Source organism: Entelurus aequoreus, linkage group LG27 (assembly GCF_033978785.1).
Source record: "Entelurus aequoreus isolate RoL-2023_Sb linkage group LG27, RoL_Eaeq_v1.1, whole genome shotgun sequence".
NCBI classification, from domain to species: domain Eukaryota; kingdom Metazoa; phylum Chordata; class Actinopteri; order Syngnathiformes; family Syngnathidae; genus Entelurus; species Entelurus aequoreus.
In genome coordinates, this window is record NC_084757.1 from 6065948 (window position 1) to 6135947 (window position 70000).

The following is a 70000-nucleotide window of genomic DNA, read 5'->3' on the forward strand; positions in this document are numbered from 1 at the left end:
AGTTCAAATCTTTATATATAAATATGTACATAAAGTGTTGTAATTATATTGTAAAATGGATGGATGGATGGACGTTTAAAACAAAACTGTTATTATTAATTAGTAAGTATACATTTTTTTAGCCTTTTTAGAGAAAATCATATCATTGTAGTAAATTATGCAAATTACTCGATGATGTCATGGTGACCACGCCCATAGCCACGCCCCCACCGCCACAGGTATCTTGGCAGTTTATGGGAAACACTGCACAGCATAATAATACTCCTATGTTGAAGCACAGTACAATCCATCATAGCTTACCAAAGTCCTACTAAAACATGTTGATGGATTGTTGAGTGCCGTGTGTAATGTTCTATATTCTCAATGGAACATATGAAATGTTGGTGCTGTTTACTTCAGTCATATTGCAGTCTAAACGTATCTCTTATGTGTGACTGCCATCTACTGGTCACACTTATTTCACCATGTACCAAATAAAATAGCTTCGAGGTCGGTAAGCACAACTAAAATTATTCCATACATTAGGCGGTTATAAGGCGAGATTTGAGAAAATGAAAGGATTTTAAGTGTGCCTTATAGTCCTGAAGATAGAGTACATTTGAACACCTATTTGAGGACCTTAACATGCACGAAAACTGCCCATGGGTATGGCGAAAAATTTAATTTTTTGGGGATCCTGAAATTTCTAGGGCACCGGGAAGGACATGACCGCAAGCGTCACGCGTGCCGCCCGACTCCCGTGAACACTGCGGTGCAACAGGGGCGAGGGGCGGCTCAACGCTGATTACATTGTTTTTGTAGTTGGCCAGACTTTTAAGAAAGAGGAAGACGAAGAAAGAAGTAGTGTTGCATCTCTTACGAGTGGCGGCTGCTGTTGGTAGCTGTGTAGGTTGCGGGGTTGGGGCGGCTTGGTCAGATGGAGCGTCACTGGGCGGAGCGTCACTGGGCGGTGCGTCACTGGGCGGTGCGTCACTGGGCGGCGCGTCACTGGCCGGAGCGTCACGGGGCAGAGCGTCACGGGGCAGAGCGTCACGGGGCAGAGCGTCACGGGGCAGAGCATCGCTTGCTTCGGTGGGGATACCCTGCGGCACGTAAACATGTTCTGCTCACTCCGGTGGCTCAGGATGACAAGCGTAGACCAATATGGCGGGCGACTCACCATCAGTAAATACTCCACTGCCCGGTCCGGGTTGTTGTAGCTGGCTTGGAGAGCCGACACCACCGCCTCCCGCTCGTAGCCCATGGACATGATCTCCGACACCAGGTTCTCGTAGGCCTGGCCCGTCACTGCATGGAAGGGGAGAGAGAGCGCGATGATGCATGCTGGGTAAACTAGCTTTCAGTCACAACATTTGACCTCACCAAGTATGGACGCCGCTTCCTCCAGCAGACCCAGCTCATCCACCAGGCTAACACACACAAACACGACATAAACGACTACAACATCGTAACACTCCTTACTTCTTCCTCCATGAGCAGTAACATTTTCTCTTCAAAGTAGTCCAACCTGGAAGCGGCCGATAGGACGGATGTTGTACTCTCAGCTTCCTCCTTTGGCTTGTCCTCCGCCTGCTCGGCCGGGGTCGTCGGGGCGTTGTCGGTCGAGGAGGGCGTGGCGGTGGCCGTGGCGGAGGAGGTCGGCACCGGAGAGGTGTCTTCGGGAGAAGTCGTGGGCGTGTTTTCCGGCGCTGGGGGAGGCGTCTCTGACGACTGCGGGGTGGGCGTGGGTGCAGGCGCCTTGTGTGTTGCCGGCGAGGGTTCTTGTGTTGGGACGCTGGCCGCTGCTGACGAGGAGGAAGGGGTAGAGGAGGGCGGAGCTGACTGCGGTGTCAACTTAGGGGATGTTTGAGGGGGAGGGGCTGCTTTAGGCTACAAACACACAATAACAGAAAAATAATGAAATGAATGCTTAATCAACACACAGTACATCCCTGCTTTGACCTGCACTAGTTTGCCCATCATGCACAACCCTTGTGTAAGACAACAACACGTATCTTTCATGCATTCTAATTTGTAAATAAACAATAGCAAACATCAGCTAACAATAGAGTCAATTGGAGTTGCTCTATTCTGCCTATAAAGTGCTCTAAAAAACATTCAAAATCCTCCATCATCGTTTTATATACAAGCTGTAAGTATATACAGTACAGGCCAAAAGTTTGGACACACCTTCTCATTCAATCTTTACTTTCATGACTATTTACATCAGGGGTGCTCACACTTTTTCTGCAGGCGAGCTACTTTTCAATTGATCAAGTCGCGGGGATCTACCTCATTCATATATATAATTTATATTTACTTATTTATGAAATATATGTTTTTGTTAACAAGTTAAAGGTGTTTAATGACAATGCAAGCATGTTTAACACATATAGTTAATATTGTTAATAAATTAAAGGTGTTTAAAGATAATGCAAGCATGTTTAACACATATAGTTAATATTGTTAACAAGTTAAAGGTGTTTAAAGATAATACAAGCATGTTTAACACATATAGTTAATATTGATGACAAGTTAAAGGTGTTTAAAGATAATACAAGCATGTTTAACACATATAGTTAATATTGATGACAAGTTAAAGGTGTTTAAAGATAACACAAGCATGTTTAACACATATAGTTAATATTGTTAACAAGTTAAAGGCGTTTAAAGATAATACAAGCATGTTTAACACATATAGTTAATATTGTTAACAAGTTAAAGGTGTTTAAAGATAATACGAGCATGTTTAACACATATAGTTAATATTGATGACAAGTTAAAGGTGTTTAATTATAATGCAAGCATGTTTAACACATATAGTTAATATTGTTAATAAATTAAAGGTGTTTAATGATAATACAATAATGTTTAACACATATAGTTAATATTGTTAACAAGTTAAAGGTGTTTAAAGATAATGCAAGCATGTTTAACACATATAGTTAATATTGATGACAAGTTAAAGGTGTTTAAAGATAATACAAGCATGTTTAACACATATAGTTAATATTGTTAACAAGTTAAAGGTGTTTAAAGATAATACAAGCATGTTTAACACATATAGTTAATATTGTTAACAAGTTAAAGGTGTTTAAAGATAATACAAGCATGTTTAACACATATAGTTAATATTGTTAACAAGTTAAAGGAGTTTAAAGATAATGCAAGCATGTTTAACACATATAGATTCCTTTCTTTCATGAAGACAAGAATATAAGTTGGTGTATTACCTGATTCTGATTAATTGCATCAATAGGAATCAGACAGTGGTGCTGATAACGTCCGCATTTTCAAATGGAGGAGAAAAAAAGTCCTCCTTTCTGTCCAATACCACATGAAAGTGGTTGGTTTTTGGCATCTTATTTGTCCAGCTTCCGTACTCCTTTGTATACACTTTACAAGAAATACATTGGCGGCAAACTCCGTAGCTTGCTAGCTTGTGCACGCCGGGCTTTCTGAGACTCTTAGCGCAGGCAGGATGAAGCAGAGCTTTTATTGTGAAGGCAGGAACTGTGCAGTCGGTCTTTGGAGTTTTGACGACAGGTACGGCGCCAGAGTCTGTTGAAATAAAAAGTGTTTCTCGCCCTCCTGTCGGTAATTTCTTCTTAATAATGAGCTGGCAGCAGCCAGCGTCATCTCAGAAGACCCTCGGGTGCCGGGAATGTCAATCAAGTGACGAAAGTGACGTCATAGTGAAGATTTATGATCGCTCATTTTTAGGACTATTTTTTTAATGCCTGGCTGGGGATCGACTGACACACCCTCCGTGATCGACCGGTAGATCGCGATCGACGTAATGAGCACCCCTGATTTACATTGTAGATTGTCACATCAAAACTATGAATGAACACATGTGGAGTTAACAAAAAAAGGTGAAATAACTGAAAACATGTTTTATATTCTAGTTTCTTCAAAATTGCCACACTTCGCTCTGATTACTGCTTTGCACACTCTTGGCATTCTCTTCATGAGCTTCAAGCACACCCGTGAAGTGAAAACCATTTCAGGTGACTACCTCTTGAAGCTCATCAAGATACATTCAAATACACACACACACACATATATATAAATATATATATACATATACACACATACATTTATACAGGGGTGTCCAAAGTGCGGCCCGCAAGTCATTTTTTAACGGCCCCACGGCACATTTTAAAAATACGATTGAAAAATTTTTAACGTAAAAAGTGGTATAAAAGAGCAAACAGGTGAAAATGTAACAAGAAAATGTTGCAATGTTTACTCTAATAACACAAAGCTGCCATGCAGGCTGTTTCTTTCTTTAAAAAAATATAATGAATGAAAATCAATGTCATTATGAATTATTGACCTATCCAAGGCTCCAATTACGTCACGTTAAATATTCCACTTTGAGATATTTTTGGGGGAAAATGTAGCATATTTTGTGTTTGCCATATAAAAAAATGAGCTATTTTTTTTTAAAAAGAAGGGCCTAAAACGAACAAACAAAAAACATAAACAACAATAAAACTTATAATTGATGGATAGATCTGAAGTTGATCTCGAGATTATTGTGTTAAAAGTAAACAAAAAATAAATGATAATTTTTTTTTACTAACACTTTAATGAGTAGGACCCTTTTGGATCCCCAATAATTTTAGTGGGATTTGTTTTTAAGTGTCATTGGTCAAAAAATAATAATGAATTAAAATCAATGGTGTTATGAGTTATTGACATTTTTAAGGCTCAAATTATTATATAATCTCAAATATTCCACTTAAAAAAATTATTGGGTGAAAATATTGCATATTTTCTGTTTTTTCCATAAAAAAACAGGGTATTCTTTGACAAAAAGAGCATAAAACTTAAATCTTTAAAAACATTATATTGACAGACAGACCTAATGTTGATCTAGAGATTTAAAACTTGAATAATAATACAAATAATAATACTGAATAATGACACATTTTTAATATTTTTTTGACCAAAACCCTTTGGGGTCCTCTGGGATCAAGCCTGAGTGGAGGCCTAAATGTATATTTATATATTGTATTGGTTTTTAAAATAAAAAAAATCAAAATGGCCCCCGCTTGCTTTGATTTGTCAGTGTGTGGCCCTCAGTGGAAAAAGTTTGGACACCCCAGCATTTATATATATTCTGGTCACAAGAATAAAAATGGAGTATTGTTGGCTCGTTTTTTTTAGAGGTCTTTATTGACACATCGCTCTAATTTTACCGCGGCATTTGACGTAATGCCCAAAAAATTTACAGACATTAGCGGCAAGAAGATGCCGTGACCGCCCTTGACTTTTTACTTGTTAATGGACAGGGGATGTAACAGTAAACGGTATAATGATAATCTGGTACAGAACATATCTGTCTGTGAGCTTAATGTTTCTGTACATTGTCCCTTCAAATGAAGACTAAACTATAATTTGCGATAATTCCCGACGGTTAGTACCGTAATACCATTTAATTTTTAAATGACCGAAAAACCTTCATGTATCAATGCATTTTCGGCAAAAGGAAGTCAGGCACGTGCGTACTAGCGTTGTTTGGCTTGATAATCATGGCGAACCAGCGACACAGACTTTGCTGCGGAGATTTCCCCTCGGAGTAAACGGAGCCAAACGCTCGGTTTAACGTCATTTTATCTCGCTTCCCGACGTGCGTTTAAAAGCGCACTGCTGTGTTTAGATGGAGACAGGTGTGGACAATATTGGAGACAAACACACTTTTCCCCACACTAAAGGTATACAGCGAAGGAGAAAACTATTTGATGTTTTGCAGCAGCCGATGTGTCGTGAACGTTGTCACAACTTGTTTATAAAGTCTTTACTTTGTTGACCGGGATGTTCACTCCTTTATTCAACTGCAAATTGTATCAGTGTTCAAATAACATCAATAATAGCTATAATGTTTTGTCATCTAATCGATTCACTCCTTTATTTAACTGCAAATTGTATCAGTGTTCAAATAACATCAATACTAGCTATAATGTTTTGTCATCTAATCGAATTTAACGCAGGCGGTGAAGATTGTTTATTCGATGTGAGGTATCACTCCTGGGTTTTTTTTGTTGGCCAAACTGTTGTACTGAAATACTAGGAGGCGTTAGAGAAGAATGAAGCTTGTTTATTAGACTTCATCTTCATTAGTCAAACTGCTTTGTGTTTTATTTTGATATCAAAAAGTAAACAAAAGGTTTTGTTTACATTAATTGTGTTTTTTTTCATGTCACTTTTAAAAATAATTAATGTGACATAATTTTGTTAATGTGTTATTGTGTATAGATAAGTCCTATACGACATATTTCTGCTCAAACTCATAATGGATCTGTCCCGATACATCATCTACATCTGGGGTGTCCAAACTTTTTCCACTGAGGGCCACACACTGAAAAATCAAAGCAAGCGGGGGCCATTTTGATATTTTTTATTTTAAAAACCAATACAATATATGTATAACAAATATACATTTAGGCCTCCACTCAGGCTTGATCCCAAGGACCCCAAAGGGTTTTGGTCAAAAAAATATTAAAAATGTGTCATTATTCAGTATTATTATTTCTATTATTATTCAAGTTTTAAATCTCTAGATCAACATTAGGTCTATCTGTCAATATAATGTTTTTAAAGATTTAAGTTTTATGCTCATTTGTCAAAGAAAACCCTGTTTTTTTATGGAAAAAACACAAAATATGCAATATTTTCACCCAATAATTTTCTTAAGTGGAATATTTGAGATTATATAATAATTTGAGCCTTAAAAAGGTCAATAACTCATAACACCATTGATTTTAATTCATTATTATTTTTTGACCAATGACACTTAAAAACAAATCACACTAAAATTATTGGGGATCCAAAAGGGTCCTACTCATTAAAGTGTTAAAAAATAAATGATACATTTTTTTTACTGTTTACTTTTAACACAATAATCTCGAGATCAACTTCAGATCTATCCGTCAATTATAAGTTTTATTGTTGTTTATGTTTTTTGTTTGTTCGTTTTAGGCCTTTCTTTAAAAAAAAAAACAGCTCAGTTTTTTATATGGCAAACACAAAATATGCTACATTTTCCCCAAAAAATATCTCAAAGTGGAGAATTTAACGTGACGTAATTGGAGCCTTTTGAATAGGTCAATAATTCATAATGACATTGATTCTGATTCATTATTATTTTTTAAAGAAAGAAACAGCCTGCATGGCAGCTTTGTGTTATTAGAGTAAACATTGCAACATTTTCTTGTTACATTTCACCTGTTTGCTCTTTTATACCACTTTTTAAAATGTGCCGTGGGGCCGTTAAAAAATGACCTGCGGGCCGCAAATGGCCGCACTTTGGACACCACTGATCTATGTGATGTACATAACTTAAAAAAAATTTTAAATAAAAAACTCTATCAAAATGTAAAAATAGAGATAAAGGCATCATGTCATGACAAAAAGCTGACAAGTTGATGTTATTAAAGAATTTTAAAAAACTAATATTTGTCTATAAATATATGGATAACGTTTATCTATGGTCTTTTTATTAGACATTACAAATGACATGATGGTATTACAATCACACCCCAACACTGCTTTACTTAATCAGTAATCATGATTTCAATATTGATAACAATAATCTTAATTATTACTTTGGCCATAATTGGCAGATCTAGGGCTGCCAATTATGGCCAAAGTAATAATTAAGAGTAATGCCTTGGTGCCCTTCTAACCTGCCTTGGTGCCCTAAACTGTGAGCCCTCCTTTAAGGCAACACTTGCTTTGACCTTAAAAAGTTAAAATTCGAGGCCTGTGGACGCAATAGTGTACTCCCATTAGCTACATTGTTAGCCACCTCGTACTTGCCGTATTTTACGACTCAGAATTAATATAAAAATGGAAAAACATGTGTTTTTGTCCTACATAGGGATTGGGAATAATAGGCAAAATTCCCAAAAAAGTGCAAATCCCCTTAGAGCCCCCGGAAAAACAGAGAATAATGGCCGCACACATTAAAGAAAAAACAAAATGGCTATTGTCGATACTCTAAAACTCTATAATATGCCTCCAATATCAGAATCAGAAGAGTTTTTATTGCCATTGTTTGAGAACGGATTCACAAACTAGGAATTTTACTTGGCGCAATGGTGCAACATAAAACTTATAACACAGAATAGAATAACATGAGCTGTAAGTGAGTGATCAGATCTTGTTATTGTTCATGTGCCTGATGGCCGAGGGGAAAAAACTGTTCAGGTGGCGGGAGGTGTGGGTCTGGATGGACCGTAGTCATCTTTTTAAAAAGTTTTAACACAAGAAAAATATACATGAAATAGTTCAATATGCTTATTTTTTTTACCCAAGACATTTCGTCTTGTCAACGCATCTTCCACCTGGAACATGTTTAGAGAATTGACTAGTAAAACAGTAGATTTAACTAATTATTTACAGTTTAAAGCAAAGAAAAGATGCCAAACCGCCATAAGTCAGGAATCTATGTTGTATAATTTGCACTGACCTTAGTGACCATGACCACCACAAAGTTCTTGTCACTGATGTTGTACTCTTTCAACGCCGTGTCATCGTTCAAGATTTTACCTGGAAGGGAGAAGAGTTGCGTAAATAGAGTCGACATAAACCTTTATGTGTGCTTGTCGAAGGCGTTCATCACCTGCATATATTAGTTTTTGTCCTGCAGTCGGAAACGCATCCTTGCCTCTGTCCTCCTCGATTCTCTCCTTCAATGCTTTCACCTGATGGACAAAACATGATTTTAAGTCTGGCTTTGTGTGGTATGTTTGCTTTAAAGTGCTTCATGGGTGTTGTGACACTCAAACGAGGAGTGTACCTGGAGTGTTCCAATGCAATGATGCATTGTGGTGACAATAATGACTTATGATTTAATTATAAATGCATAAAGAGTGGAGAATATTGCACAGTCATTGACTGTCACTGAGACAAGGCAGCCGTCATGACAAACTAACACATCCGCTGCGCCTTTTCAAAGTGCACCACAACGCGCGTTGTGATATGGTTTTGACAAATTAAATTGCGCTACAAAAGAAGTGTTGTAACAATATCAACGTAATTACCGCCAAAAAAAATGGTTTAAGACCTTATATAAACAGAATAGGGCGCATTTTATACCATTTACGCACTTTTACTTTGAAACACGGCGACTTGTTTCCTGCTGTACATTCAGCTAGCTTAGATTGGGCTACTTCTCCGCACATAACTCAAGCGACGCGCAAACACGTCAATTTTGTCGTCTCGCGTTTTCTTAAATGTAACACGCAAGTACTTTTTCCAAAAAATGGCACTAAAACGAAACACATTTGTTGTGACCGGGGGGCGTGTGACAACCGAGAGCGGTGCTACAAGCTAGCATGCCGTGTTTACCTTTTAGCCTTTTAGCTAACTTTCACCCACCGTCAATTCGGAGTCGATGTCGATTTTAAACGTCTGCTGCTGGAGCGTCCTCAGCGTCACGGTCAGCATCCTGCCAGGCGGCCTCGGTGCACCGGAGGTCAGAACAACACAACAACACGCTTCCTGTTTATCATGAGCTATGTTTGGATGGGACGAGCAGTGACTCAGCCGTCTGTCTGCCTTCAATGGCGACACCTAGCGGCAGGAAGTGGCGGTGTTGCCCACTCCTCAGTAAGGAGAGTCGCTATTGGCTGTCCGAGAAGTCGCCTCATTTGCATAATTGATTACAATGGACGCTGTACGACAGAGCAGTGGTCCCCAAAACTCCCCATATATATATATATATATATATATATATATATATATATATATATATATATATATATATATATATATATACACACAATGTTTACAAATAAATGTATTGAGTTTTTTTTATTGTGATTATAATCCATCCATCCATCCATTTTCTACCGCGTGTCCCTTTCGGGGTCGCGGGGGGTGCTGGAAGGCGGGGTACACCCTGGACAAGTCCCCACCTCATCGCAGGGCCAACACAGACAGACAGACAACATTCTCTTATTATTATAATCAAATGACAGCAGTCATTTCCATTTCTAATATAAGTGTTTAGGCCCACTTACAATGACAATAACAACAAATATTGTTTTTCATGAACTACTTGTATTGTTTGTCTGGGTGGAGGTCCTGCTTTGGAAATAGTTTGTACCCCTTTCAGACATTGCATTTAGTTGCCATTAAAACATCCACATGTTGCACAATGAGATGTAAGCAGGGGATCATGTGTACATTCCTGCAACTTCCTGTTTGTAAAAAATATATTTTTATTACTATTTATTTAATATACTAACAGCATTTCATGATTAATATTTATAAATGAAGATTCCTAATAAATGACTCTAGAATAAGCACACATTTGATTGGTGAATCATAGTGTAACGACCTGGAATGACACTTTATGTGTGGTGTTGGAGTTGTCCGACTTTTTGTGTGGCTGTAAAGGCATCACTGGCTAAGTGCCATATGTGCATGTGTTGGCGCAAGTGAGAAAGAGCGAGCGGCTGCTGTGCTAGATATCATTTTTTTTACTAATGTTTTGGTGATGTGTTTATGGCCGACAATAAAGAGTTTTGCTCAGTAAAGTGATGGATGGAATTCATGTCCTCAAAGCGTCTCGACAGACGTTACAATATTCGAACAATGATGACGAAAACTGTTTTCTCTGTCGTGTCCGTGTGTTGAAAATTGTTATGCGCTTTTTTTTTTATTTGATTTTGTGCGTGGCATAGATTTGCTGTGCGCGGAGGACGCTTGAGCAGTGCGCAATTGCACAGGCGCGCACCTTAGACGGAACGTTGGTGGTCCCCAACCTTTTTTGCACCAGGGACCGGTTTAATGTAGGCATTATTTTCAGGGGCCGGCTTTCCACTTGTGCCAGATAAAAATACAGCAAAAATAAGTGCCTGAAAAATACAAGTCACTATAACATTGAATTAGTGGGAGCCCTGGACTTGTTTCTTTGCAATGAGATGCAGATGGAAATCAGCCTTTGGCTACAATCTGTCACATTTATATGTTATATGTTCATTAATGTGCATTGTATCATGTCACAAAGTTATAACAAATGGCAACTTCCTATGAGGAGTGTTATTGTGCATCTATAAACAAGCTTATTGGTGTGTCTAGTGGGACAGGCCAAAGTTAAGTCAGAGAAAATGCAGTCCTTTATAAATTATTTCATGTTTTTTCTCCGGCCTGGTAGCAAATGCGTCACGAACCGATACCGGTCCCCAGACCGGTGGTTGGGGACCACTGCTTTACACTATAGATAAGAACGAAATTTTGTTGCATTAGCTCGTTGTAGTGCAGGATAAAAGAGCAATAATGTGCAGATATAAATAGATTACTGTACAGATAAATATATTGCACTTTTTAATATGCATTAAAATGCAGTCCTTTTGATTGATTGATTGATTGATTGAGACTTTTATTAGTAGGTTGCACAGTGAAGTACATATTCCGTACAATTGACCACTAAATGGTAACACCCCAATAAGTTTTTCAACTTGTTTAAGTCGGGGTCCACTTAATTTGATTCATGATACAGATATATACTATCATATATACTATCATCATAATACAGTCATCACACAAGATAATCACATTGAATTATTTACATTATTTACAATCCTTTATAAATTATTTCATGTTTCTCTGCGGCCCGGGTAGAAAATGCCTCACGGACCGGTACCGGTACCTCGGACCGGTGGTTGGGGACCAGTGCGACAGATGACTAACACCGTGGGAGGGATAAAAAAAAGTGAGTTAAAAATGGCAAAGAATGAGTAAAACGGCAAATTAATTTCCTCCCGTTCATTCTTATTCTTACTTTGTTTTCTTTATGTTTAAATCAATTTTGTTGTGCATTGATAAGAAGTGCCCAAACTTGTTCAACTGACAGCCACAGACTGACAAATCAAAGGTTGCAGGGGCCATTTTGGTAGTTTTCACCTTCAAAACCAGTACGATATATATATGATTTTATATATATATATATATATATATATATATATATATATATATATATATATATATATATATATATATATATATATATATATATATATATATATATATATGATTTTATATATATATATATATATATATATATATATATATATATATATATATATATATGATTTATATATATATATATATATATATATATATATATATATATATATATATATATATATATATATATATATATATATATATATATATATATATATATACGGACTGTATATATATATATATATATATATATATATATATATATATATATATATATATATATATATATATATATATATATATATATATATATATATATATATATATATATGTATATGTATATATATACAGTCATGGTTGCGATGAGGTGGCGACTTGTCCAGGGTATACCCCGCCTTCCGCCCGAATGCAGCTGAGATAGGCTCCAGCACCCCTCGCGACCACGATAGGGACAAGCGGTAGAAAATGGATACAGTCATGGTCAAAAGTTGACATACACTTGTAAACAACATGATGTCATGGCTGTCTTGAGTTTCCAATAATTTGCGGCCCTCCGACGTCATCGAATTGCCCCGCGAGAGGTCATGAGTTTAATAAGAAATATTTTCCACAGGGACATTGCATTCATTTTAAAAGTCTGACAATTTTGATGCTGCTTTTTTTTTCACGCAATTTAGTGGACAACATGAGTTTTTCCGGTCAATTACCTTTCATTATTATCTGAGTAGACGTAGAGTGGACCCATGCGGAGCATTTACTTTTACGACGTAATGCAAACAAACTCCCTGTCGGAGGATGTAAGGACAGTGGCCAAACAGCAAGACACACTCATGGAGTTGTTGACCGAAATCAAAATGCTGAAAAACATCATCAAGGAAAAAGACAAGAAAATTGTTGACCTAGAAGCAAGAATTGACGAAATTGAACAGTACACCAGAATGGACGATTTAATTATAAGTGGACTAGAAACCAAACATCGCACATATGCAAGAGTGGCCGGGACTCGCAGCAGGGACGCTGACAAGGACGCCGAAGCCCCGGCAGACGAACTTGTGACACTTGAACGGCAAGTAATTAACTTTTTTTCCAGTAAGAACATGACTCTTCAAAGTGGCAGCATTTCAGCGTGCCATACTATCCCCAGGAAGGACAGCAGAACCAACCCAGCCATTGTGATCCGGTTTGTAAATCGGAAACACAAGACGGAGTTACTACGGCAGGGAAGGAAGCTGAAGGGAACTGGGGTTTACATCAATGAACATCTTACCAAGAAGAACGCTGACATTGCAAGACAAGCACGCATCCTCAGAAAAGAAAACAAGATACAAGCAACATGGACACGGAACTGCAAAATCATGATTCGGCTAAATGGACCATATGAAGAAGCCAAAGTTGTCATGATCCGAGAGCTCCGCGACTTGGATCAATATAGATGAGACCTGCTAGACTTATGACTGACACGGCTCATCCTTGGCTGGAGACGGGGAAGGCTACGCAGCGAGAAGGTGAGACAACTGAGAATCAAAAGTTTCTAAGAGCTGAATACATGGACTATAAACTGTATGACTTTGAAAATGATGTTGACCCAGAAAACCATCTGTTCAACTCAATCAATGCTACATGTGACTACTACACAGAGGAACAATTCAATGACAATGTTAGTTTAGATAATACATTTTCTTTAATACATTTCAACTGTAGAAGCTTATATGCAAATTTCTCAAAGATTGACGAATACCTGAAGACTCTAAATGGCAAATTCAAAATAATAGCACTTTCTGAAACATGGATCGATAAAGACAGAGGTATCGATTTCTCCATTGACGGGTATGAGTTGTATCACTGTAGTAGAAGAAACAAGAAGGGAGGAGGTGTGGCCCTGTTTGTTGACTGTGAATTGAATTGTAGACCTGTGGAATGTATGACAGTGGTAATTGATGATTTATTTGAATGTGTAACTGTAGAGGTAGAAATAGAAAAGAAGAGAAATGTTATTGTTACGTGTATGTATAGGACACCTGGGTCTAAAGTAGAAGCATTTAATGATAGTTTGGAAGAATTATTGTGTAAGGTGAAGGAAAATAAAACATTTGTCATGTGTGGCGACTATAACATAGACCTGCTAAGCTCACCCAGAAATAAATCAACAAGAGACTTCTTGGATGTGGTATATAGTAGAGGGCTTTATCCATTGATCACCAAACCCAGTAGAATAACGACAAATTGTGCAACGTTAATTGATCACATCTTTATAAATGACATAAAAAATAATATAAAAAGTGGACTAGTAATTAATGATATAAGTGACCACTTACCTGTGTTTCTTACTTATGACTGTCCAATTGATAAAAAGAGGGAGGAAAAAACTCATAGATATGTAAGGAAAAGAACTGAAGAGGCAATAAATAGGTTTAGGAAGGACTTATTTGAAACAGACTGGAATGAGGTGTATGGGGGAGAAGCAAATGCTGCATATGAGGCTTTTCTTAATATATATTTATCATTGTATGAAAAGCATTGTCCGAATGTATGGAAACAAAGAGACAGCTACAATAAAAAGCCTTGGATTATAAAGGGACTACAGAATGCTTGTAAAAAGAAAAACAAACTTTATAGAGATTTCATAAAAGTAAAAACAAAGGATGCTGAAACAAAATATAAGGTTTACAAAAACAAATTGATAACAATAATGAGACAAGCAAAAAGAGAATATTATAATAATTTACTAGAAAAAAATAAAAACAATATCAAAGGAACTTGGAATATTCTGAACAAGGTAATAGGAAAAACATCTGGGCCTACAAACCCACCAAGCCATTTTATCAATGAGGATAATAAGATGATAACAAATATGAATGAAGTGGCAAACGGATTCAATTCTTTTTTTGTGAATGTTGGACCCAAATTGGCAGAGAGTATTGGAGAACATAAAGATATACAGAGTGGATGGAGAGGGGGAAGCAAAGTGCTACAGTCCATGCTTCTAGGAGATGTTAGTGAAAATGAAATTGTATCGGTGGTAACAAAACTGAAAAATAAGACATCAACAGACAGTGATGGTATAGACATGATAATTGTAAAAAAGACTATTGACTGTATCATCAAACCTCTTTGTTATATTTTTAATCTTTCTTTTCAAACAGGGACCTTTCCAAATAAAATGAAGGTAGCAAAGGTAATTCCACTCTTTAAAACGGGAGATAAACATAGATTCACTAATTACAGACCAGTGTCACTACTGTCACAATTTTCTAAAATAATTGAAAAAATATTTGTAAAAAAATTAGATAGTTTTATTGAAAAGAACATGCTGTTGAGTGAGAGCCAGTATGGATTCCGGACCAATAGATCCACTGCTTCAGCTGTAATGAATATAATTGAGGATATAGCAACAGCAACTGATAATAAGAAATACACTATAGGGGTATTTATCGATCTTAAAAAAGCATTTGATACTATAGATCATTCTATATTATTGTCCAAGTTGTATTCATTTGGTGTGAGAGGAGTAGTTTTAGACTGGCTAAGAAGTTATTTAGATAATAGACAAGAGTTTGTGGATTTTATGGGTAATACATCTGAACAAATGAGGATTGAATGTGGAATTCCACAAGGTTCGGTTTTGGGACCAAAATTGTTTATTTTATATATTAATGATATATGTGAGGTATCAAAGTTATTGAAATTTGTATTATTTGCGGACGACACCAACTTTTATAGTTCGGGACACGACTTAAAAGCATTATCAAAAATTATTGAACAGGAAATGATTAAACTTAAGAGATGGTTTGATGCCAATAAATTATCATTAAATGTAGAAAAAACAAAGTTCATGATTTTTTGTAAGAGGAAAAGGGAGGAAACGATCAAATTGTCAATAAATGGAATAGATATTGAAAGGGTTTCTGAACTTAGATTTTTAGGAGTGATACTGGATGACGGTCTGACATGGAAATCTCATATTGCACATCTGCGGAAAAAGATGTCTAAGAGTATTTTTATATTAAATAAGGTAAAATATGTGTTAGATTATAGGGCAATGCGTATATTGTATTGTGCACTTATATTGCCATATATCAACTACTGTGTGGAAGTGTGGGGGAACACATATAAGAGTAACATAAAGGCATTGTATCAACTACAGAAAAGAGCTATAAGGATTATTCATAAAGTAGATTACTTAGAACACACTAACATATTATTCATTAATTCAGGTTTATTGAAATTACAGGAGCTAGTAAAGTTACAGACATTATGTGTCATGTTTAAGGCTAAAAGCAAAACATTACCAGCAAATTTACAAAAAATGTTTGTCATCACTTCTGAGAATGAAGAGCATAGAAGAAAAGGTCATTTCCAACATCAGTATTCAAGGACAACTTTAAAACAAATGTGTATATCAGTGGTGGGGGTTAAACTATGGAATTCTCTTTATAATGAGATAAAAGATTGTAAAAATATATTCAAATTGAAAAAAATATATAAAGACAGAACAATAAAATCATATGGACAGCCATAAGTGTTTACATTTTGCTTTATATTTATTAATTTACTTGTTTTTTGCCTGGTTTTGTATTTGTTTTGTATCATCCTGTGAGGTGTACCTGTATATTACTTCTTTTGTATTTTGTTCGGTTTGTACTTCATGAAGTTTTGCACTTGTGTTTTTTTTTGTTTTGTTTTGTTTTGTTTTGTTTTCGTTATATTTGGATGTAATTGTTGGTTCACATATCATTAAGTAAGACTATGTATTATGTGAAGGGGGCAGGAAAATATAAGATTTTTCTTCATCCTGCTCCTTCTCAGGCATTGGTGTGTAACGGTGTAACTGAATAATTGTGGTATAATTGTCTATCAAAGATGCACATCAATGAAGGAGATAAATAAAAATGATGATGATGATGATGATGGTGGAGGGAGAAAAAAACCCCCCCACTAAATGTCAACAGGCATGGTCACTGAACTTTGTGGATATTATAAAAAAACGTCCATTGACTATAAACATTTCAAAATGACACCCATTTAAATCCATTACAAAGCATGATGGGAAAAATGCTAAACACTCTCCACACTTATCCATGTTTGCTTGATATGCTGCTTGATACTTTTGATTGACTACAAAATGTTAAGGAGGTGGAAATAAACAAGGTAGGAGTCGAACTTTCACATACTCTTAATATCAATCATATAAATGTATAATTACTGTATGTACCCATTATATTAATATAATATGTACACATATATATATATGTAAAAGCTATATATACAGTGGTGGTCAAAAGTGTACATACACGTGTAAAGAACATCATGTCATGGCTGTCTTGACTTTACAATCATTATTATTTTGTTGTGATGTAGTGATTGGAGCACATACTTGTTGCTCACAAAAAACATTCATGAAGTTTGCTTCTTTTATGAATTTATTATGGCTCTACTGAAAAAGTATACATACAGCAATGTTAATATTTGCTTACATGTCCCTTGGCAAGTTGACCTGCAATAAGGCGCTTTTGGTAGCCATCCACAAGCTTCTGCTTGACCACTTGACCACTAAATTGCTGCAGTTCAGCTAAATGTGTTGCTTTTCTGACATGGACTTGTTTCTTCAGCATTGTCCACACCTTTAAGTCAGGACTTTGGGAAGACCACATAACTCTCCTCCAGAAGGTCTTATCTTTGTCCATGTGATGTCAGACGAAATAAACATGGAGCTGTTTGGCCACAACACCCAGCAATATGTTTGGAGGAGAAAAGGTGAGGTTTCACACACAATTTCTACCGAAGTTGCATTTTGTAATACTTTGAAAAAAAATTAAAAAATAAAATAAAAATTATATATATATATATTTTTTTTTTTCTATTAAAAAAATAAATATAAATATATATATATATATATATATATATATATATATATATATATATATATATATATATATATATATATATATATATAAATTCTTTTATAAGAAAAAATAAAATATATATACTGTATATACATATATAATTATAATTATAATTATTTTTTTATTTAATTTAAAAAAATATTTTTTCAAAGTACTAGAAAATGCAACAAATCGTGTGTGAATCTTCAGGATTCACACACAATTTCTACCGAAGTTGCATTTTCTAGTACTTTGAAAAAAAATAAAATAAAAATTATATATATATATATATATATATATATATATATATATATATATATATATATATATATATATATATATATATATATTTATTTATTTTTTTATTATTATTTTTTTCTATTACAAAAATAAATAAATACATATATATATATATATATATATATATATATATATATATATATATATATATATATATATATATATATATATATAAATTCTTTTATAAGAAAAAATAAAATATATATACTTTTTATCCATATATAATTATAATTATTATTATTTTTTTATTTAATTTAAAAAAATCTTTTTTCAAAGTACTAGAAAATGCAACAAATCGTGTGTGAATCTTCAGGATTCACACACAATTTCTACCGAAGTTGCATTTTCTAGTACTTTGAAAAAAAATTAAAAAAATAAAATAAAAATTATATATATATATATATATATATATATTTTTTTTTCTATTACAAAAATAAATACATATATATATATATATATATAATATATATATATATAAATTATTTTATAAGAAAAAATAAAATATATATACTGTATATACATATATAATTATAATTATTATTTTTTTATTTAATTTAAAAAAATCTTTTTTCAAAGTACTAGAAAATGCAACAAATCGTGTGTGAATCTTCAAGATTCACACACGATTTCTACCGAAGTACTTTGAAAAAAATTAAAATTTAAAAAATAATTTATATATATATATATATATATATATATATATATATATATATATATATATATATATATATATATATATATATATATAGAGAGAGAGAGAGAGAGAGAGAGAGAGAGAGAGAGAGAGAGAGAGAGAGAGAGAGAGAGAGAGAGAGGCACTGTTTTTTTATTGTAGGCAGAGAAAATGAATAACATTATAGGGGTGGGCCAAAGAAAAGGCAAACTAAAATAAATACAGTGAGGTGCGGGGACCTCTAGAGGTAGTCCATTTGTACACTCAGTTACATTACTATTGATATTATACATGGGGCCCCATAGATATAAAGGCTGTAAATGGGCTCTATAGCTTAATGCATGTCATACTGGGGCCAGGGGTCATATATTTACATGTAGCTTTGATATAGCAAGCTACATTTTCCATTTTTTCTGCCCATAACTGCACGTACGCTCACATATATGTCTGGTGTTGTTCACTCTGCACATTGAATGAGTTCAAGAGGCTGTTCAACGGTGTCATCTTATCCACAAAAGTTCAAAAACAGTTGGCAATATCAGATTTACTTGTTTATTGACACATCTACTTGTTTATCAGTAACACAAGAGATGTATCACAGTGTACGTATGTATAGTGTGCTTTGCAGGAACACCGAAAATGAAAGCGAAAGTGAAAGTTTGGTCACACACAGACAATTCCATCAGGTTAAATTGGGGCTTCCTCGGAAGCAAACATGTAAACCCCACCTCCTCCCTTTCATTAAGACCATTTCAATTGGATCTAACCCCGCCCTCTTCCACACTAAGCCCCGCCTCCTCCACCTCAACCAAGACTACTATAATTCTGTATTCTTCACGTGCTCATTATTAACTCTCTTATCATCTTCCTCCTCATCCTCTTCCTCTTCCTCATGGTCTTTCTCGGGCTGCTCCTTGTCCACTTCCTCCTGCGCCAGCATCAGCTGCTCCTCCCTCATCTTCTTCTCCGGTTCCTGCGGCGAACAAAAGTCGGTCAACTTGTCAGTCACTCAGTTGGCCTCCGGAAAGTTCTGGAAAAGCTTGTCAGCAAGTAAAAGTCCTAAAGAAGGCCGTGCCGTACCATTTTAAAATGCACATTTTCGCCCTCGCTCACAAACTCCTTGTCTGCCAGAGAGTAAGAAGACGGAGCAGGAGGAATGTTGCTATATTTAGCGAGTATCCGCAGCCTTCTAGATCATCTTTTTTTAAAGGGAAAAATCATTTAAAGACTAACAGGAAAGCAAAGAGCAGCCCGTAGCTAATCTAGCTTAGCATTCCAATATTAGCATGCTATCTTTTTTGCAGGTATACACCTCAGTGGTAAATATTTTGTTACTTGACGAATGATACCTGTTAGTTTGCTAGCTTTAGCTAATTTTGTAGGCATACACCTTAGTCATATTTTGGTACTTAATGCATGCTAACGTTAGCATGCTAGCATTTTTAACGCATTTTTCAGGTACACACCTCAGAGTAATATATTTTGGTACTTAAAACATGTTACAGTTTTAGCACGGTAACATTAGCATGCTAGCTTTTCATCTAATTTAGCATGTATAGTGTCATATATTTTGCTATATCACTATTGCTAACTGTAAGCATGCTACTGTTAGCATGCTAGCTTTCTTAGCTCATTTTGCCCATACGTTTTGTTACTTAGGGCTATCTGGCCAGCTTGCTAGCTGTTAGCACTAGCTTTACAGTATGTACACAACATATTTACCAACATTGCATTTTCCAATTATTCCTACTCGTTTTGAAGATTAAAACTACCAAAATGGCCCCCACACCCTTTGATTTGCCAGTTTGTGGCCCTCAGTGGAAAAAGTTTGGGCACCCCTGTTCTAGATCATCTTTTTTTAAAGAAAAAAAATAATTTGAAAACTCTAAAAGGAAAGCAAAGTGCAGCCATTTGCAGCCCGTAGCTAATTTAGCTTAGCATTCCAATATTAGAATGCTATCTTTTTTGCTAATTTTGCAGGTATACACCTCAGCGTTAAATATTTTGTTACTTGACGAATGAAACCTGTTAGTTTGCTAGCTTTTTATTTTTTTTAGCTAATTTTGTAGTCATATTTTGGTACGTAATGCATGCTAACGTTAGCATGCTAGCATTTGAAACACATTTTTCAGGTACACACCTCAGAGTAATATATTTTGGTACTCAACCCATGTTACAGTCATCATATTAGCATGGTAACATTAGCATGCTAGCTTTTGATCTAATTTAGCATGTATAGTGTCATATATTTTGGTACATCCCTATTGCTAACTGTACGCATGATATTGTTAGCATGCTAGCTTTTATAGCTCATTTTGCTCATTCTTTTTGTTACTTCTGGCCAGCTTGCTAGCTGTTAGCACTTTGGCTTTATAGCCTTTACACAAAATGTCTACCAAAATTGCATTTTCCAATTATTTCCAAACAATCGATGTATTCTCCTCGTTTTGAAGATAAAAAGTACCAAAACGGCCCCCGCACCAAACTTGATTTGCCAGTTTGTGGCCCTCAGGGGAAAAAGTTTGGGCACCCCTGTTCTAGATAATCTTTCTTAAAGAAAAAAAATCATTTGAAGACTCTAAAAGGAAAGAAAAGTGCAGCCATTTGCAATTTAGCTTAGCATTTTTTGCATATTTTGCAGGTATAAACTTTAGTGTTAAATATTTTGTTACTTGATGAATGACACCTGTTAGTTTGCTAGCTTTGTATTTTTTTTTAGCTAATTTTGTAGGGATACACCTTTGTCATATTTTGGTACTTAATGCGTGCTAACCTTAGCATGCTAGCATTTGAAACACATTTTCCAAGTACACACCTCAGAGTAATATATTTTGCACGTTACAGTTAGCATGTTAGTACGGTAACATTAGCATGCTAGCTTTTGATGTAATTTAGCATGTATAATGTGCATATATTTTGGTATATATTTAATTAATGTTGCTAACTAATAGACAAACAAACCCCAATGATTACATAACCTCCTGACATAGGTAATAATTGTCATATTGTTACTGTGGTGACCCCCCAGGTCTGCTCCCCAAACTTTTCGGCTTCTGCGATGTCGTCTGTGATGAGGAAGTTGTCAAAGATGGTTCCAGATCTCATCTGCAGGGTGACACGTTAGGTGTTTTACCGCTTGATCGGCGTGATGATCTTTAAATGGACGGCGTTCTCGCTTACCTGCCACAGGTCCAGGGCCAGAACGGCTATGTTGTCAAACTTGTACACGGTGGGGTCGTGGACGTACTCCGGGTTGTCGATCTCAGGGTGTACCCACTCTCCTTTGTAGTCAGGGTTGTCGATCTGCTTGGGCTTCCAGTCGCCCTGCATCGGGGAAACAGCGGAATCTTACGACCTGACGGCGTGAGTCTGTCCCGCATCCTCAGTCCTGTAAAACACACCTTATAATCCGGGTTGGTCATCCTGCGAGGCTCCCATTCGCCATCCATGCCGTCATCCCAATCGCTTGGCTTCCTGGCTGTTGGATCAGGGATGGTCTCAGGCTGGTCCCAGTCCTGGAGAAAAATGGCATGGATGGGGTCAACGGTGCCAACAAGTAGTACACAGCAGCTGCTGTTTATTTGTTTGTCGCCCGAGTCGCCCGAGGATGACCTTCAGAAGCTCTGGACTTGCTATTGTGAGGCTTTGAAGTTCACCAAAGGAGTTGCCAAGTTGACGATGATACCGCTCTGTCCTCACCGCCGGGCACCGTAGCCAGAGGTGTTCGGCAGATTCTTGTTCCTCACCCGCACAGAGTCGTCTTCACACTTTCCCGTCAGATGAAGCCACCTTCGGAGAGCAGGGTGGTGACCGGATCGGAAACGGATGAGGTCGGTGAAGTCTTTCTTCGACAACAAGGACTCCTCTTGAGGGTTGGGTTTGCTGTTGCTACAGTCCATACATGGTGTCGAAGTGTGCAGACAAGAAAGCTGGACTTGTCCCTAAACGACAACCTACACGTCCGGAGAGCTCCAAAGTCTTAAAAATGTTGTCCAAAACTCAAGCCCTGACCGTCCAAAACTCAAGCCCTGACCGTCCAAAACTCAAGCCCTGACCGTCCACAACTCAAGCCCAGACCGTCAACCCCTGCAGTACCATCGTCTCTTTTCACATCATGAAGCCAAACTACGTTACTCCAATCTCAAAACCTTGAACTTTTCAAGAATTCCCTGGTAGGACATCAACTCACCCCCTCAAATCCCAGTCATACCTAAGACTACGTCACCACCAGAGAGGAAGTACAGCAGCAGTAAACATTAACGGCCTTACGAGTAGCAAAAGCGGTTGGACTGGTTTGAGCAAGACACCTTCTTGTTCTGTGAGTTTTCCCAGGGCATCTTTGAATTTGCATAAATCTGGTCAACCTTTTCTGACCATTTGCTACAGAAAGCAAATCTTGGCGCAACTTTTGAGAACAGGAACGTCAAGGGAAGAAGACAAAAGGTGCCTATTTCAACACTCACTCTGGAATGTGACACAGGAGCATTGCGAGATGCTGGTATTCTTGTCACACGTGGGCAACCCTCTGTCCCGCCTTCACTGGAAACACCAGAAGCCAGGTTGACTTTCACTATCAAACGGTGTTGAACCAGACTGCTTACTTTCTCCCACTGAAAGTCTTCACCTGTGGTCCTCATCCATCCTCGGATTAGCAGAAACGGGCCACTAGTTTTAAGAGGTGTGCACACATTACCGGTTTAGATGGCGGTTCAGCAATTCGCCGTGCAACACTAACGACCATGTTAACACGGAACGCAAAACCTGGTCATCCATCACTCATCTGCCATTAGCCTTGAGAACCGCGGGGCCCTGTCCAAAAAATAGCATATGTAACAATTTTCGTGGTGGTTTGAAATGGGCCGTGTTCAAAACGCCTTTCACCGTCTAAAACACAACAGCACCGCAAGATCCGTGATAAGACTGTGTTGACACCACCAACCTTCATGACATGAACACGGTAACCACAAGGTGGTGGCGGAGTGACACACCCAAGCATTACAACCTCACCAAGGAGCTACACGAAGGCACTGCATGAGTTTGGAGAACCACACCGGGGAAATCTGTGGTACTACCGCGCCAATCTGCGTGGGTGCCATGATTCAAACGTGTTGAGAAAGGCTTTCCGCCATCGTTGGGACATGGTTCGCAGCGTTTCTCTGGCCATCCAATGCCACACCCCTTTAGTCTCGATAGTACAAAACGGACTGATCAGTTGTGATCAGGTACCTCAGGCTTGGTGTCGGTGAGGTCATCGATGGTGGCCTGGTCCACCCAGTCGCTGGGCTTCTTAGCCAGGGGGTCCTTGATTTTCTTGGGGAGCAGCATGTCCCAGTCGTCCTCCAGCGAGCCTGACGCCACCTGCGTGTTGTCGATCTTCACCTCGTACGTCTGGTCGGGATTGATGATCAGCGTATACAAATGGGTCAGCTCGTCTACCTGGTGGAGGGAGGGAACAGTTCAGTGGGTGAGAGATGTTGGTTGAACACCGAGGGGAGGGTGTCAAAGACAACCTTGCATTTGATGTCTTTTTTTATGAGGTAGCCCTGTCCTTTGTAGTTGAAGATAACGTGAACTTTCTGCGTGCTGCGGCCGCAGATGTCAGGACCTGAACGTGGGACATGAGTTTGTTAGATCCTCACTACAAAGCCAGACAATACCAATTGTCTGCACTTTTACCTCTGCTAAGCCTTTTAGACTTTAGAATATAAGCAGTCTCCGTGGAAACGCCCCCCCACTCACCGAACATGATGTAAAAGGGCGACTCTGCATCCATGGCGCTCTGGTCGATGTCGCTGGGGAAGATCTTGATGTAGCCGCCGCCGCAGTCGATGTTCTGTTCGTGCTTGACGGTGAACTGGATCACCAGCGGCCTGCCCTCGTTGCTGAAGGGCTGGAAGCGGGCCGAGATGAAATAGAAGTGGGCATCCTGGCTTGTCTGGAGACCTTTGTTGGCACAGACAAAACATCAGTAGCAAGAAGCCATGTAGCTCTACCAGAATCTCCTGAAGTCATCAGAATATCCAACATTTAGTCAGTTCTTGTAGATCTATGCTTCAGTTTTCCATCTCTCACCTTTATCCAACTTAGCATCTCCATAGAACTTTCCAGCAGTCAGCTTCCACTGGCCGTAGTCTGACTTGTGCTTGGACTGGATCCACCTGCTCTTCCATCCGTCTGAAAGACAGCAAATAGATCAACTAGTACGCCGACCACGCAACAAGAAAAAAATGAGCAAAACCCATTTTTAATTGTGCCATCTATGCAAAACACAAACATCCACTGGAAAGAACTCGGGTTCTCAGGAGGACTTTTGACAAGTGCCATCCATGGATAGGACACTTCTATGTTCATTCAATTGCTTTTTTCAGCCAAATGTGGATTTGAGACACCTTTGTTTGGAGGACAGCCAGCAAGTTGATGAACAGGCTGGTGATGTCAGAGGCGGAAACAATGCAAGTCAAATGGAATTTACCTCACGCGCCACTAAACTCCAAGACGACTTTGAGCTAACTTCAACCAGACAAAGACACAAATGAGCAGAACATACATAGACTATGTGAGCACATTTAAGCCAGCGAGTAGAAATGTCACCTCAGCTGTTATAGACGTGACATACTTCACCTCCATCCAAAAACTGTTCCTTGAAAATGATAGTCGCGTGAGCACTAAACGCCAGACAGTTGAGAAGTGCAAATAAGGCTGCCGGCAGCTTCATGGTGTTGCCTGGAGTCCGGTGCAGATGAGCCGGGCTGAAGATAAAGACCTCGACGTCCTTTGACTCGATGAAGCCTCAAAAACTCAGCCTGGCACAGATGGCCGACGCTCATTGGACAAGCCCTTGGCCTATGAAATGACAACACAAGGGTGTACTTTTCAGGACACGGTCGACTTAGATGTGTATGGGCGGGGCGACAGGTTTAGGACGGCAGTTAAAAGTAGGCAATACAATTAGGGTGACCATTTCCATTACACCAAAAAGGAGGACAATTTGCGGCATATGACACCAAAAAGGAGGACATTATTGATTGATTGATTGAGACTTTTATTAGTAGGTTGCACAGTGAAGTACATATTCTGTACAATTGACCACTAAATGGTAACACCCCAATAAGTTTTTCAACTTGTTTAAGTCGGGGTCCACTTAAATTGATTCATGATACAGATATATACTATCATATATACTATCATCATAATACAGTCATCACACAAGATAATCACAATGAATTATTTACATTATTTACAATCAGGGGTGTGGAGGGGGGGGGGGGGGGTTAGGATATGGACATCAAGTAGTGGACATAGAGAGAGAGAGAGAGAGAGAGAGAGAGAGAGAGAGAGAGAGAGAGAGAGAGAGAGAGAGAGAGAGAGAGAGAGAGAGAGATCAGAAGGCATAAGAAAAAGTATCTGCATTTGATTGTTTACATTTGATTGTTAGCAATCCGGGGAGGGTGTTAGTTTAGGGTTGTAGCTGCCTGGAGGTGAACTTTTATTGCGGTTTTGAAGGAGGATAGAGATGCCCTTTCTTTTACACCTGTTGGGAGCGCATTCCACATTGATGTGGCATAGAAAGAGAATGAGTTAAGACCTTTGTTAGTTCGGAATCTGGGTTTAACGTGGTTAGTGGAGCTCCCCCTGGTGTTGTGGTTATGGCGGTCATTTACGTTAAGGAAGTAGTTTGACATGTACTTCGGTATCAGGGAGGTGTAGCGGATTTTATAGACTAGGCTCAGTGCAAGTTGTTTAACTCTGTCCTCCACCTTGAGCCAGCCCACTTTAGAGAAGTGGGTAGGAGTGAGGTGGGATCTGGGGTGGAGGTCTAGAAGTAACCTGACTAGCTTGTTCTGAGATGTTTGAAGTTTAGATTTGAGGGTTTTGGAGGTGCTAGGGTACCAGGAGGTGCATGCGTAATGGAAAAAGGGTTGAACGAGAGTTCCCGCCAGAATCCTCAAGGTGCTTTTGTTGACCAGAGAGGAGATTCTGTAGAGAAATCTCGTTCGTTGGTTAACCTTTTTGATTACCTTGGTTGCCATTTTATCACAGGAAAGGTTAGCCTCTAGAATGGAACCTAGGTAGGTGACCTCATCTTTCCTTATGCGGCATATCAATAAATGACTATGGTGTACATAGGAGTCTGGTATACTCTTATTTATAGTACAATTTTGAGTGGTTTAAAGATGATGTTTGTGTGGCTGAATAGGACAAAATATTAAAGTCAAGTGTTTGTTAACAGTATTTGTATTTATTCAATACATTGTGGTGTTCAAAAAGTGACCACTGAGATGAATCTTTTCAAGTGCAGAGTGCCACAAAGCATAACAAGTGTGGACTTAAATGTAAACAACAATTAACAGGTAACATATATAATTTTTAAAAAATGTGAGCGACATCAGACGTGCACACTGTGGCCACACCAGCGTCACACCTGTCCCAAACCTGACATCATAACAATTTAAATGTTTTATTCAAATAATTTTCTGATATAAGTGATGTTGCCCTCTTACAATGACAATAACAAAAAAACATGTTTTTCATGACCTATGTGCTAGTATTGTATGTCTGGCTGCGGGTCCTGCCTTTAAAAGAAATGTTACCCCTTTCAGAGATTACATTTAGTTCCTGTAACTTTCTGTCTGTGAAATACATCTTTTTATTAGCATTTATGAAATCTAGTGACAATATTTCATGGATAATATCCTTAGATTAACATTCTTAATAAATGGCAGTAAAATAAGCACACATCTGATTGAGGAGTCAGTGTTACAACCTGGCATTTACATGTTGTGTGGCGTTGGGGTTGTCTGACTCTTTGTGTGGCCATAAACGCAGCACTGGCTAAGTGCCATGAGTGCGTGTGTTGGTGCAGGTGAGACAGAGCGAGCGGCTTCTGTTGAAACGACGGATGACAACGTTGGTTTAAGCCTAGTTTGTATGGCAGAAAATTACCAGTTTTTATAGATAAAAGTTTTTTTTACTCATGTTTTTGGTGTGGTTACAAACAAGTTTTGCTCAATAAAGTGATTGATGGAATTCCTGTCCGTAAAATTTCTCGACAGACGATAATTGAACTGTGTTGACAAAGATTGTTTTATTCATTGGGGGCCACTCTTGTTGTCACCTGTCACTCACAGAGTTGTATTGCAAAATCATACAGAATAAATTGTAATGTGTTTATTTTGTTTAAAGTTCAGATGGGATTTTTGATTTCCTGCGCGGCATTAATTTGCTGTGCGCAGCGGCAGGCGCGCACCTTAGAGGGAACGTTAGACCCTTGTTTACCTTTTTAACCAATGATAAGCAGATTTGTATCCGACACCGCTCTTAGCAAATCATTTGATATGTTACTGCGTTGGGGGCATTTTTTTACGGTCTATGATTGGCTATTGCGCTGCAGCCCAGCAAAGATGAAAAAACTCCGCTCTTCAAGCCTATAGTGCCTCAAAAAGGAGGACAACTACGTGTCCGGCTTGATGCTGCGCCGGACGCCGGACAGGGCATTAAAAATCCGGACTGTCCGGCCTAAATCCGGACACCTGGTCACCCTAACTGTAGCACTTTGAGGTTGTTTGTTCTATTTAGTGTTCTTGTGTAGAAACGCCGACTCAACACCAAGCCAAACCGGAGTCAATGAAGAGAACGTCGTTGTAAGCTTGACCATTGACTTATGACATTTCTTCATAGACAAGATGGTGAAAAACTGAAAAGAACAAAGAGACACAAACACACTTATTGCCTCTGTACATATTTGTCTACTACGACATACAAATGTAACTGTAACGCCCCAAAATGTCCAGCAGAGGGAGTCTCCCGTCTGCCTGAATGACTTGAACACCATCCATCCATCCATCCACACGGTGAGGGCCGACATCCGGGCAACTGAGCCACATACGGGTTCTTCGAGCCATAGCAACCAGACTGGCGTTGAAAACAAACCGTTGCCATTACTCTTTAAGCTGTCGACCTACGCTGGTTAAACCCGTCATTCTGCCTCCAAAATGCCGAAAAACTGTGTTGTTTTTGGTTGTGCTAACCACAACTGGAAACAGGGAAAACAAAGGTTGTATTTTGTTCTGCCAAAGCGTGATAAAAGCCCACAGAGACGAGACAAATGGCTCGCAGCTTTACACCGGGAAAACGAGGACGGTTCTCACTGGAGTCCCCCAAAGTCCCGGGTCGTGTGTTCGGATCACTTCGTTTCTGGTAAATATAAGGAACAAAAATCAGCCTTCTTAACCACAACTTGGCTATACCGTCCGTGCTAATGTTGTACTTGTTGAATTTGTACCTTATAACGTTCGACAGCTGAAGTTGTTGTTGTACAAAAATAAGATGCGGTATATACTATATCAGGGGTCACCAACCTTTTTGAAACCAAGGGCTACTTCTTGGGTACTGATTAATGCGAAGGGCTACCAGTTAGATACACACTTAAATAAATTGCCAGAAGTAGCCAATTTGCTCAATTTACCTTTAACTCTGTTATTATTAATAATTAATGATATTTATCTTTGTGGAAACACTGATCATCTTAATGATTTCTCACAATAAATATATATAGAAACAGATAAATATCAATATGCAACACTTTATTTTTATATTTTCTCTAAGTGCACATTTTTCAAATTGAACATTTTCAAATGATCACTTCTAAGACAGTCTTGTGAAATCACAATATCCCATTTTAACTAGCTAGCCACTAACATTTTTTAACAAATCATGAATTACTTTGCACCATGTTTGTACAAATAATAACTCATGTAAAATACAAAAGTAAACTCTCAAATTTTTAAATCATGTCACACTTTGAACTGGACACCAAATCTGTTATCTGTTTCTTTGTCAGTTAGTGGGAAGCCTGGCATTGCATGCTGTTAACTAGTGTGTTGTACTCTGGTGTGTAACTTGACACTGCAACTCTGAGTGAGTCTTGCAGATGTGCATCAGTGAGGCGTGTTCTGTGTTTGTTCTTGATGAAGTTCATGTCAGAAAAGGCTGATTCACAAAGATAAGATTTTTCCTCATTGTTTGTGGAACCTTCTTAATCTTTTGGACATATTTTCACAGCAATCTGGCCTTAATCTTAATTATGATAAATGTAAAATGTTAAGGATTGGAAATCTAAAGGGAACGTCCTTTCGAATGGAATGCAAAGTGCCTGTTTTGTGGACAGATGGACCAGTTAACATACTTGGTGTTGTTGTCCCAGAAAATCTGGAAGATCTAGGCTCAGTAAATTATGATAATCGACTAAGAAAGCTGGACAAAATTATGCAATTATGGAAAGGGAAATCCCTAACCTTGTATGGTAAAATGTCTATTGCCAACTCGTTAATTATTCCTCAATTTATTTATTTGTTTTAGTCATTACCAGCTCCATCACAAAACTTTTTTAAGATTTATGAGCGGAGGGTCTTCAATTTTGTCTGGAACGGCAAACCAGAAAAGATTAAAAGAAAGGTTTTGTACAAAGAGTATGAATATGGGGGCCTGAAACTTCTCAACCTTGAAGCTATGTGTCTGTCTTTAAAATCATCAATTGTTCCAAAGATGTATTTAAACATTGAGTGGTACACAAATGTCCTGTTGGACAAAAAACATGTACTGTATCAAAAGAAATTGTATCCTTTTTTACAAGTGATCCCCTCCCAGAGAGTCTGCTGGGAAACATGGTGGGGTTCATAAAGGAAACAATCCACTCATAGTGGTGTTTTCAATTTTATGTGCCAGAAAAAAGAGACGATATTTTGCAGCAGTTATGGATATATATATGGATGAACTCTAATATTGTAATAGATGGAAAGCCTTTCTTTTGGAAAAATATGTTTGAAAGAGGAATCATTTTTGTCAATGATATTATCAATGAGAATGGTAAAATTATGAAGTATGATGAATTTAGAGCTATGTATGGTGATGCTTGCTCAAGCTTTTCATTTTATCAACTAACTGGAGTAATTGGGAAAAGATGGAAACAAATAATTAATTATGGAACTACCGGTACTAAATTATTAGTTTGTAAACCTCTAATAAGAAATTGTAGTTGGCAAAAAGGAACTAAAATTAATAGAAAAATATATAATTTCTATTTAATAAAGAAATCTTTGAAGGCTGCCTCATACAACACAAATGGAAAATGGGAGGACTTTTTTGACTGCCCGTTGCCATGGGATGCCATATTCAAACTAATCTATAAAACCACTATCGATGTGCAAAATCGTTATTTTCAAATTAAAATTATTTATAACTTCTTACCCACAGGGAAAATGTTAAAATTATGGAATATGACAGAGTCAGATGATTGCCGATTTTGTTGTCAGGAGCCTGAATCCACCCTGCATTTGTTTTGGTATTGTCATATTGTGTCTTTGTTTTGGGTGGAAGTTAAAAAAATGTGTTTAAGGATTGGTTTGTTTATGAAGCTTAATGTGGTTTCTGTTATTTTAGGAGAGTTCATTGACAATCATGATTTAGTCAATTTAATTATAGTACTCGGTAAAATGTTTATTTTTAAGGCCAAAAACAGATATTCACTTAGTATTACTTTCTTTAAAACATTTATTCAGTATTTTCTAACTTTAAAAAGTTACATGGTTGAAAACGATAATGATGCCAAAAAACATTAAAAAAAAGATGAGAAGTCCTCAAAGGCTTATTTTGAAAGTATAATTATGTTTATAGATTATATGATATCTGTTGTTGTGTTCCCTAATTTGAGTGACCTGGACATAATCTGGACTGTACATAAATGCTTATTTTGAAAATGTAATTTTGTTTATAAATTATATGCAATCTGTTGTGTTCCCTAATTTTTTTCTGTGTACATAAATCAAGGTGTGTGTTGCTGAGTCCGACTTGGACATTATCTGGACTGGGCCTGGTTTTAAAAACCCTTTAAACAAATCTAATTTCATTGACAACCTGGTCTGTTAAAGATAAGGCCCTTTTTTAAAAAATAAAATAAAATAAGATAAATAAATAAAAAACATTTTCTTGGATAAAAAAGAAAGTAAAACAATATAAAAATAATTACATAAAAAATAGTAATTAATGAAAATGTTAGTGGACCAGCAGCCTATACAATCATGTGTGCTTCAGGGACTGTGTCCCTTGCAGATGTGTTGTCTATGTTGTGGGAACCAGAATATTGGTAGCAGAAATAAATAACCCCTTTTGTGTGAGTGGGTGTGGATGAGTGTGCATGGGGGAGGTTGTTTGGGTTGATGCACTGATTGAAAGTGTATCTTGTGTTTTTTCTATGTAGATTTAATTTAAAAAAAAAAAAAAAAAAAAAAAAAAAAAAATTTTTTTTTTTTTTTTTTTTTTTTTTTTTAGAACAGGCCCGCGGGCGACTCATCTGGTCCTTACGGGCGACCTGGTGCCCGCGGGCACCGCGTTGGTGACCCCTGTACTATATAGTCTATAGCCTAGCTAGCTATTTTCGAAAACCGGTTTTGTTTAAATTTGCACTTAACAGTTGGGTTTTTAAAAACCAATAAACCCTATAATTTTCATGTTGCCATTTAATCAACTTTTCAAGACAGTCGCAAAATGCTGTCTGCAAGACTTTTCAATACAAAGACTTATATTTTGTACATTATTCGCCTGCTGTATTGTGCCTTCATAAGGCTACAACTTACAAGGACCGGGCTACTAGGGGTCAGTCTGCTTTCTTTTGGGTTTTTTTGCCGGACATTCCAGTATTATTGACCCGTAATCTTGGTATTACTTTCCTTATTAGGTTATTTTGCCACCTCCCCCTTCTCTGTTTAAACTCTTCTTTGTTGTAGTTGAACAATACATGTAGCCCTCAAATCTCTCAATATTTTATACACCAACACTTGATATTGTTGTTGATAACTTCCGCGTCTCTTTCTTAGTAGCACGCAGGCTAAGCTAACTAGCAAGCTAAGCTAAGCCTGAGAAGCTTTAAAGTTCACTGAGACGAGTCTGACGCAAATAATACATTTTCGTTTTTTCACACGATATGCGAATAACTAAAAATGCGTAAATGAAGGATTTAACGCCGACTTCCAAGTGTTCGCTGTGAGCTGGTTTGTTTTCAACGAATTCCCGGTTGCTAGGGGATTGGTAGGCGGAAGTGACGTAGGTCCGCCCTCACCTAATAGGTGAAGAATCAGAATCAGAATAGTTTTATTGCCATTGTTTCGACAATTCTATTCAACATATCGGCACTATTCCCCTTGTTAACGTGTCTGACATGTTGTTAACTTGTTAAAGACAACTTACGGCATTGCTTCTTCGCCACTTTGTGTAGGATGGCAACAGAAATGACTACAGAAGGCCGCAACATGTACGACTTAATTGCTTTCGAACGAATACCGGAGGTCAACCAACAGGAAGTAGTTTAGCGGAAGTGACATCATCTAACTGCTGTTTACCGATTATGGCGTATAATAAATAAAAACAACTTTAGCTCCAAATGAAAGCATTGCAGTCACTAATACAAAAGTATTATCAATTAATTATGTAAATAATATTAACGATTGACTTCAGGGCAACACATTCAATGTAAAGTGCTTTTACAAATAAAATATATTATTATTATTATTAATTACAACATATGAGTTCTTTTAAAATGCAGAAGTTGTTTTAGATATTTAAATTGTATTTAGTTTTTGTTTTTTCGCAATGGGGATTTAAAAGGTCAATAGTGTGCAGCAGGTGGCGGTAATGCGCCATTAAGCTGGATGCCAACCGACGTTGAACAGGAAAAAGTAGAAGAAGAAGAAGAAGTAGAAGTAGTAGTAGAAGAAGAAGAAGTAGAGTAAAAATGAATGTAATGGCGGGAAAGATGGAGAATATTTTCGCTGAAGTTGTTGAAGTCTGCGTCATGTGCAGAGACTGCGAAGAAAGGTAGGATTGCTGACATTAAACACAGAAGTGACATATTTATTAGTTTCGTCCCATGCTCGCTCTTAATGAAGTGTGTTGACAAGTTCGCTGGAGTGTTGTATCCACACTTTGTATCTGAACATCAACAACTATGTTGTTCGTCTTGTCGTATGCTTTGGCTTCTAGTTCACTCTTTTAATCATGTACTACTTTACACTCATTGTAAAATGTCTAAATCACAGTCTTTCAAACACTAGTTGAATTAGCAGCTGGTTGCATCAGCTCTTTGATCTTTTATGTTCTTTAATGTTTGTTTTTAACGTATTTTTGTGGGCTTTGAAATCTACATTATGTTCTCATTGTGAGATCAAACAAAGTCTAACCGAGATTCCGGTTGCTCGCCACTTTATTTTTTGGGGCGGTATAGCTCGGTTGGTAGAGTGGCCGTGCCAGCAACTTGAGGGTTCCAGGTTCGATCCCCGCTTCCACCATCCTAATCACTGCCGTTGTGTCCTTGGGCAAGACACTTTACCCACCTGCTCCCAGTGCCACCCACACTGCTTTAAATGTAACTTAGATATTGGCTTTCACTATGTAAAAGCGATTTGAGTCACTAGAGAAAAGCGCTCTATAAATGTATGGAGTGTGTTCACTTTTGTTATTACACTGTTTCTACCGTCTTATTCTTCACGTTGTGTATTCTTCTTGCAGGAAAGCACAGCTCCGCATCTCCGTTGAGCTTCAGAAGCGGCAAAGTCCAGTTCACAAAGGAGTGAGTATGGAATCTTGTAGAAAAACCAGTTTGTGTGGTGAAGGTGTTGAACAACAGCCTTCCAAGATGTTCACCGTATCACTACTACAAAGAAAGTACAGGACACACAAAGCATGGTGGAATGAGGCGGCAACAATGGACCACAGGCCAAATAGCCATTTTAACCCCATAGGACTGCAATCTATTTGCGGAGTCGGTGGTCTACAGGGGGAAGATGATGCAAAGATGTATTCCTTGAATTTGACCATGACACATTTGGAAGATATGACTACAAAAGATTCAAAGTAAAATCAATGTGTTTAGAACTATAAATGAGTTTTTTTATATTGCTTTTTTATCTTTGTATAAAAAAAAGAGCCATTAACAGTGGTTAAAAGTGGGTGAGGGGCCACGGTAGCAGTGTTCAAACTTTGGCCCGGGGTCCTTTTCGGCCCACAGCTCGTTTTTCTTATTGACTTGTGACTAGGGATTTAACAATAACCGCTTATAATGATGAACGTGGTAAAAGTCAGACTTAGTATTACCGTTTTAAAATAAAATGATTAAGCAACTGTGATTGATAACTGAAGTTTGATGAACTCTTACTGACTGATGCTAGCTTAAATGCTAACATGAAAACAAGAGACATGAATGTCTTTCCCCATTAAACAATGACATTGTGTACATTGAACCTACGGTCTGTGCTCTCTTAAACCACAGTGATCTTCTATAATGGGAGGGAAGGAGTCGAGGACCACTGAACAGTAGGACGCCACAACGCCCGGCAGAAATAAATAACAGATTTTGTTACACACTTAATAAAAACTTAGCCATTAAAACAAATCAAATACTAAGACTAGACATTATTAGTGAAGCATAAGATTTGAGTCTTGTTTTTATTGATTGACTAAATTGAAATGTCAGTTAACTTTGTCATGTTTTAGTCATTGTGTATTTGTTTTGATTAGTTATCTTCTTATTTTTGTCAGGGTAAAATAAGTCGTTGACGATAACTAAGACGGAAATGATTAGTATCATAGACTTGAATGGAAACCGAAAGAGTTGGCCGCAGTGGCGGTGCGGTTATGCATCCTGTTGAAAGCCACGGTTGGGCACCTCACGGTCCGATTCAGGGTGCTAACATTCAATTATTAAATGATTGTCACCATTATCGGTGCATCTTTTGTCCCATTCAGGGTTTCTAAGAACAAGGTTGGCTGTGTTTTCACCATTCCATTAAATGAACTGCAATTGCAAGGCAGGGTAGTGAGTGTCTTTTGTCTTTTTTAAAGCTTTTATTGACGTGTGTTTTTGCTTTTTATCATAAGTGTTTAAGTACTCTTAGTTCAACCAATCAAAAATGGATATTGCATATTTTACCGCTTTGTGGATTGTTTTATTCTTGCTGTTTTTCTGCCATGGTGGCAATGCAGTGCAGCAAATGACAACCACGAGCTAAGTCCTGTATGTTGTTATCTTTGTAATAAGTCCCTACAGACACAACATGTCCCTGAGCTTTGGAGATATGCTGTGGTAGTTCCTGTCCCCAAAACCAACACACCAAAAAATGTTAAATGAGTTTAGCTTTGACTTCCATTGTTATGAAGATATTAGAGAAGATGGTCAGGACTGAGATTTTAAAACAAACTCAAAGAGAATTAGATCCTCTGCAGTTTGCATATTGAGCCCACAGAGGGCTGGAGGATGCCACTGCAGTGTTTCCCATAAACTGCCAAGATACCTGTGGCGGTGGGGGCGTGGCTATGGGCGTGGTCACCATGACATCATCGAGTATTTTGAATAATATACTACAATGATATGATTTTCTCTAAAAAGGCTCAAAAAATGTATACTTACTAATTAATAACAGTTTCTATCCATCCATTTTACAATATAATTACAACACTTTATGTACATATTTATATACAGATTTGAACAATAAGTTATTCACTGAAATATATTTATTAATTGTGGCTCTTACAAAAAATATATCTTATCAAATATAAAAGCTAAAATGTCTCTTAAAGCTCTGCCCCTTTAATTAGTGCATACTAAATAATTTAACTTTAGCCTACTAATACAACCATATTATTTACCAGCAACATAAAGTGAAACAGAGGCAGAGGTGTCCTGCCACAGTCAGTAACAAATAAACAGAAAACAGTAGTGGTCAAATACAAATCAGGCAACAAGAGAAGTATCCTACACGTCTCTTTTGTAAAGTAAATCTGAACAGCCGATACGGGCATCTACATCAACTATATGATTTGCCTGAGAAGCTGGACAGGACAAAAAAATAAAATAAAATATATATATATTTTTTTTTCATAATTTTTTAATTTTTATTTGTGGCGGACGTAATTCTTTCGTGGCGGGCCGCCACAAATAAATGAATGTGTGGGAAACACTGCACTGTAACTCTTTTAGATATGCTTTTCAAACATTTGGACACAAATGGTACTATTTTGTGATCTTGGAAATGTTTATGATGCTTGTTATGTGGTAGGTCTTTAGATGTTACTTTCTCTCTATGTTTAAATGGATGTCCTGATCTTGCTGGCTGCAAAACAAGTTTACTTATACAGTAAACTAACCTAAATAAAGTAAACAAACCTATCGATATTAATCATCACGTATCGCATCGAAGAATCAATGTATCGGCACACTCCTATTACAATAAGATTAAATAAGATCTGCTTCTTCACACTCCTTTTCGGACATGTTGAATTGTGTAAATGTAATTCTGTGATGTTCCTTAATGTAACGTTTGAAGTATGTCCCAAAAGAAACATAGCATATTGTACTGTAGCTTACCTGACGGTCAACTTTTCTCTCTGCTCTTTGCGTCCATCAGGATCTTCTTGTGAGGTTGACGGATGACGTGGATGCATGTTTTCTCTACAGCCTCCACATTTCAGAGGAAGATTTTCAAAGGTTTGTGTCAGAAGTAGGGATGATGTTTGATAAGAAATTATCGAGTTCGAGTCTATTATCGAATCCTCTTATCGAACCGATTCCTTATCGATTCTCTTATCGAGTCCAGATAGGTTGTTGTATATGGAAAAAAACACAAAATATTTGGTTTAACAAAAGCTCACTTTTATTATATAAGAAAACAATTTAATCTAATAAATAAATAAATATTGACTGTTACCCCCCTAAAAAAATAAAATAAAATAAATAAACATTGACTGTTGTTATCCAAAGTATATTAAGTGGGATTTTTCAGAGAAACAAATATATACAGTAACACAAAAACAAGCTGTCTCTGTGATCACTATAGGTGTATAAATAATAATATAGTGTTAAATAAAATCAGTCCCTTGGGCACAAAACTGGAAATAATACAGCTCTCCAAAAAGTGCAATTCTGCTGCTATTTGACATAACTGTTTATGATGCTTTGACATTTTTGCACTTTAAAGAAATAACTACATTTCTTTGAAGAGAAAAGTTGTTTGCAAATGTGGTTACAATGCTAAAAAATGAAAATTTAAAGCTAAAAAAAGAAATACACTTTATTGAGTTAACATTATTTAAGATGTTATGAGCTAGGAATATAACAACTACACTACCCAGCATGCAACGGGAGTGACGAGCATGCGCGGTAGCCCCGAAAAGTGTTGTTGCATGTCGTCACCCGTGAAAGTAAACGTCAAGAACTCAGCCAACACGCCTCGTCTGCATTATTTATAATTAGACAGACAACACATATACAGTGTGAAAAACAAAAGTTAAAAAAGGGAGATATATGTTGTATATACATTAGAACCTTTATTTAACCAGATAAGAAAACCCATTGAGATCAAGATCTCTTTCACAAGGGTGACCTGGCCAAGAGGTCAACAGCACATGTCACAGAGCAGTTTCAAAATAAATACATTAAGACATACATTGTATGTGCTGTGGTTGCTTTAAGAACGTTGCGCCAGCTGCCGTAAAGGAGGTGCGTTGCTAGCCTGGTTGCTATGTTTCCGGTGGGTCGTAAAAGTGTTCTTCATGAGTTTGTACCCTGCTCAAATCTCTCAGTAAAGTTATTCATTGGATTATACCTTTTTGTTTTGAACTTTATTACACCTTGGAGCGCTTTTTCCCGTCCATTGTTTTCCTGCTTTCGCTATCTGCGCCTAATGACTGAGCTACGTGACGTCATTTATTGTGATGTCCCACGGAGCATTTCTGGTCGGGACGGGATTTGTTCCGAGGGATTCGAATAAAGAACCAACTCTTTTCTTTACTATAGTGGTCTCGATAACGGGTACCGGTTCTCAAAAAGGGATTCGAGTCCGAGGACCCGGTTATTTTCTTATCGAACAACCGGGAAAACCGGTTTCGAGTATCATCCCTAGTCAGAAGTCCTTCTTCCCACTAATAAATGTGTTGCCTTTTTATACTTTTTTTCTTCCGTCTAATTGCACAGTTTAAAAGCGCAGCAGAGAATTCGGTTGGAATTCACATCGTTCCCCGACATGCTCATTGAGTATTTTAATGAATGTCGGTCCGAGCAGAAGTCCAGCCATCCCAGGTAGGAATGTAAATAAATACATGTCAGGTATCCTCCGCATCCTAATGTGAACTTTAGGATGCATGCGGTTAATGTCTTATCGTGAAAATACACAGCATGCACAATAAATTCGGACATGTTTTTGGGCTGCAGGTTCCAGCTGCTTCTTTCTAGTGACTCTGTCGCACTCCAAGGCCCCGCCAACTTGTGTGTAATGGAGAGATGTTCCTACCAAGACACGGACCGCCTGACCCTGAGGCTCAAGCCAGGCTCAGACAGAGAAGTCAATGAGTATCTGGCCGCATCTCTGACATCTCTCAAGGTTGGCGTGCTCCAAAACTGATGCGTATACAGTAGTACCTCAACTTACAAGTTTAATTGGTTCTGAGGCGGAGCTCTCAACTCAAAACACTTGTATCTCAAACCAGCGTCAGCCATTGAAGTCAATTAAAATAGAGTATTTAATTGGAAAGGCACAGCATGTTTTGCGTTTGACATATGTGAAGAGCGGTGTGGTGAAAAGGTCGGAATCGGGTAAAAAAAAGTGGCGCATAATTTTGGGCATTGTAAAACAATGACTATGTCCATTCATTTGACTGGGAATTTCTTAGAAATTTGGGAATTTCGAGATAAACGGGTATTTTTGAAATAATAAGTAATACAACAATTGTCCTGTTTTTCTACCTTTTTTGAGCCTGCGCACATTTTTTTCGTAAAAAAAAATACGGAGGCACACCACCAGCAGAAAAGGTTAAAAAAAATGAAACTCCACCAGGTTGTCGTGCCTTATTTTGACTTTGTTGTTGTTTCCTGTGTGTCGTGCTTTAGTTCCTGTCTTGCGCTGTTATTTTGGTGACCTTTCCTGTTTTGTTGGTGTTCTCCTGTAGCAGCTTCACGCCTTCCTTTGAGTGCTATTGCCCGCACCTGCTTTGTTTTCACAATCAAGACTATTGAAGTTGTGCGTACGCTATCCTTCTTTGTGGGGACATTGTTGATTGTCACGTCATGTACGGGATGTGCTTTGTGGACGGCGTCTTTGCTCCATACGCTGTAAGTTTTTGCTGTCGTCCAGCATTCTGTGTTTGTTGACTTTGTAGCCAGTTCAGTTTTACTTTTGTTTTACATAGCCATCCCTATGCTTCAGTGCCTTTTCCTAGCGGTACTTGCCTTTTGTTATTTTGACTTCCGGTTCCGGTTCACCGTGCGTGACTGCTCGCCGTCTGTTCGCTGTTGCGAAAAAGCTAAGTAGCGCTCTATCTGTGTGCTTTTAATTGTTCTACAGCTTTCTTTATCACTTCTCAAACATTTTTAGTGGTACTATTTAACTTGCAAATCACCCGATCTCTGTCCCACCACCCTTTCCTCAGCTAGCTAGCTGCTAAGCTAGCGCGGAGAAAGGCAGCGCCGGTCAGTAAGAAGCTACTCCTACAGACCGCGACCACTTCCCTGAGGACAGCAGGAACTTCACTCGGTGACAGAAAACACTGTGAGTAATGGCTTCCTGCGCGTCTTGCACCATACTCACGGAGAGGTTGGCTCTGCTAGAGGGCCGTGTCCGCCAGTTAGAGCAGAGTAATGTCGTAACTTTAGATGTTGCGGACACATCTGCTAGCGTTAGCTGTAGCGAGCTAACTAGCCCAGCTTGTAGCAGTCCTAAGCGGCCTACAAGCTACGGTGTACCGGTTGAGACGCATAATAGATTTAGCTCTTTAGCTAGTCCTACACCCCAGTCTACCGGGCACCACACCTTAGTTATAGGGGACTCCATCACCCGAAACATAAAGCTTAGCAAACCAGCCACAATAAAGTGTATCCCCGGGGCCAGAGCACCTGACATTGAAGCTAATCTTAGGGAGCTAACTCGCAACAGGCCTAGTAAACACGTACGACAGGCTAATCGCACCACTAATTATGCGAATATAGTTGTACACGTTGGCTCCAATGACACTAGAATGAGACAGTCAGAGATTACAAAGAGAAACATAGCCAGGACTTGTGATCTCGCCAGAAAGATGTCCAGGCATCGAGTAATTGTCTCTGGCCCCCTGCCTGCGAGAGGCAATGATGAGAGATATAGCAGATTAGTCTCGCTTAACAAGTGGTTGGCTAGCTACTGTAGGACGCAGGGACTAACGTTTATTGATAACTGGCCCTCTTTCTGGGGCAAACCAGGCTTGCTGATGAGAGACGGCCTTCACCCTAACCAGGAAGGCGCCATCATCCTGTCTAGAAACATAGACTACTATTTAAGTCTCACTTGACTGACTACACTAGAGCAAGCCCGGTCACAGGCAATTACAATGTCTGTTAGTCCGGGTGAGGAGTCAGTTAAGCTAGAACTAGCCAGCGCCAGGCTGGATAATCCATGTACGCATAGCAATTCTCTTAGAATAATACACAATTCACATAATGTTTTTTCTGTTGTGTCTGTGTCAGAGGTGGACATGCATTCTACTGAGGTGGCAAATTATGATATGTCCAGTCTATTGCAGCACCAAGCAAACAATCGGAAAATTCCCGTCATATCAATTCCTAGATATGGTCGAAACTATTTAAAGTGCACTACGCATAATAAACGCAACATTGTTAATATTGCCACTACGGATAATCTTAACAAAAACTCGTCAAAACAGCCCAATACCTATAATATGGGCTTTTTAAACATAAGATCATTGTCTCCCAAGGCGTTATTGGTTAATGAGGTCATTAGAGACAACAATCTTAACGTCATTGGTCTTAGCGAAACCTGGCTCAAACCGGACAAATTTTTTGCGCTCAATGAGGCATCTCCTCCTAACTATACGAATGTGCATGTTGCCCGCCCTCTTAAAAGGGGAGGGGGTGTCGCACTAATATACAATGAAAATTTCAACCTTACCCCTAACCCAGGGGTCGGCAACCCGCGGCTCCGGAGCCGCATGCGGCTCTTTGACCACTCTGATGCGGCTCAGCTACATACATGCCGACCCCCCCTGATTTTCCCAGGAGATTTATGGATCTCAGTGTCTCTCATAGATTGCTCCCAGGGAAAAAAATAATCCTATTTCCACTCAAATTTCCAAACAAAAGGGCGTGCCCTAATTGCACTGCAGTGATTGTCCTCTATAGCATACAGCGTGCCAGTTCTGCCACATGTTGCATGTTGTTATTACTTGTACACGCAGGAGACAGCAAAGCATACTTACTCATCAGCCACACATCTTACACTGACGGTAGCCGTATCAAACAACTTTAACATTGTTACGTTACAAATATGCGCCACACTGTGAACCCACACCAAAAAAGAATGAAAAACACATTTCTGGAGAACATCTGCACTGTAACATAACATAAACACAACACAACCATTACCCAGAATCCCATGCAGCCCTAACTCTTCCGGTCTGGATTATACACCCCGCTACCTTACAACCCCCCCCACACATCAAACCCCCCCCCCCCTCTCCTTGCGTTGGTTGAGCGGAAGAGTTAGTGCTGCATGGGATTCTGGGTATTGGTACCGTCAGTGTAAGATGTGTGGTTGCTGAGGTAGTACGCCTTGCTGTCACTTACGTGGACAATCTGGAACTGCATTCTACGTGTGGTCAACAGGTGCGCTGTTAGGCCAGCCTGTAGAGTGCGCAAAATGCAGAGTCATCACGCTCTGATATTTGGGTGTCTCCCGTTAAAAGTGAGAGGATTGGCAGGTATGACGCCATCAAGCGTCATTCGTTCAAAACTCGCGGGCTGCGCTAACATCGCGGGCTGCGCTAACATCAAATGTCCACATTAAAAAGCGTGCCGGTGCGCGTGTCGGAGACCCCTGGTTAATATAGCACAAAGCATTTAAGCTCTGTATGCAGTGTTTTTCATTTTAAATTGTACATTTTTTTTTGTGGCTCCGATCACTTTCTTTAATTTGTGAAACTTGCCAAAATGGCTCTTTGAGTGGTAAAGGTTGCCGACCCCTGCCCTAACCTAAATAATAAATATAAATCGTTTGAGGTGCTTACTATGAGGTCTGTCACACCGCTACCTCTCGACCTGGCTGTTATCTACCGCCCCCCTGGGCCCTATTCGGACTTTATCAGTGAATTCTCAGAGTTCGTTGCTGATCTAGTGACGCACGCCGACAATATAATCATAATGGGGGACTTTAATATCCATATGAATACCCCATCGGACCCTCAGTGCGTGGGGCTCCAAACCATAATTGATAGCTGTGGTCTTACACAAATAATACATGAACCCACGCATCGCAACGGTAATACAATAGATCTAGTGCTTGTCAGGGGTGTCACCACCTCCAAAGTTATGATACTTCCATATACTAAAGTAATGTCCGATCATTACCTTATAAAATTTGAAGTTTTGACTCTTTGTCAACAAGCTAATAATAATAATAACTGCTATAGCGGCCGCAACATTAATGCTGCCACAACGATGACTCTTGCTGACCTACTGCCTTCGGTAATAGCACCATTCCCAAATTATGTCGGCTCTATTGATAAACTCACTAACAACTTTGACGATGCCTTGCGCGAAATTATTGATAGTATAGCACCGCTAAAGCAAAAAAGGGCCCCTAAAAGGCGCACCCCATGGTTTACAGAAGAAATTAGAGCTCATAAATTATCATGTAGAAAACTGGAACGCAAATGGCGCGCGACTAAACTTGAGGTTTTCCATCAAGCATGGAGTGATAGTTTAATAACTTATAAACGCATGCTTACCTTAGCTAAAGCTAAATACTACTCAAATCTCATCCGCCTCAACAAAAACGATCCTAAATTTCTGTTTAGTACAGTAGCATCGCTAACCCAACAAGGGACTCCTCCCAGTAGCTCCACCCACTCGGCAGATGATTTTATGAATTTCTTTAATAAGAAAATAGAACTCATTAGAAAGGAGATTAAAGACAACTGGGCTCTATTAACACAAATACGACTGTATATACGACGGACACTGCCCTCCAAAATAGTCTCTCTATTTTTGATGAAATAACATTAGAGGAATTATTACAGCGTGTAAGTGGGATAAAACAAACAACATGTTTACTTGACCCACTTCCTGGGAAACTTATCAAGGAACTGTTTGTATTATTAGGTCCATCAGTGTTAAATATTATAAACTTATCACTTTCCTCCGGCACTGTTCCCCTAGCATTCAAAAAAGCGGTTATTCATCCTCTGCTCAAAAGACCTAACCTCGATCCTGACCTCATGGTAAACTACCGACCGGTCTCCCACCTTCCGTTTATTTCCAAAATTCTCGAAAAAACTGTTGCACAGCAGCTAAATGAACACTTAGTGACTAACAATCTCTGTGAACCTTTTCAATCCGGTTTCAGGGCAAATCACTCTACGGAGACAGCCCTCGCAAAAATGACTAATGATCTATTGCTAACGATGGATTCTGATGCGTCATCTATGTTGCTGCTTCTTGATCTTAGCGCCGCTTTCGATACCGTCGATCATAATATTTTATTAGAGCGTATCAAAACACGTATTGGTATGTCAGACTTAGCCTTGTCTTGGTTTAACTCTTATCTTACTGACAGGATGCAGTGCGTCTCCCATAACAATGTGACCTCGGACTATGTCAAGGTAACGTGCGGAGTTCCCCAGGGTTCGGTTCTTGGCCCTGCACTCTTTAGTATTTACATGCTGCCGCTGGGTGACATCATACGCAAGTACGGTGTTAGCTTTCACTGTTATGCTGATGACACTCAACTCTACATGCCCCTAAAGCTGACCAACACGCCGGACTGTAGTCAGCTGGAGGCGTGTCTTAATGAAATTAAACAATGGATGTCCGCTAACTTTTTGCAACTCAACGCTAAGAAAACGGAAATGCTGATTATCGGTCCTGCTAGACACCAACATCTATTTAATAATACCACCTTAACATTTGACAACCAAACAATTAAACAAGGAGACTCGGTAAAGAATCTGGGTATTATCTTCGACCCAACTCTCTCGTTTGAGTCACACATTAAGAGTGTTACTAAAACGGCCTTCTTTCATCTCCGTAATATCGCTAAAATTCGTTCCATCTTGTCCACTAGCGACGCTGAGATCATTATTCATGCGTTCGTTACGTCTCGTCTCGATTACTGTAATGTATTATTTTCGGGCCTCCCTATGTCTAGCATTAAAAGATTACAGTTGGTACAAAATGCGGCTGCAAGGCTTTTGACAAAAACAAGAAAGTTTGATCATATTACGCCTATACTGGCTCACTTGCACTGGCTTCCTGTGCACTTAAGATGCGACTTTAAGGTTTTACTACTTACGTATAAAATATTACACGGTTTAGCTCCAGCCTATCTCGCCGATTGTATTGTACCATATGTCCCGACAAGAAATCTGCATTCAAAGAACTCCGGCTTATTAGTGATTCCCAGAGCCAAAAAAAAGTCTGCGGGCTATAGAGCGTTTTCTATTCGGGCTCCAGTACTCTGGAATGCCCTCCCGGTAACAGTTAGAGATGCTACCTCAGTAGAAGCATTTAAGTCCCATCTTAAAACTCATTTGTATAATCTAGCCTTTAAATAGACCCCCCTTTTTTAGACCAGTTGATCTGCCGTTTCTTTTCTTCTCTCCTCTTCTCCCCTGTCCCTTGCGAGGGGGAGTTGCATAGGTCCGGTGGCCATGGATGAAGTGCTGGCTGTCCAGAGCCGGGACCCCGGGTGGACCACTAGCCTGTGCATCGGTTGGGGACATCTCTGCGCTGCTGACCCGTCTCCGCTCGGGATGGTTTCCTGTTGGCCCCGCTGTGGACTGGACTCCCGCTGATGTGTTGGATCCACTGTGGACTGGACTTTCACAATGTTATGTCAGACCCACTCGACATCCGTTGCTTTCGGTCTCCCCTAGAGGGGGGGGGTTACCCACATATGCGGTCCTCTCCAAGGTTTCTCATAGTCATTCACCGACGTCCCACTGGGGTGAGTTTTTCCTTGCCCGTATGTGGGCTCTGTACCGAGGATGTCGTTGTGGCTTGTACAGCCCTTTGAGACACTTGTGATTTAGGGCTATATAAATAAACATTGATTGATTGATTGATTATTTTTTGTTTTAAGCGTGACTTTTTACCTTCACACTGTCTCCCGCTGTTCATATTGGGATCACGACAAACCATCCTCGACGCGTTCCCACTTCTACAAAGCAATGAACTACCTGCTGCCACCTACTGGTATGGAGTATTACAAGATTACCCTGCCAAGCTCTACACAGCACAGGCACTAGACAACGGCACATTATTAGGATTATTGATTGGCAAAAAATATTTTTTGGACCAATTAGGTGAAGTTGCATAATTTTCCACGGCACACCAGACAATATCTCACGGCACACTGGTTGAAAATCACTGTCCTAGATGATACGATGAATGGGTTGTTGTTGGAATTTTTCAAAACGGTTGATAAATGTTGACGTAGTAACAGTTTTTAATAGTTTTTAATCATATTTTTTTTATATTGGTTCTATATTTATTTATTTGTTGTTTTTATTCAGTCATCGGTGGAGCTAAGGACAATATTTGATTATTGTTTTTAATATTATTTTTAATTTTGTTGTGCAGCAATTTGGAAACATTTTTGTTGTTTAAATGTGCTATCTAAATAAAGTAGATTGGATTGGATTGGATAAATTTGAATGGGTATTTCAGGAAAATCGAGAATTTGTACGAAAAGAAAAACTGTAGTTTTGTTGTCCCAATTAAGAAGAAAGTTTTGAAGGATGAATGGTCAAAAACGGTTGAAAAATGTGGACTGTGAAAGCTTTCCAGGAAGAGGTAAAAATAGGGCTTTGGAAAACCCGGGAAATCCTGGAATTTTTTTTAACTTGGTAGTGGTAGTTTGATTGTCCAAAGGTCAGCGGAGTGTGTGGATTGTGGAACGCTTGAAATCGGCTAAGAAATGTGGAAATTGTGCAAGTTCGAAAAATGGCCCGGAAAACCGGGAATTCTGGGTAATCGACAATATTTTTTTCATACATTTGTTGGGCAGTTCACGATTACCGGTCGAGCCGAACGTTTCGATACTCGAATGGTTCCGATCGGATGCAAACTGCTGTGGAGCGTGCCAAAGTGCTTGTCATTCACACAAAGAGTATTAAAACAAGCTAACTAGGAACATGTAGAAAAGAATATAAGAGTCATTTATTAGACAGGAACAAACCTCATATTAGAGCAACATGGGGCATCCTGAATAGTATTATTAAAAATGGCACTAAGAAAGGTTACCCTCAAAACTTTATAGACGAAAACATAAAAAATGACAATATGAACGAAGCGGTGGAACACTTTAATGACTACTCTGTAAATATAGGAACCTATTTAGAGCTAAGGGTTTGAAAAACCGGGTCAGTTAGGTACCTCAATGACACAATAAATAGAAATGTTCCTAAATAATGTGACAAAAGAGGAAGTAATCAAAGTTGTAAAGAAATGTAAGTAAGACTTCAACAGACTGTCACGGATGAAATATGAAAGGAATTTTATGAAGGAATTTCCGAACTTTTAACGTATGGCTATAAAGAACGAGAGGAGAACATATATGTTAGTAATTGCTATGAAGTAGAAAAGGGGTAGGATTAAATAAGCTTTGCTTCTTCCTACTCCTTTTTGGACATGTTGTAAAGAAAAAAAATGAAAGTATGTGGTGTATTGATTGATTGAGACTTTTATTTGTAGGTTGCACAGTGAAGTACATATTCCGTACAATTGACCACTAAATGGTAACACCCCAATAAGTTTTTCAACTTGTTTAAGTCGGGGTCCACTTAAATTGAGTGTGTAATATTGAAACTGTATACATGTTGGAAATAAACTTCAGCCAAACTAAACAATGAGTCATGTCAACCTCTAGCTATAAACTATTTTGTTTGGCTCTTATGGGTTCACTGTGACATTTGTTAAAGCAACTCATGGTGGGTATGCTTGTATCTCAAATGTTTGCTTGCATCACAATTAGCCAAGAGACAGCTCTTATCTCAAAGCAAAACACTAATTAAGTCGGGGTTGTCTTCAAGGGGCTTTTTGTCATGTATTTTATATCCTGCCTTCTTACGGCTTTGTGCACGTAATGACATCCATACTGTTGCGTTGACCAACTCTTCCTCCCAGGGAATTTCAAATTGCTCGTCACTCCCAAGTTCTTTTTATGGCACATAAGCTGAAGTTTAAATTGATCACCAGGCAGTAGTTGGTATTTTGTGGTTTATTCTCAAATATTTGACAATAATGAGACCAGCCTTGCATAACCCATCCAGATGCGTGGCTCTACCCGGTCTGCCTCTGCTTCCCCCTCCCCGTTCTCTCCTACCTCGTTGTTTTGTCTACCCTTTGCATTCCAAAGCTTCAAGGCCTACACACAGTCAAACTTTTACTTTGCAGACTGAATTGGAAAAACACTAGCTGTTTTGTAGTATGACTATGGAAGTAAAGAAGTAACACTTAAATATGGATATATGTAAAAAATCTGGTTCCGTCAATACCTAGCACATGCACACACATTAGCTTTAGGTGTTGTTAGCCAATAGTAGCAATTTGAATAGCTAGTGTTCGCTGTCATTGAACGTATATTCTATCATAACATCTACTGTGCACGCGCTCCCTGCGTGTATGTGCTGACGAGACCGGGTGAGTGACAGCCGTGAACACCAATCATCAATCGGGACGGGAACATTTTTTTATTACATAAACTTTGTCATCTTGAAAAATAGACAACTGTCAAACAACAACAAAGTTCTCCTGCACATACAGAGCCGACTAGAGAAGCAGAAGCTGGAGCTGAGCCACAAGCTGGAGAGCGATCGCCAGCAGTTTCAAACACGCCTGGCAGAACTGGAGAAATCCTGCCAGGACCTGACGCAAGGGAGGTACAAAGACGAGTCGGCCAACAACGAGCTCAAATGCAAGCTGGAGGGTGCCAAGCAGGTACGGACTACAATAATGGCGCATGCTCTTCTGTTCTTTGTGATCACTGGAACTTTCACATGTTTCAGTAGAGCGCAGACTTTTGAGTATGTTGGTAGTTCTTTCAAATGCACTGAAATCTAACTGCATGGAACAGGACTGTGGATTGTGGCAGCAGCATTGTCGGCACTTCAAGCAGCACGTGGCGTCTCTAAAGAAGGAGAACCACTTTCTCCACACAACCCTCCACGAGAAGGAGTGTCTGGCCAACCAGCTCCAGATGAGGGTGGGCGATCTGGAGCAAGACATTAAGACCAAGGATCAGCAGGTGGTCCATACCAGCGAGGCGCTCGAGCCCACCAAGCAGCAGAAGGCAAGTAATCGCACCATTATCCATTTATCCATAAACAATGTGAAAATTGAGAAGGTGTCTGAAATCAGGGGCCGTACTTATCAAGCTTCTTAGAATGACTCCTAAGAAGTCTGCTAAGAGTTGACTTAAGAGTAAATAAATTCTTCGCTGAAAGCTGCACTTAAAAGTTAGTTATCAAGCGTCTTACTCACACTTTCAGCGAAGTGTAGGACTGAATCTTAAGTGTCACACTCAGAGCTGAATTACGACATTACTATGTGCCGTAAACGGAATTTTAGGTGACGTCATTTATGTGTCCATAGACATGACCAATCACGGAAGGGAATCCGTTGTCTAAGAATAAAGAAATATCTTGGAAATATTTAAGTGGACAATGGGAGTGTATATTTTGACAATAAACTACAAAATAATACAAAACAAACTAGTCCCCGCCGGCACTCACGCTACCGCTCCCTCTCTTCTATCGCCCACACACTCACTGACGTCACTCACCTCACGGCCACACACATACGCTACTGTCATAACATTTTCTTTCCAATTCATTAATTAGGCAACTAATTTGAAACTGGTGTGGGTGGCTCTATATATACTAGCAGGCCTGGCCCTAACCAATCTGGCGCCCTAGGCAAGATTTTAGGTGGCGCCCCCCCACATCGGCAGTGAAGTGTATATACTCACAAGAAACCGAATAGCTTTATCTTTTACCTTTTTTTTTACTTAAAGAAAGCAAATTAACATATTATATGAGAATGTTATGTTATGATTATCTTTAACCGAATCACAGCAGTGCTCAAATAAAAAAAACAGCATTCCCTCTCATGTGATATTGCTTAATTAACATTAATGATGTGCACTTTAACAACTAGGCTTACAACTATACCTAATATATAAAGGGGGGCGTAATGTTGTAACAAATAATATTTCTATTAAATAGGCTTTACTTTGCATAGTACCAACTTTTATTTTATTTTATTTTTTTTCTCCAACATTTGTGGCACTGGCGTGGCGCCCCCTGATGGACGGCGCCCTTAGCATTTGCCTATACGGCCTATGCCACGGGCCGGCCCTGTATACTAGCCCACTGCAGACACATGCAGAAATCAACAAGGAATCGAAAAGTATTAAATCTGTGACAAAAATAATATCCGCTCTGTCTAAACGATACCGTTTGATCAGCTGCTCGTCATCAAAAAAACCCCAACATTGTTCCGTTCCCTGAACGTTCGCGCACGTCTCTCTCGCCTCAGTGCCATCCCCTGCTGGCAACTCCTAACCAAGGTCTCTTAAATATCGCGGAGAGTAGGAGTCTTAAATATCGCGGAGAGTAGGAGTGATTCTTATACTTAAGAACGTTGATAAAAAGCTTTTATTCTTAAGTTTGAGAGTAGGACTAAATTTTGCAAATTCTCAGGACTTAAGTGTAAAATGGCACTCTAAGAAGCTTGATAAGTACGGCCCCAGATTTCTTGGGGTCATCTTAGATGAAAAGTTGACATGGTAAGCTCATATATTGCATGTGAAAAATAAGCTTATTTTGAACAAGGTTAAATACAGTTTCCCGTATAACACAATGACTTACAACTTATTTCAGTTATTGTGCAGAAATATGGGGAAATACATATCACAGCAACATAATGCCTTTATTTCTTTCACAGAAAAGAGTAATTCCTATTAATTTTAAAGTAGGATATAGAGACCACACAAATCCACTCTTCATTAGGTCAGGATTATTACAACTAAAAGACATTGTAGAATTGCATACTCTATTAGTGATGTTCAAAGCTAGAAATAAAGTTCTTCCGAAGGACTTACAAAAGTTATTTGTGTTCATGTCTGAAGATGAGAACCACAGAAGGCTGTATGACTTTAAACATCCAAGAGTGCCAACAAATGTGCTTGTCTGTTGCTGCTGTGAAAGCATAGAATTCTCTAAAGAAAGACTTAAAAAGTTGCAAGAATATCTTTGAATTTAAAAAGTTACACAAAGAGACAACTGGAATTACATCAAACTGATTTTTGATTTTGATTGGACGTGTCATTGTGAAAATGCTTAAAGAAAAATTAAAAGTATGTTGGAGTTGGGGTGTTGGTGGAGGGAACAGTTATAAAGTCATCTAAAATAATTTGTGTTAAAAAGGGTGCAGATAAATATAAGAATATTATTCTTCCATCTGCTCCTTTCTGATCATGGAAATGTATAAGAAACAAAAGACAATGAAAGTGTCAACTGTACGTGGTTTGTATATATGCATTTTCATGAAAGGAATAAAAAGAAATGATGATTAGTAAATATAACAATTTTTAATAAACGTTTCTGTTGTGCAGGAGTGTGTAGAAGAAAAAGCAGAAAGTAAAGAACATGAAATCCAGAAACTTGAGGAGGAGGTGACATCTTTGATATACAACATGAATAAGGTTTGAGTTGATGAATTATTTTTCCATGTGAAGAAGAATGTGTGTATTAAGTGAACATGCTGTAGAAATACAACAATGTAATTAGGCTGTTTTAATTGGCACACTTCCATGCTTATCCTTTGGCGTGCATAAGTATGTTCACTCTGGGAAGTATGGCAAAATGCAGTGCACTGTCAGATGTTGCACTTAAAGGGCTACTGCACTTTTTTTTCAGTCATTTTGTTAATGCATACTAAATATTGAGTAAATGTAAATAAAAGTTGCTTACAGCGGAGCCAATTGGAGCTCCACTATTCCGCCCATAAAATCCGATAAATAACCATTCAAAAAGCGCCAACAATTCTCCATATACATTTCGTGACTTGAATATTACATGTAACCAAGTATTAGTGATATTATTATTAAATGCGCTAACGTGGACAAACTATTTATAGCGGCGCCATGATCACTTCCAGATGTGCCTATGTTTACATCATCGTGTAGTCTGCTGTTTCCTCCTTCTCTGCTCCCTGTAACTTTATTGTAGATCATGCATCTCACCTGGAAAGTAGATGGCTGAGAATATAATCCGACAGGCATATGTAAGCGGACTTATGATCGCATTTATTTGATGTTTAGAATTATTTTCTTTTTTTAATCCATCCGTCATCATGTCTTTCATTGTATTATTTTTATTTAGCCTTTATTTAACCAGGTAAAATCCCATTGAGATCAAAGATCTCTTTTCCAAGGGAGACCTGGCCAAGAGGGCAGCAGCAAGGCTACATTAAAAACAGTAAACAACACATAAAACATCAAATTTACAAGATTAAAACTTGCTGACATAACACATGTGCATACAGACAAGGTAGACTGCAATCCTGTCACAGAAGCTCCTCTGGTACTGTTCCTCTAGCATTCAAAAAAGCGGTTATTCATCCTCTACTCAAAAGACCTAACCTCGATCCTGACCTCATGGTGAACTACCGGCCGGTGTCCCACCTACCGTTTATCTCGAAAATTCTCGAAAAAATTGTCGCACAGCAGCTAAATGAACACTTAGCGTCTAACAATCTCTGTGAACCTTTTCAATCCGGTTTCAGGGCAAATCACTCTACGGAGACAGCCCTCGCAAAAATGACTAATGATCTATTGCTGACGATGGATTCTGATGCGTCATCTATGTTGCTGCTTCTTGATCTTAGCGCCGCTTTCGATACCGTCGATCATAATATTTTATTAGAGCGTATCAAAACGCGTATTGGGATGTCAGACTTAGCCTTGTCTTGGTTTAACTCTTATCTTACTGACAGGATGCAGTGTGTCTCCCATAACAATGTGACCTCGGACTATGTCAAGGTAACGTGCGGAGTTCCCCAGGGTTCGGTTCTTGGCCCTGCACTCTTTAGTATTTACATGCTGCCGCTAGGTGACATTATACGCAAATACGGTGTTAGCTTTCACTGTTATGCTGATGACACTCAACTCTACATGCCCCTAAAGCTGACCAACACGCCGGATTGTAGTCAGCTGGAGGCGTGTCTTAATGAAATTAAACAATGGATGTCCGCTAACTTTTTGCAACCCAACGCTAAGAAAACGGAAATGCTGATTATCGGTCCTGTTCAACACCGACATCTATTTAATAATACCACCTTAACATTTGACAACCAAACAATTAAACAAGGCGACTCGGTAAAGAATCTGGGTATTATCTTCCACCCAACTCTCTCGTTTGAGTCACACATTAAGAGTGTTACTAAAACGGCCTTCTTTCATCTCCGTAATATCGCTAAAATTCGTTCCATTTTGTCCACAAGCGATGCTGAGATCATTATTCATGCGTTCGTTACATCTCGTCTCGATTACTGTAACATTTTATTTTCGGGCCTCCCTATGTCTAGCATTAAAAGATTACAGATGGTACAAAATGTGGCTGCTAGACTTTTGACAAAAACAAGAAAGTTTGATCATATTACGCCTATACTGGCTCACTTGCACTGGCTTCCTGTGCACCTAAGATGCGACTTTAAGGTTTTACTACTTACGTATAAAATACTACACGGTTTAGCTCCAGCCTATCTTGACGATTGTATTGTACCATATGTCCCGGCAAGAAATCTGCGTTCAAAGAACTCCGGCTTATTAGTGATTCCCAGAGCCCAAAAAAAGTCTGCGGGCTATAGAGCGTTTTCTATTCGGGCTCCAATACTATGGAATGCCCTCCCGGTAAAAGTTAGAGATGCTACCTCAGTAGAAGCATTTAAGTCTCATCTTAAAACTCATTTGTATACTCTAGCCTTTAAATAGACTCCCTTTTTAGACCAGTTGATCTGCCGTTTCTTTTCTTTTCTTTTCTACTCTGCTCCGGGGTGGACCGCTAGCCTGTCCATCGGATGGGGACATCTCTACGCTGCTGACCCGTCTCCGCTCGGGATGGTTCCCGCTGGCCCCACCATGGACTGGACTTTCGCTGATGTGTTGGACTTTCACAATATTATGTCAGACCCACTCGACACCGAGGATGTCGTTGTGGCTTGTACAGCCCTTTGAGACACTTGTGATTTAGGGCTATATAAATAAACATTGATTGATTGATTGATTGATGTAACAAGGGTTTGAAGTTGAAGATTGGATTGTAGGTTATTCCAAGCCTTCGCTGCTGAAAAGCTAAATGCTTTCTTGCCCAGTTCAGTTCTTACTTTGGGGACGACAAATTGCAGAACATTCATTGAACGAAGATTGTGACTTCCTTGTTTCTTTGTTAAAAGACAAGACAGATAAGATGGAGTGATACCCAGAATGATTGTGAACGATAGGCAAAATTACAAAAAAAGGGCAGTTCCCCTTTAACACACCTCAGAAGGTGAGTGCAAAGATGGACACTTACCTTCAATCCTCACCGTCTTGACCACGTAGCAGAAGGGGAGGGACAAACTCCAGTGGTTGCAATTCACCAATAAAAAGAAGAAGAGGAACCATATAGATATTGCAATCTTTTTTTTTTGTATGAGCGCAACGACAACAATGGATTTGGCACAGCACTGCACTCTCAATACTCGAGTACACAGTGTATATAGTATACATGTTGAAGTGTACTGACAGAAACATTTCATTTGAGACACAGCCTTAGTCTCAGTAAGACACTGATAGTGGTCGCAGCATGGTGAACTGTGCTCCTCTCCTCAGGGCTACTACATCATCGATAAGTTTATGGATGAAGAGCAAAAGTATAGACATGAGGTGCGAACTCTGGTGGTCAAACTCCAGGCCAAGGACTTTGAGCTGAAGAAACAGCAGAAGATCCTCCAGGAGACCCAGGCCAAACTTGAGCACACTGAAAAAGACCTCCATGAGACTCAGCAGCAGCTCTCCAGCAAGGACCAGCAGGTGTGTCTTTGCAACATATTCCAGTCTTCATGCAATATGGCTGCCACTCTTGTCTGCTGCTGTGTCTCAATTCCACCACATCCGTACTTAGATTTAGTCTTTAGAGTGCATTCACACCGAGGAGTACGGAAAAAGACAGTGCACGTTCAGTATCCGGACCCTGCACTCATAATGTTGATTGCTGGACACTTCCCACCCTCAATAGTCACCGTTTTGGCTATGTAGCGGGAGGGAAGGGACTGCCTAACAAAAAGCAACAAGGTAATCAGCTGCTCAATTGAAAGGGGAAAAGATACAGACTATGGCTGGGCTTTATGACCCAAAATTCATATTAGACTTAGACCAACTTTTTTGATCCACATGTCTTCCTTCACTTGTTATTTTCACAGTTTCATGCATTTATCTGCGTGTATAAGATTCGCAAATCGAATTGCAATTTTGAGAGAAAAGTCTCAAATTACTTTTTTCCCTCAAAGTCAAGCAGCCCTATAAGCAATTAATTTCAATCAATGTAAAATGAAGAAGTGGGGGACAAAAGTAGGAATATATTTAATGGCAACAACGCTGGTGATAATACTCTGTTGCAATGCACTATTGAAAAGAAAGAAGAAAAAGTGGCTAAATATTGCTATTAGAGATGGCTACCGTTCACATTTCAACCGATACGGTACCAATTCCCGGTACCTGGGAATCGATGCCGGTACTCAATGGTACCATTTTTCGGTACTTTTGTGTGGGTTAATAGATGTTAATTGTTTTTGTAATAAAATCTCATTTTTTATTGCAACATTTAAAAATGAGCTAAACATGATACCTGCTATACAGTTGTTATATCTTGTTGTACCTTCAGCATACTACTAGTGAGGGTCATTTTGTACTCCCTCATCCCAGGAAGAATGCTTTGCGGGAATCTTTTATTTATAGATCTGTATCGCTCTGGAATAACCTGCCTCCAATTCTCACCGGCATTGAGAGTAAACAGCTTTTTAAAAGGAAAGTAATATTTGATCTGAGTCTGTTAATTAGTTTGCTTGTTGATGATTTTTGTTTGGTTTTGTATTATGTAGTTATAATTATATGGTAATTAATATTCTGTGACTGTAAATTGTTTGCATGTTGATGCTTTTATTTGTTTCTGTATTGTGTAGTTATATTTATATGGTAATTAATATTCTGTGACTGTAAATTGTTTGCATGTTGATGCTTTTATTTGTTTCTGTATTGTGTAGTTATAATTATATGGTAATTAATATTCTGTGACTGTAAATTGTTTGCTTGTTGATGCTTTTATTTGTTTCTGTATTGTGTAGTTATATTTATATGGCAATTAATATTCTGTGACTGTAAATTGTTTGCTTGTTGATGCTTTTATTTGTTTCTGTATTTGTGTAGTTATAATTATATGCTTTTACTTGTAATTGTATTGAGTTTGTGGACCCCAGGAAGACTAGTGGGTTGTTGTGGCAACCAGCTAACGGGGATCCTTAATAAAAATCAAATCAAATACTATCAATTGCAATTATATACAATTGTAATGACAGTTGCAGGTCCAATAGGGCAGCAGTGTATAGTTTGTTGTTTCTTTGTTTTTTGTTGCGCCCAAAAAGTGGTAATACTGTAAGTATTGTACTTATTAAGCACCACCTGTTTGATTGTAACATGCATTTTAGTTGTATCTTTCATTAACAAAGTTGGAGGTGTTGAAATCGCCATGTAAAATCACTAATGCTAATCAGTAGCATGTTAATAGCAAAGCTAAGGTATATTAACATAATTCTAAGGCATTTTTGGAAAAGTGGAGTCTCTACATTGGCATATTTTTTGTGTCTATTTCTTTGTTGGCATTGAAAATTGCAACATTACCTAGAGGAGGTTTGGCTGAGTCTGCTCTCAGTGCTGCTGGAGTGATTGCCTAAGTGAGTCAACCTACGTACTGTAGGAGTGGCGATGCCAAAAAAAAGTACCGGAGTTGGTACCCATCCCTAATTGCTGTGGTGCACAATAGTAACTCTAGTATTATTATGTATTTTACAATGTACTGCTTTTATATTTCCTGTATTTTAAATTGTTACTTTGAACTGTTTTATAATTTAATTTTTTGTCCTGTAAAGCGTCTTTGAGTACCGAGAAGAGCGCTATACCAAATAAAATGTATTATTATTATAATAATGGATTTGGGACCACCCGACCATGTCAAAATCTGTGCTCTCAGGAACTTTTTAAGTGCACTGAACACAGTGTACTTATTTGAGTGCACTGATATATTGAGACACAGCCTGTGTGTTGGCAGGTTGAAAAGCTTGAAAAGCAGCTGAATGAGAGTAAAGACTTGCTGCAAACCAACAAGAACGGTGAGGACATTTGTCCATCCAGTCTTTCTTCCACAGCAACATGACCTCCATGAAGGTCTCTCACTTGACTTTTAAGAAGTAAATGCTTCACGTGAACTCTTTCCTTAGACTGTGCAGGTGCACCTGAAGAAGTTCTATTAGTCTCAGTGTTCTTACGTTGTGTCCATGTCTTGTCTTGCCAGTCATCAGTTGGCTCAACAGGCAGCTACATGAGAAGCAGATTGCAGAGATGCCACACCTTCCAGAACCTTTGGAGAGTGCGTCTGCGCTGTCGTCCGCTGGACTACAGGTGAGGGTGTCGCCCTCTTCGTGTTGTTCTTCCTTCTTCACTTGAGCCACACACACACACACACACACACACACACACACACACACACACACACAACTCTGACAGGTCACCATCTTTTTCCAGACGCAATTCTATCCTCAAACCTCCAAAGCGGCGTCCTCTGACCTAGATGCAGTTCCTAAGCACACGTGAGTTGTGGCGTCTTCCTGCTCCCACCTCAAGTCTACAATAAATATCAATACATTAAAGCATGTGCTCTCTGGACACCTTTAGACAATCTGCAGGTCTGGACCCCAAATGTTTCAGGTGATCGGACAGCATTCCAGTCTACGGCCTTCCAGCCAGTCTGCCTCCCAGAGGTGACGTCACGTCACATGCAAAGTCTTCTTGATGGTGAGAAGGTGTCATTTTGTCACTTTCATTGACTTGATCTTTCTTCTTAGAGTCCCCACCTAAACGGAACACAGCACCTGTGCCATCAACATATTTCCCTTCCTAAGCTTTATTTATTTATTTATTTATTTATTTTAATTCAATTGTCATTGTTCCTGTGTTTTGTATTTTAACTTTAATAAACAACAAATTACCTAATTTTGCTGTCATAGTGATCAAGAATCACAGAGGGTTCATTTTTTATTTTAATGATTGTTTATAATGCTCGTGGCAGTCATGTGACCATCAACTGGTGAGCCTTTTAACTTCATTATGTTTCTTACATCCAATCATGCACTAGCCTGGCTGCTAGTCTGTTAATGACGCTTGTTCTTTTAAAGGGGAACTGCACTTTTTTGGGATTTTGACCATCATTCACAATCCTTATAAAAGACATGACGACGTACAGTACAGTACAGTACAGGCCAAAGGTTTGGACACACCTTCTCATTTCAATGTGTTTTCTTTATTTCAAGACTATTTACTTTGTAGATTGTCACTGAAGGCATCAAAACTCTGACACTTGTGAAGTGAAAACCCTTTGAAGCTCATGGAGAGAATGCCAAGAGTGTGCAAAACGGTAATCAGAGCAAAGGGTGGCTCAGTTATTTCCCCTTTTTTTGTTAAGTACATAACTCCACATGTGAAGTGAATTATATTTATATAATATATAGGGTTAAACTAAAAGTTACCTTTCTCAACTTATTCATGACAAAGCCAGGAACAAAACCAGGATTTGTATCATGGATGCCTTTGGAAGATGGAGACCATTGAAAGTTTTTTTCATCTGACGCCAAACTTGCTATTTTCCTCCTTGATAGGTAAGTCAGGCATTTATATTTTCTTATTACTTGTAATAAATGGAAATGGACATTTGGTATGTCAACTATATTGTCCAACACAGTCTATGACCTTGTCTAACAAAGCTAGTATGTTCCTGCAATGAATGCTTAGTGTGATGGTGCTTCGCTCTTAGTGTGATGCTTAGCATGCTAGCCCGGTCAATGACACATGGACATACAGGCTAACGGGGGAAATATATGCCCGTTAGCCTGTATTTCCATGTGTATTTGAACTGACAGGGCAACATATATTTTCGACAAATAAAACCTATTTCCTTCTCAACATGCTGATACGCTGAGGAAATGGGTTCCAACATTAGCACGGCTGTCATCATGGCAATGTGAAAGGTATGGAGGCAGCCACATCACATGATAAAAGATTGGTGTTTGCATATTGTGGACTACATGTACCAAGTTATATGGCAATCTGAAAGGTTTGAAACAGTAGCCTATAGGCATACCTTGGTAAAATGTCTCCTCTTTAGTTTTGGGCGTACATTAGTCTGCTAAGCATGCTCTACCTATTTTCACCAGTATAACCATTGCAAGTGTTGGTTTTACTCTTTGTTTTCTGATAGTACTGACAATAACCATATGATTGTTGTGCTATTGTACGCAGGCATGACCTACTTCTTCCTGAAAATAGCCTAGTTTCTGTGTAAAATGTGTTGGTTAGAGATTTGTTATTGACAAAACGCTTGTCTATTCAGCACCTCAACCCCTAGTAAGAGGCAGTGGAAGTTTGAAGTTCCTTGGAGTAGTCCAGTCCATCCAGCTGGACTTGGCTGCGTATCCGCCAACCTCAGTCAGGGAGAGGGGGAGTGGACTACAGAATTTTGACCCTGATTGCAGTACCATTTCTGGCCACATTATTACATATGGCTCCTTTTAAATGTAGCTTTGATGAAGCAAGCTACTTTTGCCTTTCAGCTTGTAGTATAGCTTGCTACAATTCTCTGGGGAGAGCTTAGCTACATTTAAGCAAGAGTAACGTGTAGCTTAGCTTACTACATTTTCCAAGTAGCTTGCCCGTCACTGACTCTGCGTCTGCTCGTTTTACCAGCAATGTGACAAGGGCGCGCAGTCATGTCCTTAAAAAAAAAAAAATACAGGTATTTTTCAGAAGCAGTATATTACCGTTTTTAATTCATTAGTATTAGTACTAATTAGTACAACCTGTTGTGTCTGGCCAGTCTTACTCTCAGGGAATTAAAGTCACTGGTCAATCCCAAATTCTTTCAGATGACATATGTTGAGTAAGAAGGACCATCAAGACAGAATAGGAATATTATCAAGTTTTACTAAAGCTTTAGGAGACCAGTCCTACAGTCCGTTAATAGCGGCATCTAGAAGCGGTCTGAAAGCCAAACGGAAAGAGACAACTTATTGAATACGAAAACAGCCCCCACCCTGCCCAGAAAGGAATACAGCCTCATTTTTCCAATACTGATAAAGTAAAAAGGGAGTATGCTATACTCCCACATTCCAACCCCTTCAAGGTAAGGCACAGAGTTTACTTGCAGACATAAGATACAAGCAAAAAGAGTACACATGGGAAAATATTAGCTGCTTTAAACATGACTGATTAAGAAAGAACTTTTAAAAATAAATGCATTCTCCACAAACCCTACCCGGAATTTATGGTAATTGTTGATTTTCCTTCTGTGTTCAAGCTGAATGATCTGGGGCCGTATTTATCAAGCTTCTTAGAATGACTCCTAAGAAGTCTGCTAAGAGTTGACGTATGAGTAAAGAAATTCTTGGCTGAAAGCTGCACTTAAAAGTTAGTTATCAAGCGTCTTACTCACACTTTCAGCGAAGTGTAGGACTGAATCACGACATTACTATGTGCCGTAAACGGAATTTTAGGTGACGTCATTTCTGTGTCCATAGAAATGACCAATCACGGAAGGGAAACCCTTGTCTAAGAATAAAGAAATATCTTAGAAATATTTAAGTGGACAATGGGAGTGTATATTTTGACAATAAACTACAAAATAATACAAAACAAACAATTTTAGCAATGAATCAAAAATAAATGTTTCATTTTCTTTCCAATTCATTAATTAGGCAACTAATTTCAAACTGGTGTGGGTGGCTCTATATCAGGGGTCACCAACGCGGTGCCCGCGGGCACCAGGTAGCCCATAAGGACCAGATGAGTAGCCCGCCGGCCTGTTCTAAAAATAGCTCAAATAGCAGCACTTACCAGTGAGCTGCCTCTATTTTTTAAATTGTATTTATTTACTAGCAAGCTGGTCTCGCTTTGCCCAACATTTTTAATTCTAAGAGAGACAAAACTCAAATAGAATTTGAAAATCTAAGAAAATATTTTAAAGACTTGGTCTTCACTTGTTTAAATAAATTCATTAATTTTTTTACTTTGCTTCTTATAACTTTCAGAAAGACAATTTTAGAGAAAAAATACAACCTTAAAAATGATTTTAGGATTTTTAAACACATATACCTTTTTACCTTTTAAATTCCTTCCTCTTCTTTCCTGACAATTTAAATCAATGTTCAAGTAAATGTATTTTTTTTATTGTAAAGAATAATAAATAAATTTTAATTTAATTCTTCATTTTAGCTTCTGTTTTTTCGACGAAGAATATTTGTGAAATATCTCTTCAAACTTATTATGATTAAAATTCAAAAAAATTATTCTGGCAAATCTAGAAAATCTGTAGAATCAAATTTAAATCTTATTTAAAAGTTTTTTGAATTTCTTTAAAAAAAATTTGTTCTGGAAAATCTAGAAGAAATAATGATTTGTCTTTGTTAGAAATATAGCTTGGTCCAATTTGTTATATATTCTAACAAAGTGTAGATTGGATTTTAACCTATTTAATCAAAATTCTAAAATTGTCTTAATCAGGAAAAATTACTAATGATGTTCCATAAATTCTTTTTTTTAAGTTTTTCTCTTCTTTTTTTCGGTTGAATTTTGAATTTTAAAGAGTCGAATTTGAAGATAAACTATGTTTCAAAATTGAATTGTCATTTTGTTTGTGTTTTCTCCTCTTTTAAACCGTTCAATTAAGTGTAAATATCATTAATTATTAATAATAACAGAGTTAAAGGTAAATTGAGCAAATTGGCTATTTCTGGCAATTTATCTAAGTGTGTATCAAACTGGTAGCCCTTCGCATTAATCAGTACCCAGGAAGTAGCTCTTGCTTTCAAAAAGGTTGGTGACCCCTGCTCTATATATACTAGCCCACTGCAGCCACATGCAGAAATCAACATGGAATGGAAAAGAAAACCAAACTGGCGAGAGGAGGAGACACTGTTGTTAAGTAGAGCTAGTCGAGGAAAGGAAGGTCATCATTAAAGGCAAGTTCAGCCCGACGCTTACCAGCCATCGGTCACCAGCTGACTGCGAGAAAAAGTGGTATAACATTCTCTCGAAAAGCAGAAGTGAAATCGCAGCTTTCAAGGCCGGCTCCATGCGCACTGGTATGTAGTGCTTCTTTTTCATTTGCTTGCATGCCACCTTATTTGCTCATATCTAGTTAATTCATTTGTATATTCTTACGCAGGCGGAGGACCACCTGGCAAAGATTTGAGCGCAGTTGCAGAAGTTGTGCAGCACATCCTTGGAGAGGATAACCCCAGCATCTCTGGGTTGGACGGCGGCCAGCATCCAGCTGCCATGAAGCTTGAGTTGCTTTCAAAAGGGTGAGTTCACAAATTATTGCTGGTGCAACCCTATAAGGATACTGCGCTGCAGCCTAGGTGTGTTTTGGTGAGAGATACGTGCGCGATTGTTGCTGATGAGATGACGTCCCCATCTGTGACAAAAATAATACCCACTCTGTCTAAACCAGGAGTCACCAACCTTTTTGAAACCAAGAGCTACTTCTTGGGTACTGATTAATGTGAAGGGCTACCAGTTTGATACACACTTAAATAAATTTCCAGAAATAGCCAATTTGCTCAATTTACCTTTAACTCTATGTTATTATTAATAATTAATGATATTTACACTTAATTGAACGGTTTAAAAGAGGAGAAAACACGAAAAAAATTACAATTACATTTTGAAACATAGTTTATCTTCAATTTCGACTCTTTAAAATTCAAAATTCAACCGAAAAAAAGAAGAGAAAAACTAGCTAATTCGAATCTTTTTGAAAAAATTAAAAAAAGAATTTATGGAACATCATTAGTAATTTTTCTTGATTAAGATTAATTTTACAATTTTGATGACATGTTTTAAATAGGTTAAAATCCAATCTGCACTTTGTTAGAATATATAACAAATTGGACCAAGCTATATTTCTAACAAAGACAAATCATTATTTCTTCGATATTTTCCAGAACAAAATTTTTAAAAGAAATTCAAAAGACTTTGAAATAAGATTTAAATTTGATTCTACAGATTTTCTAGATTTGCCAGAATAATTTTTTTGAATTTTAATCATAATAAGTTTGAAGAAATATTTCACAAATATTCTTCGTCGAAAAAACAGAAGCTAAAATGAAAAATTAAATTAAAATGTATTTATTATTCTTTACAATAAAAAAAATACATTTACTTGAACATTGATTTAAATTGTCAGGAAAGAAGAGGAAAGAGTTTAAAACATAAAAAGGTATATGTGTTTAAAAATCCTAAAATCATTTTTAAGGTTGTATTTTTTCTCTAAAATTGTCTTTCTGAAAGTTATAAGAAGCAAAGTAAAAAAATTAATGAATTTATTTAAACAAGTGAAGACCAAGTCTTTAAAATATTTTCTTGGATTTTCAAATTCTATTTGAGTTTTGTCTCTCTTAGAATTAAACATGTCGGGCAAAGCGAGACCAGCTTGCTAGTAAATAAATAAAATTTAAAAAATAGAGGCGGCTCACTGCTAAGTGCTGCTATTTGAGCTATTTTTAGAACAGGCCAGCGGGCTACTCATCTGGGGCCGTACTTATCAAGCTTCTTAGAGTGCCATTTTACACTTAAGTCCTGAGAATTTGCGAAATTTAGTCCTACTCTCAAACTTAAAAATAAAAGCTTTTTATCAACGTTCTTAAGTCTAAGAATCACTCCTACTCTCCACGATATTTAAGAGACCTTCAGAGGTGTCTTAAGTGGTTAGGAGTTGCCAGCAGGGGATGGCACTGAGGCGAGAGAGACGTGCGCGAACGTTCAGGGAAGGGAACAATGTTGTTTTTTTTTTTATGACGAGCAGCTGATCAAACGGTATCGTTTAGACAGAGCGGATATTATTTTTGTCACAGATTTAATACTTTTCGATTCCTTGTTGATTTCTGCATGTGTCTGCAGTGGGCTAGTATATATAGAGCCACTCACACCAGTTTCAAATTAGTTGCCTAATTAATGAATTGGAAAGAAAATGTTATGACAGTAGCGTATGTGTGTGGCCGTGAGGTGAGTGATGTCCGTGAGTGTGTGGGCGAGAGAAGAGAGGGAGCGGTAGCGTGAGTGCCGGCGGGGACTAGTTTGTTTTGTATTATTTTGTAGTTTATTGTCAAAATATACACTCCCATTGTCCACTTAAATATTTCCAAGATATTTTTTTATTCTTAGACAACGGATTCCCTTCCGTGATTGGTCATTTCTATGGACACAGAAATGACGTCACCTAAAATTCCATTTACGGCACATAGTAATGTCGTAATTCAGCTCTGAGTGTGACACTTAAGATTCAGTCCTACACTTCGCTGAAAGTGTGAGTAAGACGCTTGATAACTAACTTTTAAAGGCCTACTGAAATGAATTTTTTTTATTCAAACGGGGATAGCAGATCTATTCTATGTGTCATACTTGATCATTTCGCGATATTGCCATATTTTTGCTGAAAGGATTTAGTATAGAACAACGACGATAAAGATTGCAACTTTTGGTATCTGATAAAAAAAAGGCTTGCCCCTACCGGAAGTAGCGTGACGTAGTCAGTTGAACATATACGCAAAGTTCCCTATTGTTTACAATGATGGCCGCATGAAGTGAGAGAGATTCGGACCGAGAAAGCGACAATTTCCCCATTAATTTGAGCAAGGATGAAAGATTTGTGGATGAGTAAAGTGCAAGTGAAGGACTAGTGGGGAGTTGAAGCTATTCAGATAGGGAAGATGCTGTGAGAGCCGGGGGTGACCTGATATTCAGCTGGGAATGACTACAACAGTAAATAAACACAAGACATATATATACTCTATTAGCCACAACACAACCAGGCTTATATTTAATATGCCACAAATTAATCCTGCATAAAAACACCTCAGTGTTTGTTATGCTAGCTCCTCTGCCAGCTCCTAGCTCCATAGAACACGCCAATACAATTCAAACACCTGATCAACACACACAATCACTCAGCCCAAAAGACCGTTCACCTAACCCAAGGTTCATAAAGCTTATATATTTTTAAAAAGTTACGTACGTGACGCGCACATAAGGTCAAGCTATCAAATGTTTAGCAGCCAAGGCTGCATACTCACGGTACCTGATATTCAGCTGGGAATGACTACAACAGTAAATAAACACAAGACATATATATACTCTATTAGCCACAACACAACCAGGCTTATATTTAATATGCCACAAATTAATCCTGCATAAAAACACCTATGTGTTTGTTATGCTAGCTCCTAGCTCCTATGCTAGCTCCTAGCTCCATAGAACACGCCAATACAATTCAAACACCTGATCAACACACACAATCACTCAGCCCAAAAGACCGTTCACCTAACCCAAGGTTCATAAAGCTCATATATTTAAAAAAAGTTACGTACGTGACGCGCACGTACGGTCAAGCTATCAAATGTTTAGCAGCCAAGGCTGCATACTCACGGTACCTGGTATTCAGCTGGGAATGACTAAAACAGTAAATAAACACAAGACATATATATACTCTATTAGCCACAACACAACCAGGCTTATATTTAATATGCCACAAATTAATCCTGCATAAAAACACCTACGCCCTTGTTATGCTAACTCCTAGCTCCTATGCTAGCTCCTAGCTCCATAGAACACGCCAATACAATTCAAACACCTGATCAACACACACAATCACTCAGCCCAAAAGACCGTTCACCTAACCCAAGGTTCATAAAGCTTATATATTTTTAAAAAGTTACGTACATACGCAAAAAAAAGTTGCGCACATACGGTCAAGCGATCAAATGTTTAGAAGCCAAAGCTGCATACTCACAGTAGCACGTCTGCGTCTTTGTCATCCAAATCAAAGTAATCCTGGTAAGAGTCTGTGTTGTCCCAGTTCTCTACAGGCGTCTGTGTATCGAAGTCAAAAGTCCTCCTGGTTAGAGTCTCTGTTATCCGAGTTCTTCCATCTTGACTGCATCTTTCGGGAATGTAAACAAAGAAGCGTGTGTGTACTGTTGTGGCTGACTACGTTCGAAAAATACGTCCATTTCGCACCGACAACTTTCTTCTTTGCTTGCTCAGCTTCCTTCTCCATAATGCAATGAACATAATTGCAACAGATTCACGAACACAGATGTCCAGAATACTGTGGAATTATGAAATGAAAACAGAGCTTTTTCGTATTGGCTTCAATGTGGAAGGCATACCCGTGTTCGCCGGGCTACGTCACGCGCATACGTCATCCTCAGAGGCGTTTCGAACCGGAAGTTTAGCGGCAAATTTAAAATGTCACTTTATAAGTTAACCCGGCCGTATTGGCATGTGTTATAATGTTAAGATTTCATCATTGATATATAAACTATCAGACTGCGTGGTCGCTAGTAGTGGCTTTCAGTAGGCCTTTAAGTGCAGCTTTCAGCGAAGAATTTATTTACTCTTAAGTCAACTCTTAGCAGACTTCTTAGGAGTAATTCTAAGAAGCTTGATAAGTACGGCCCCTAGTCCTTACGGGCTACCTGGTGCCCGCGGGCACCGCGTTGGTGACCCCTGGTCTAAACGATACCGTTTGATCAGCTGTTCGTCATCAAACAAAGCCAGGACATCCTTCCGCTCCCTGAACGTTCGCGCACGTCTCTCTCGCCTCAGTGCCATCCCCCGCTGGCAACTCCTAACCACTTAAGACACCTCTGAAGGTCTCTTAAATATCGTGGAGAGTAGGAGTGATTCTTAGACTTAAGAAAGTTGATAAATAGCTTTTATTCTTAAGTTTAAGATTAGGACTAAATTTCGCAAATTCTCTGGACTAAAGTGTAAAATGGCACTTTAAGACGCTTGATAAATACGGCCCCTGACGTCTGGTGAGCCTGATAAAGCACCCGAGGAGGACGTGTTGGAGCTCCGAGAGGTGCAAAGCTCCACTCAGAACAGTCAAACGAGTCACACGTTTGCAGATCCGGGGCCGTACTTATCAAGCTTCTTAGAATTACTCCTAAGAAGTCTGCTAAGAGTTGACTTAAGAGTAAATAAATTCTTGGCTGAAAGCTGCACTTAAAAGTTAGTTATCAAGCGTCTTACTCACACTTTCAGCGAAGTGTAGGACTGAATCTTAAGTGTCACACTCAGAGCTGAATTACGACATTACTATGTGCCGTAAACGGAATTTTAGGTGACGTCATTTCTGTGTCCATAGAAATGACCAATCACGGAAGGGAATCCGTTGTCTAAGAATAAAAAAATATCTTGGAAATATTTAAGTGGACAATGGGAGTGTATATTTTGACAATAAACTACAAAATAATACAAAACAAACTAGTCCCTGCCGGCACTCACGCTACCGCTCCCTCTCTTCTCTCGCCCACACACTCACTGACATCACTCACCTCACGGCCACACACATACGCTACTGTCATAACATTTTCTTTCCAATTCATTAATTAGGCAACTAATTTGAAACTGGTGTGGGTGGCTCTATATATACTAGCCCACTGCAGACACATGCAGAAATCAACAAGGAATCGAAAAGTATTAAATCTGTGACAAAAATAATATCCGCTCTGTCTAAACGATACCGTTTGATCAGCTGCTCGTCATCAAAAAAAAAAACATTGTTCCGTTCCCTGAACGTTGGCGCACGTCTCTCTCGCCTCAGTGCCATCCCCTGCTGGCAACTCCTAACCACTTAAGACACCTCTGAAGGTCTCTTAAATATCGTGGAGAGTAGGAGTGATTCTTAGACTTAAGAAAGTTGATAAATAGCTTTTATTCTTAAGTTTGAGAGTAGGACTAAATTTCGCAAATTCTCTGGACTTAAGTGTAAAATGGCACTCTAAGACGCTTGATAAATACGGCCCCTGACGTCTGGTGAGCCTGATAAAGCACCCGAGGAGGATGTGTTGGAGCTCCGAGAGGTGCAAAGCTCCACTCAGAACAGTCAAACGAGTCACAAGTTTGCAGATCCGGGATCTACTCACACATCGGACGAGTTTAGGGCCAGAAGAAGAGAGAGGTTCTGGAATGCCAATCTTTTTATTGACTCGCCATGTGCGGCGATAACAAGGCACACCTCAAACCGCCTCTTGCTGCGGCAGTTGTACGGCGAGAGGGAAGGGACAAATAGGGTGGAGAGCCGGATCATTGTTGGTCAGCTGAGAAGTGCAGGCGGCCCCTTCAGGACTTTGGTGGAAGGACGGCCCGCACCGGGGCTCCACCTCGCCAGGCCCGAGGGCGGTAGAGTCCTACCACGCAGTTTGTGTGATTATGATCAAATAATGAACGCACCTTTAAAGTGTGGACTTACTTTGGCTGGGAATAATTCACACTGTGGTGATGCAACTCCAGTCTTGGAAGAATAGGATGTTGAGCAAACGGCGTGTTGCTGTAAGACAAAAGTCAGAGAAGATTCCATGACGAGACAAAAAGATGCTTTAGCATAATAGCACTAGCACGTTTGGGCACTGGAACTTACAGCTCTATGGGGGCAGCGAGGCGTGCAGGCCTCCGGGGCGATGCGGATGTATTTGGGACATCTTGTCTCAACCAGGATGAACTTGGGGTAGGTCATCATGCCGACGGATGGGATATACTGCGTCAGGATGGAAGCCCGTGTTAAACGCCTCTCGCCGCACGCAAAGAGGAAGTACTCACCCCGCTCAGCACACGTCCAACTTCCAGCAGAGTAAAGTCATGCCGGTTGTTGGACTCCTGGTTGTATTTCAGCATCGCCACATGGACCGCCTTTGCCACCGCGGGGTCGTTGAGCGCACGCATGCGAGGGCAGTCAGGACACATCATCATGTCGTCACTGGAATGTGCTGCACGCAAAACTCAGATCAATACCAACAAAATATCGATGACAAAAAGCCAAAAGCAGTGAAGTTGTCACTTTGTGTAAATGGTAAATAAAAAGAGAATACAACAAATCCTTTTCAACTTATATTCAATTGAATAGACTGCAAAGACGAGATATTTCATGTTCACACTTAGAAACTAAATAATCATCAACTTAGAATTGAATGGCAGCAACACGTTGCAAAAAAGGTATTTTTACCAGTGTGTTACATGGCCTTTCCTTTTAACAACACTCAGTAAAGGTTTGGGAACTGAGGTACCTTTCAGCATTAATGGTGCCTTCACAGATGTGTAAGTTACCCATGTCTTGGCCACTAATACACCCCCATACCATCACACATGCTGCCTTTTACACTTTCACCCTAGAACAGTCCGGATGGTTCTTTTCCTCTTTGGTCCGGAGGACACCACGTCCACAGTTTCCAAAAGCAATTTGAAATGTGGACTCGTCAGACCACAGAACACTTTTCCACTTTGCATCAGTCCATCTTAGATAAGCTCGGGCGCAGCGAAGCGTTTCTGGGTGTTGTTGATAAATGGCTTTGGCTTTGCATAGTAGAGTTTTAACTTGCACTTACAGATGTAGCGACCAACTGTAGTTACTGACAGTGGTTTTCTGAAGTGTTCCTGAGCCCATGTGGTGATATCCTTTACACACTGATGTCACTTTTTCATGCAGTACCGCCTGAGGGATCCAAGGTGCGTAATATCATGGCTTACGTGCAGTGATTTCTCCACATTCTCTGAACCTTTTGATGATATTACGGAGCGTAGATGGTGAAATCCCTAAATTCCTTGCAATAGCTGCTTGAGAAATGTTGTTTTTAAACAATTTGCTCAGGCATTTGTTGACAAAGTGGTGACCCTCGCCCCGTCCTTGTTTGTGAATGACTGAGCATTTCATGGAATCTACTTTTATACCCAAT

General features: G+C 38.8%; 4 protein-coding genes across 11 annotated transcripts in view; 1 reads left to right on the top strand and 3 right to left on the bottom strand.

Moving 5' to 3' along the window:
* rad23ab (RAD23 homolog A, nucleotide excision repair protein b) overlaps positions 1-9574 on the bottom strand; it is a 16898-nt gene extending 7324 nt beyond the window's left edge. Inside the window, exons 1-8 of one of the 3 annotated variants that reach the window (XM_062038590.1) lie at positions 9370-9574; positions 8612-8693; positions 8459-8538; positions 1508-1869; positions 1363-1409; positions 1160-1287; positions 1063-1082; positions 860-1032 (exon numbers count right to left, since the gene is read on the bottom strand). In XM_062038590.1, coding sequence (XP_061894574.1) covers positions 860-1032; positions 1063-1082; positions 1160-1287; positions 1363-1409; positions 1508-1869; positions 8459-8538; positions 8612-8693; positions 9370-9438 — 961 coding nt within the window. In that variant the 5' untranslated portion in view covers positions 9439-9574. Of the gene's footprint in view, positions 1-859; positions 1083-1159; positions 1288-1362; positions 1410-1507; positions 1870-8458; positions 8539-8611; positions 8694-9369 lie in introns of all 3 variants that reach the window. The other 2 variants (XM_062038589.1, XM_062038588.1) reach the window with 2 other exon arrangements.
* Positions 9575-19084: 9510 nt separating this feature from the next.
* On the bottom strand, positions 19085-33146 carry LOC133644338 (calreticulin-like). Of its 2 annotated transcripts, XM_062038739.1 has the most exons (10): positions 33061-33145; positions 25441-25662; positions 24892-24993; positions 24559-24762; positions 24330-24424; positions 24046-24255; positions 22221-22334; positions 22000-22143; positions 21832-21924; positions 19089-19792 (listed from the first exon to the last, which is right to left on the bottom strand). In XM_062038739.1, the coding sequence occupies exons 2-10, from the start codon at positions 25532-25534 to the stop codon at positions 19637-19639; spliced, it is 1212 nt and encodes a 403-aa protein (XP_061894723.1). In that variant the 5' UTR covers positions 25535-25662; positions 33061-33145; the 3' UTR covers positions 19089-19636. The 2 variants fall into 2 exon arrangements, with proteins under 2 accessions (XP_061894724.1, XP_061894723.1); XM_062038740.1 differs by lacking the exon at positions 25441-25662 and having other exon boundaries at positions 19085-19792; positions 33061-33146.
* Positions 33147-33536: 390 nt separating this feature from the next.
* LOC133644336 (spindle assembly abnormal protein 6 homolog) lies at positions 33537-58232 on the top strand. Of its 5 annotated transcripts, none has more exons than XM_062038734.1 (14): positions 33537-33687; positions 34378-34438; positions 37272-37351; positions 38837-38941; positions 39074-39242; positions 48668-48841; positions 48978-49193; positions 51519-51608; positions 54777-54977; positions 57268-57328; positions 57511-57617; positions 57741-57805; positions 57891-57976; positions 58061-58225. In XM_062038734.1, exons 1-13 carry the CDS (start codon positions 33605-33607, stop codon positions 57925-57927), a joined length of 1449 nt encoding a protein of 482 aa, XP_061894718.1. In that variant the 5' UTR covers positions 33537-33604; the 3' UTR covers positions 57928-57976; positions 58061-58225. The 5 variants fall into 5 exon arrangements, with proteins under 5 accessions (XP_061894718.1, XP_061894722.1, XP_061894721.1 ...); XM_062038735.1 differs by lacking the exon at positions 33537-33687 and adding an exon at positions 34086-34234 and having other exon boundaries at positions 58061-58223; XM_062038736.1 differs by lacking the exon at positions 33537-33687 and adding an exon at positions 34088-34302 and having other exon boundaries at positions 58061-58223.
* Positions 58233-68236: 10004 nt separating this feature from the next.
* The window catches only part of LOC133644329 (alpha-2-HS-glycoprotein-like), an 8142-nt gene continuing 6378 nt past the window's right edge, over positions 68237-70000 (bottom strand). The window contains exons 4-7 of the mRNA XM_062038726.1: positions 68871-69037; positions 68692-68808; positions 68524-68601; positions 68237-68461 (exon numbers count right to left, since the gene is read on the bottom strand). Of these exons, the coding sequence (XP_061894710.1) occupies positions 68291-68461; positions 68524-68601; positions 68692-68808; positions 68871-69037 (533 nt within the window). The 3' untranslated portion in view covers positions 68237-68290. The remainder of the gene's footprint in view (positions 68462-68523; positions 68602-68691; positions 68809-68870; positions 69038-70000) is intronic.

Excerpts from the sequence above, each read along its gene's own strand:
- LOC133644338 (XM_062038739.1), bottom strand. The coding sequence starts at position 25,534 with ATGAAGCTGCCGGCAGCCTTATTTGCACTTCTCAACTGTCTGGCGTTT. Across the intron at positions 24,425-24,558 it reads GCCCTTTTACATCATGTTCG|GTCCTGACATCTGCGGCCGC; the intron begins GTGAGTGGGGGG and ends TCCCACGTTCAG. Across the intron at positions 22,335-24,045 it reads TCACCGACACCAAGCCTGAG|GACTGGGACCAGCCTGAGAC; the intron begins GTACCTGATCAC and ends ATTTTTCTCCAG.
- LOC133644336 (XM_062038734.1), top strand. The coding sequence starts at position 33,605 with ATGAATGTAATGGCGGGAAAGATGGAGAATATTTTCGCTGAAGTTGTT. Across the intron at positions 37,352-38,836 it reads TCAGAGGAAGATTTTCAAAG|TTTAAAAGCGCAGCAGAGAA; the intron begins GTTTGTGTCAGA and ends CTAATTGCACAG. Across the intron at positions 48,842-48,977 it reads AGCTGGAGGGTGCCAAGCAG|GACTGTGGATTGTGGCAGCA; the intron begins GTACGGACTACA and ends TGCATGGAACAG.